At 39.8% G+C, this 72,089-nt stretch overlaps 1 protein-coding gene across 1 annotated transcript; it reads right to left on the bottom strand.

Annotated features, from left to right (window-relative positions):
- Positions 1-34,757: 34,757 nt before the first annotated feature.
- LOC137265345 (conopressin/neurophysin-like) lies at positions 34,758-65,423 on the bottom strand. The gene is made up of 3 exons (XM_067800730.1): positions 65,161-65,423; positions 36,430-36,637; positions 34,758-35,781 (listed from the first exon to the last, which is right to left on the bottom strand). The coding sequence occupies exons 1-3, from the start codon at positions 65,302-65,304 to the stop codon at positions 35,669-35,671; spliced, it is 465 nt and encodes a 154-aa protein (XP_067656831.1). The 5' UTR covers positions 65,305-65,423; the 3' UTR covers positions 34,758-35,668.
- Between the last annotated feature and the right edge of the window lie 6,666 nt (positions 65,424-72,089).

Raw genomic sequence — 72,089 nt, 5'->3', positions numbered from 1 at the left:
ACGTGTTTACGTGTGAAGCTTTACTAAAAACATGTATATATTCCCCAGTACGCTGAGTGAAACTGCTTCCAAAATATTGCAATGAAACAACAGTGATGCCATGGTGTAGCCCGATGTATACTTTGCAAGGGCGGTAGGTAGCTAGTGGTTACAGCGAACGCTCAGGTTCAAGCTCAGCATTCCCATATGAGTGCAACGTAGCTCATTTCTGGTGTCATTTCCCATGATATTGTAGGAATATAGCTGAACGAATATAATGTAAACTTACGCTCACACGCTGTCATTTTCAAGTTTTCAAGGGGACCCTAATGGCCGAATCATTTTCAGCACCGCAATTCGCTTTGCGGACTTGTGTCCCTTTTTCATGCTAGGATACTGTGACGGAATTGTTTTTAAGATTGTGTTTCCAGGTTTGTCAGTGCCATGTTGGTTGGATTTGGTAAACCGGTAAATGTCTGGGACCTGCTTTGCTTCGAGATTTCCTCACTCATTAAGCAGCGATTCATGTAAGTGCAGTACTGAAACACGTCTTTATATCATTTCCGTGAAAGTCCGGGTTAGAACTGATATATCACACACACACAAGCACACACACACGCACGCACGCACACACCCCTCCCACCACCGCCCAGGCGCGCGTATTGACATCGATAATGAGAAGTTAGGCTAGGCTATCTTAACATATTTCCAGCGGAATCCTGGATTTGAACCAAATGTTTTGACAGTAGTGTTGTTTAAATGTTGTTGATACCATGCCCATTCTTGATGTATGATTGGAAACAGAATCAACGCATTATTGCTCTTTGAAATATAAAGTGAGAGAGTTAGGTTTTACGCCGCTTTTTGCAATGTTAAAAATGGGCTTCACACATTGTAACCATATATTTTGATGTACGATTGCTAAAAGCGGTGTACAATCATACCCAGTCACTCGACAACGACAACAAAAAGAAGATTTAGAAAAGGATATGTTGGAACTAAGGTTTTACTTCGAAAGAGCTGTAAGTTTGACCGTAAAAACAGACAAATAAACACACAAACATGATGGTAGGCATGTCAGATGAAGATGAACTTGGAGTGTATAGAGGCTATCATATAGCATCACTCTGCTTGATAAGTCGAACCGTTATAATTACTCACCACGGGGTAAGTATGAAAGCTGAATTATCTCCTAGGGAGAGTGATTGTCCTCGAGGAGTCAACAGATGATACAAATTGCAAAGAAATAAATGATTTTTGCTCGTGTTTGGCGAATGAAGCCCGGGGCATAAATAAAAAAACGGTCGTTACTTATATGGTGGTTTAAATTATTCATTACGGAGATGTGACAGGGCCATCATTTGAACCGAACCTACATAAATACATACATAAATCTCCTTATTCGTCAACATCTGCGGAATGTTGACCTCGACCTTGACCTTGACCTATTTCATGAAAAATTGGAATTGAAATGATTGTATTGTTTTGTCCCATACGTTGACAATATTACGATAAAAAACACCGGGCAAAACAAAAACGTTCCCCCCGCTTCCTAGCCTTATGTTATGCTTGATTTTCATTTGAAAATATCTTTAGTAGGAGATATCGTGCACAACACATATATTGTTCATGTTTTGTTTTTGGTTTTTGTTTAAAAAACCCCCAAACTTTCAACAAATAAAACCTCCAAACTTTAAACAAAACATATTGCATAAACAGTTAATATTTCGTAAGTGAAAATCTATCTAGTTTTTCAACGCTCAGATTATTTGTTTACAACTTAAAACAGGAATGAGTAACGCTGCACAAACATAATCAAAGCGTTTTCAATCTTCAGTAACGCAGGTCTTTGGTCTTTTACCCCTAAGGTTTTGTAATTTAACAAAGGTTTTATAGTCCTTGTTATAAACACGAAATTTGCTAATAAAACATCAACAAAGATAGCTAAGTTTGTTGAAATGCTAGTAAAGTTTAAATAAATCATTCCTGCAATAATGTTACTTGCAGTAATCCCAAAATAATTGTTTTTTAGGAAACTTTGCATTAACACCTTCCTTCAATTTTGATCACGTGACCAGGATTGGCTGTCAGGTGACTGCGAGCGGCTATATTTAGCAACATTTCATCATGGACTTAAGTCCATATTGTCCTCATAGAGCTAACGAGAAATATGTCATTTCGAGTGTCAATACTTCAAAGCCAAGGTGAAGTGCAGCAGTCGTTGCCACAATAGTTTTAACTTTAGTGACGATAAGGGATGTTGAAATTGTGATCCTCATTTGCAGATTAAGTTATAAAATGGAATGTTCTGAAATGCCTGGAGTATATTTTATTGCTGTTACACTATAGGCCGCTTCACGAAATGGCTGAACGTTTTAGTCATATCTCGAAATGAGTGATTTCACAGTCTGACTGTAACATATGTACTGCATGCTGAACAGTGCCACTTCAAACTTGATTGAATTTGAGACAACCAAACCATAGAACAACCACACATAACACAGTAATATTGTAGTCTCGTACTGATTCCAAGAGCAAATTGTACGTCATTTGACTTTGATCACATCTTAAATGACAATGCATTGGCTTCCATCAAAATAGCTACTCTATCCACAACAACTTCCGCGTAAAACGACACAAAGCACATGTCTATAAGCGCTTATTTACCCTAAGCCTACATAAATATACCAGAATTACACCATTTATTTAATTACCTTGAGCGAGATTTTTTGTTTGTTGTTTAACACCGCACTCAGTAATCTGCCAACTATATCGTGACGGTCTGTATATATGCGCGTCTGGTCCAGACAATCCAGTGATCAACAGCCTGAGCATCGATTTAAGCAGTAGGGATGCGATGATATGTGTCAACCAAGTCAGCGAGTCTGACCACCCGATCCCTCTTACGACAAGTTCTAAAGACCAATTCTATGTGGATGTTCACGGGCGTCAGCCGTTTCGTCGTTTACTTTTCACTGTTGTCTTTTAGGTGTGGATAAATGTTGAAGGTCTGGCACTTTGACCACTGTGGAAGCAAGCATCAGCATGTAGAACGGTAACACCCAACATCAGCTTGAAGACAATTTCTAACTCAAATCTTCAAAGGTTTCTTGAGCGAACGTGCAAAGAAATAGCACGCGTTTACCTCGTCCACTAATGTTTGAAAAGGACTTAAAACGGACTTGGTTTGGATTTTAAAAAATATTTACCCTGAAATCCTAACTATTACCCTTTCCATCGTCCATGTCCATGACGTTTTCAACGTTTCAGTTAATTGATGGCGTGTCATCATAATCTCAGAAGCAGTGACGATGGTCTTACACATATTTCACATCATTCATATTTCCTATCACACTTCACTGGGTTCCCAAAGGAAATCCCCAAGTGGAGAAGGTCCTAGACCTTTACCAATTTTGGCGAAACCCACCACCACAGGCACCATGCTTGCATACCTAATCGGGAAGAATCCTGGAGCTATGGTGCCAGGCATAGAGCTTACGTAAATCTGCATAGCGAGTTCCAGCGTCTCTGACCCAAGTGCAGCCCGACCTTGTAATGACTTTTGATAAACAGTACCTAGTTTCACCAACGATGTTAGGTGGCCGAGAAACATTAAGTGGATAGACAATCCCCATATCCAGAGGTCCATTATAATCTCAATCTCAAGATTATCCAGATTATATCGTTGTGATGTGTTGTATCGTTTCGTGATTAAGCACAAACGGTCAGTTCTTGCGCCACACGCTAACACAATTCATGAAATGTTGTCCTTTGAAAGGGACAATAAAGCGCTTAAAGGCCTCTTTTGTAAAATATCCTACTCATAAACGACGACAAGTGTAATTATCATTATTTTACACAGGGTATTTACAGTCGTTGATTGACTGTTTAAACATTAGAAGTGACACACGTCCTTCTACAGGTCTATATTAAGCACATGCCACACAACCATGGCCTCTAATTCCCAACACACGGAGTTGAAAAACAGAACAATGAACTATAAAACACTAGGGATCTAAACTACGATGAACATCACACAAGTTGTTCGGAACTTCAGAAGAATATTGAGACTTCTCGTCTCGCAAGCTAATATCACCCTGTGTCAGCCTGACGCTGGTTGAGACCCCGTGTCCTTATCAATAAATTTTACGGTTCTATATTTAGAAAATATTAGTTCATGTGGGACTGAGCTGCAGTATGTGATTAACATCCCGTTTACTTTATACGTGAGCCAATTTCTGAAGGAGATCAACTCTGCCAGAGGTATTTAAAGGAGAAAAGCTCATCTGTATTGCTTGCGATAGCGTCAACGGGCATATACATTTTTATCTGACAGTTAGGAATTGGACCAGCAAAGTGACACCTAATAACCCTAGTTCGATTCCTGAAATTTGTACAGAGTGAAGAGTTTTCCTGTTGTGCTATTGCTGGAATGTCGTTGAAACAGGCAGAACCTAAACAACTCACTTACCGGAGTCATTCAGAAGCCAAATATACATACACAGGCGCAAATCATGGTAAAAGAAACCATGAATATTATTGACATTGTACAGGCCATCTTCGTTATCTATAGGAATGAAGTTTCTTTATTCACATTTCACGCCATAAATGTACATCTTTCATTCTATTACCTTTTCACTGAAACTTCACATTCTTTCCAACGACAATTCTGTCAAATGTGTTCATAACACATCCCTTTCATGCACGTTTCAACAGACTACGTGTGTTTCATTGACATATCAACAAGACATATGTGTTTCATTGACATATCAACAAGACACCTGTGTTACATTCACATGTCAACAGGACACCTGTGTGTCATTCATATGTCAACAGGACACCTGTGTGCCATTCACATGTCAACAAGACACCTCTCTTTCATTCAAGCATTAGCAAGACATCTTGCTTTCACATATATGTCAACAAGACACTTCTCTTTCATTTACGTGTCAACAAGGCACTTATCTTTCATTCACATTTCAGTAAGACACTTCTTCCCAAGGCCAACAAGATACCTCTCGTTCATTCACATGTGAACAAAACACCACTCTTTTATTCACATGTCAAAAGGACTCCTCTCGTTCATTCATACGTGAACGAGACGCCTTTCCTTTGTTCACACGTGAATGAGACACCTTTCCTTTATTCACATGTTAAAAGGACCCCTCTCGTTCATACACTTGTGAACGAAACACCTCTCGTTCATTCACGTGTGAACGAGACACCTTCTTTAATTCACAAGTGAACGAGACGCCTTTCTTTTATCGACATGTCAAAAAGACACCTCTCGTTCATTCACATGTGAACGAGACACCTTTCTTGTATTCACATGTCAAAAGGACACCTCTCTTTTATTTACATGTCAGCAAGACACCTTTCTTTCATTCATATATCATCGGGAAACCTCCGTTTCATTCGCATGTCAATCGGACACCTCTCTTTCATTCACATGTCAAAAGGACACCTCTCGTTCATCAGCAAATCAAAATGACACCTTTCGTTCATTCGTATGTCAAGAAGACACCTCTTTTTCATTCACATGTCTACAAGACACCCCTCTTTCATTCTCAGGTTATCAATACATCAACCTTGTATTTTAATTGACCATCACACCAATTTATCATCGTATTCAGTTTTAATTTCGGTGGGCATTTTCACCCTTTACATTAAACCCTCATTCGTGCTTCGTGAATGCCAGTATTCATCCTCATATCTCTCTTGGAAATAGGTTCCGTGTGAAACTCGGACTTACATCTCTGCAATATTCAGGACATTCCGTCCGATTACCGTTGAGTGTCAATCAGAGCACAACACACGAGGTGACTCGAACGGATTAAAGGAGGCACACAAACCTGTTTTATTTCCTGGACATATTCTTTAGAATACGGGTATACTCTGAGGCATCGTTTAATCTCTTCGTCCGTCGTCGATGACGCAGACAACCTCTTGTGGGACGTCTTTGATGCCGTCTTTAAGTTGACGTAATCACGACTGTAAGCGGGTTAAGAGGGTTGCATACTCCCTCTTCATTGACGACAAAGTCATTCCTTCAACAGTCACACGTAAAATCAATAAATCCCCAAACACGGTGGTACTAACGACAAGCGGCCACGTCGTTACTGTCGACATGAACATCGCAAACTTTGTGACAGGTTGAACGTTATTCAGTTGTGGACAACTGGTTATGTGGACGTAATTAGAGATATGCACGTAATTGATGATGTAACGTACTTGGTGATGTGCGCTAAATAGTGACGTGTATGTAATTATTGATGCGTAGTTATGTAGAGATACGTACGTAATCGTAGATATGTGGAATTGTGATGTGTGAATAACATGTGATATGTAAGTAACTAGTAATGTGTGCGTAATCTGTGACGCGTACGTAACTGCACTTATGTCCGTAATTGCTGATATGTCCGTAACAAGTAATGCATGTGTAATTATTGATGTTTCCCCAATTGGAGATGGATGCGCAATTTGTGATGTATGCGTAACTGGTAAATGGTGATGCGTACGTGAAAGGGGATGCGTACTTTTTGAGATGTGTGAGTGAGTAAGTGGTGATATGTGCAAAATGTCCGGTGCGTGGGAAATTGGCTATTTTTGCGTAATTGGTCACCTGCACGTAATTAGTAATTCAACATAAATGGTTCTGTGTGAATAATTCGTGATGGATGCGTATTCGGGGATTACATTGGTGACAAGACTGGTGATGTGAACGTCATTCGTATAATACCCTACTGAAGAAAAACGGAATTTATGATTTGAATGTATCTACTGTTAAGCATTCACAATTCCCTGGCGTTTTACAAGAATACAACGTCCAATCATGAATAGTGCATGAATAGAACTTTAAGCACTGAAGTCATGATGTCTGTAAGTGGTGGTGTGTGGTCTTGTGCATACAGCTCAGGCCTCGGATGGGTGATCTTGTTTGACATCTTTTGAATGTTTCTAGACCTTCAGTCCGGCTCTACAATGTGCTCTAGTGGCAAGTAAGATTGTTCAAAACTGCCCCTGTTTGCTCAGCAGAAAATGGGTTCCCGGTGGGATAAGTCATTTGACTAATATCCTTCTAGCGCCCGCTTGGATTATCCGGGGTAAACATGTGCTGTGCTTTAAGTGTTAGCGCTATGAGCTTTCACCTGGTGAACTGAGTTTAGAGCTGTGTTAATGAGCTTATCATTATTCTGTCGTTATATGTGTATGTCTTATGGGAAACTCGCAATAAGGTGGAGCTGAGTACATCCTTAAAATGCCCAATAGTGGACAATGATGAAATGTACCTATGGGAGAGTGGATACGTCAGAATCTCAATTAGTTCGGCAAATCTTGTAATTCATTGACTGTGAGACAACTGCCATCAGATGGACAGGGCCTCACTCGCTTATGGACGTCCTTGTGAAATTGGCCCACGTTGTGTTAGTGTTAAAGAAGGAGTAGCTCTATTGCCCAGTGCCTCCATCCCGCCAAGATCAGCTGTTGTCATTAGTGTGTATGAAACTAGGTCACTGATGGAATTATCCGAGCTCTGATTAACTTTTAGATCGATACACAAAATCAAATTTGTCTTAGCAGACAGGCAAAGGGGTCATTGAAAGACTTCCTTGGTCTTCAAATGTGCTTGAGCCTAGGCACTTACACATATTTTTTTAATTTCAAGCGAGATCCTCATTATAACCGTGTTAATTTTGTGCGAAAATACATTAATAAATTAATTTATGATAATAATAACACTGCCAAAATTTGTCGAATGCTCTGTTGTAAAGAACATATTTAGGTTCGATGGGAGCAGGTCTGACACAGTTTTCAATTTTTTGGGTAGTTGGTGCCACAAAATAGGACCTGCTTTGGCAAAGGCTCTACCACCATAACTCACTCTGCGGGGAGAGGGCATTGCTGCTTGTTTTACAGATGCTAATTCGTGTCTTTTCGGGCACCAAAACGATCCTTCCAAACACTCGACAGAAAGATTAACGGCATTTCTCTCTGAGAATACAATAAAACTTTGACTGATCAACAATGGGTTGTTACGTCAAAAGGTTGGTAATTATCCTTGACACAAAGGCCCTTCTGTCCTTCTGTCCATGTTGTTTGTTTGGTCGTTTGTTTGTTTGTTTGTTTTTATTAAACGCTGCACTCAGCAATATTCCAGGTATGTGGCAAAGGTCTGTAAATATACAAGTCTTGGCCAGACAATCTTAAGATCTGGGTTAGAACTGGTCCTCTGAAACCTATGCATGAGGCGACTGACGGGGTCGGTTAGTCAGGCTCGCAGAGGTGGTTGACACATAAATGTATCTCGTTTGCGTAGATCGATGTTCATGCTGTTGATCACTGGATTGTCCAGACTCGATCATTATCAGACCGGCGCCATCTAGCTAGAATATTGTTGAGTGAGGCGTTGTACAAGAAACCAATCAACTTAACCATGAATTGCAATCTGCATTACCATACATGTATGTTGTACTTGGGTCGAGTCCCATCCGGGATTCGAACCCACACCCTGAGATTCAGGCACCTAATCGCCAGCACACAAAGTCAGACCCGCGGATAATACTCAACAAAAGTACTAGAATCAGTACAACACATGTTTCACAGACAACTTTCTAAATGGCACTGTGTAATCACAGCAATCGGTATTGGAAACAAATAACGTTAATTTACTCTTTAAGGTAATTTCTATCACTTAAAAAATACACGATCAACAGAAACTAAAGACAGGCCTGATTATAAATGATTGTATAAAAATAATCCGATTTTGTTCATTTTTCCTTAAAATCAGTGCTGCAACGTTTCTGTAATGTTGGAAATATCATTTTACAAGAAAATTACTCATTTCGTTCAAACACAGATAACACAGTATACCTTACCCAAAGCCAAACAAACCAACTATTGTTATTCAAGCCTATAACTACAAGAACGAACCATTTAGCAAAACGCATTAGAAAATAATGTCATCTCATTGAAATGAGACGTATCCTATCCTAGTTTCTTAATAGCGTAAACCAGTGCATTTGATTACATATCAGTATTCAAAAGTTAATTTTTGTATGATACAATACGACTGGGGCGAAATAGAACCAGATCATAAAAAGGTTAATTCCCGGCTTCAATATCAGGCCGTAAAACCACAATGTGTTTTTTGATGATTTAAGGACAAATTCAATTCCCAGCGTTGATAACCCTAGCTTGGTCCCATCTTTGGAGAAGACGGAGCCTCATTTACCTTAAGCGAGAAGCCGCCAACACTACTACCGTCATTATGGAGCTTATTAACTTCAAGGCTTTAAACAGGCCTTTGGAATTAGGAAACAAAACGAATTGTCCCATTTCAACAAACTCTCTTCCTCTCTGTTCAAATAACTGTCCTAAAAACAGCTTTTCAATCGATTTGTCATTTGGATTATAATGCGCAATGCTCTTTCAAAGAGAAAACCCGTCTGTAATCACAACGCTGTTGCCAAACAGTATCCCGTGACGATTTTGCACAATTAAATAACCCTTCAATTTCAAACACTCGACTCCTTGTAAGAATATCATCGTCAGGCTTTTCCATTTCAAAGTCGAAAAAAATGCAAATGCTATTTTCCTGAAGTAATTCCAAGCAATTAAAATTATAATGTGTTAAGCTAGACTGTTTTCGCTGTTAAGTCGATGTCAAGATGTTCTCTCAAGTTGTTACTAGAAGACCATTGTCTTCACAAAAATCCTATCAAAACAAACCTTTGATGTAGATTTATTTAATGTCTTTTTTGTTTCAGAAAGTTAAGTGTAGAAAATGTAAAATTCTTACATGTAATCAGTTTTCCTTACAATTATGCAAATGTAGTGCAGAACATTCGGTACAGAAGAACAAAAAATTGTTATAAAAAGAATGAAAAGAATCTTAACTGGGGATGTAGTTTAAAAAAACTATTTCTTTTCCTGAAACATGTATTTTTTCTAACACGCGAATGATGTTACTAGAAAGACTCAGTTTTGTAATCGATAATGAAACTAAGTGACAACAGTTTCCATGGTATCGCGAAATTTTAAATATTAAAAACGTTTTAAGTATCCAGAACCAAATTACCGACAGTTGACAGACGAACCAACAGGTAACGTTACTGGTGTAGCCTTGTTAATCAAATGCAAAGTCACCTACCTTTATGACGTAAGGATTTGCTGATAATGGTTTCGAATCCTGATTATTATACCAGTTTTAACGCTATAATGAGATCTCATTTGCCAAAAACAGTCGTAGAGAGGTGGAAGCCTTCACTGTGCCAGGATCGGCTAGCCGTTGGGACGTTTGTGTATGCGGATGCTTTCGCGCCTGTTTTATGCGTTTGTTTGTACAAATGGTGACGGTTTTATTGTGCTAGCTGCTGTCTAACATTGAGTGAGTGAGCGAGTTTAGTTTTATACCGCACTAGTTATAAAACGTTTGCTTGTCTTGTTTGTTGTTGAACGCCACTCACAGCAGCATTCCAACGATATGGCGGCGGTTTGTAAATGATCGAGTCTGGACCAGATAATCATCTGTGATTAACAGCATGTGTGAACCAAGTCAGTGAACGTGGCCACCCGATCCCGTTAGTCGCCTCTTAGGACAGGCATGAGTTACTGGAGATCAAATCTAAGCAGGATCTTCACGGGTCGTGTAACATGGAAATTTATACTGACCAAATGCAATCCAGTCCTCGTTTCATCCTCTTAATGCCGACCTCCAGGCAGGGTAACAACAAATAACACATACAAATTACCCGATTTTGGTATACATGTTAAGCCATATAGATTGCTAGCCGTGTTTTTTATATCATGAACTCAACATTAATTCAGAAAATAATATTTCAAATCTCTTGGTCGAGAGAACCCGAATAGCGATCAAAACCGACGCTTAACACATATTTTACAGGCGCTTTGCCCAGAAAGGGTATGTTTGGAAATAAATTTCCAGTTGTAATCGTCATCGCTTGCACTGATTCAAGACCTATATAATATGTGTGTGTGTGTGTGTGTGTGTGTGTGTGTGTATACTATATATATGTGTGTATGGATGTATGCATGTGTGTGTGTGTGTGTGTGTGTGTGTGTATGTATTACACTCACACACATATATATGCAAGCGATGATTCGAATTAATATATACATATAAACATATATACATAAATTCGAAAATGCGTATATATATATATATATATATATATGTGTGTGTGTGTGTGTGTATGTATGTATGTGTGTGTGTATGTATGTATGTATGTATGTATGTATGTATGTATGTATGTATGTATGTATGTATGTATGTATGTATGTATGTATAATTATATATATCGCCATATATATCGCCATATATATATATGTCGTCATAGTCAACATTATTCCAGCTATGTGACGGCACTTTGTCAGTAAACGAGTCTTGCCCAGACAATATAGCAATTGATATCGTGAGCCTCGAACGACGCAGTTGGCATACGATGACATATCTCAGCCAAATCAAGAGAGCCTGACAACCCGACAATTTCAGTCGCTTCTTACGACGAAAGCTTTTGTTGTAGAATTTTCCCTGGATTTTTTCCATTGACCAGAACATCGGTGAAGCTACTGCGAAACCGTTCATAAGGTAATGACCGACAGGCTTTACGTGAGTGACTTTGGTGTTACGCCATTTTAGCCACATTCAAACAATATCACGGCGGGGGACACCAGAAATGGACTTCACACATTGTACCCATGTGGGGAATCGAACCCGGAAAACCCTGTTAAATCTCTGAGAATCCAAAGCAAGCTCCAACGTTCATTCAGTTTAACCTTCTTACGAGGCTCATTCTTCAAATGAGACACACCGAGGTGAATCGTTTAATGTGATATTCGTGGGCGGAGGTGTTTACCGTTACATGAAATCTACGAGCGCGGGGGTGGAGCTGACAGATCAAGAACAGTGTCCCCACAGAGTGTAGTATTCCAGATCACGCTCTGCGACCCTGGCACGGTATTCAATTTCACGAACCTTCTTGTCAAGACGCTTGTACATGGATTTCCTATTAAGGAGACAGACAGGCTTCAACAGAGGTATGGGGGTGCCTTTGTCACATGGATATTCACAGTATAGATATGTAATAAATAATAGAACAATCGAGGACTGGACAATCCGGTGATTGATAGTGTGAGCAGCTATTTGATACTGTGCAGTAATGCAGTATCAACCAAGTCACTGAGTGAGCAACTGAGTCTAGTTTTACGAGGTTTTTATCAATAGCATGGCGGGGAATTGGCTTCACACATTGTACCCATGCGGGGAATCGAACTCGAGTCGTCGGCGTGATGAGCGAACTCTTTGACCACTGAGCTACCTGAGCACCCCTCCAAGTGACTGAAACTTACCACCAGATATATTTTTTCGTCCCTAATTCTACCAGTGTGCTCTCAATCCCATCGAAGACCACTTTATTGAGACCTGCCAGAAATGTTTGCAATATGATAAATTGCCAGGCTTCCATTAGGACGTAACCGACTTTCCAAGCTGGAAGCCATGGCGACATTCCATGGTCTCATTAACGCTCTTGATAAAAATACGTATCTGAAATATGTCGAAACTAAATTCTACTCCAGGCCACAGCGATATGAAACTACTGACGCACTAACAGGAGACCCTGACAAAACCAAGGGACGCAACTCTGAACACGTACGCCGCTACCGGGTTCCCAACAACTTTTTCGCTAAACAAAGCAAAATAGAAAAGGTACTGTACTCACTTATTCACTCGACACTGTCGCATATAATGTTAATTTTCGTGGTAATTCGAAGTTAGAACTGGATGAAGCATCAGCCTCGGTTTTCTTAAGAGGCGAATAGCTTGGTCGGGCACCGTGACGTATTTGATTGCGTGACTTTGTTACCAGACAGCTAGGGATGGTGCGCTCATTATCACGGGTTTGTCTGGCCCAAATTGGATTATGTACAGGCCGCCGGCATATAAACTACAGTATTGAATGTGGCGTTTGGCAACAAAGAAATACAGTCACAATGCTAACGAGAAGACTGAAAACGTGTCAAGGATGTACATCATGAAAAACGTGTACTAAATATCACTATCGAGTAAATCACTTGAACATGTGACCTTTCCTGACAGTCATGACACACCTGTAGCCCGCCTCTAATTGCAATGGCGGGAGAGTTACAGAAAGTGAAATTATACAGGAGGCATTTGTTGTGGATTGTACGAGCGCATCGTTCAGTATGGCAATCTTGGCCACAACACTATGGACGTGTGATGTCAAACGGAAAAATTTAAAAAAAAAAATATCAGCGAATCGTCGTTCCATCTGAGCAGTGAGTGCGTGAGTGAAGTTCGTTTAACGCAGCTTTGAACACATTTAACATTGAATCTTTGTGTCACCTGCTTAATGTTCAGGGAAAACCCAGTGTAACTTTCGCCGCTTATGCTCAAGGACGGCACCAACAAACCAAGGCTTGTAATTTGGAAAAATCTGTGATTCGAACTAAGACAACGCGTCCGAGCACAGGTAGGGGGCGCAACTCCATACTCCAAATTGTGACTCTTTTCTGAGTGAGTGAGTTAGGTTTTAAGCCGCTTTTAACAATATTCCGGAAATATCATGGCTGAGGACACTGTACCTACATGAGGAATCGAACCCTGATCTTCGGCGTGACGAGCGAACGCTTTAACCACTTGGCTACATCACCACCTCTGGGGCACCAATAAGGACGGGAACAGAACAAGACAGACCAAATCCCGGAGATCCCAAAACCTTGCTCCTTTGAAGCTACGCACATCCATACGTTATTATACAGTGTACAACTTAAATGTTTGTTTGTATGTTTTTTAGGCCGTACTCGGTATTATAGCAACTATCGATCACGTTAGGTAAAATTTAACGCAAAGTTCATTGTTATTATGTGAAGGAGGTATTTATGTGATATGTCCGGTTTATACTCAGTTTCTAAATGTCTCATTGAAGCTGTATTTCAATATTAAACCATTCACATTTATGAATCATGAATTTCGTCTTAAACCGTCGACATCATCCGCACAGGGGATTTTCCGAATTTCTGAGCTGGGGATTTACAGTATCTTTCACAAAGGAAGGTCCACTGTATCCAAACTGCGTAGGTCTATGGCCAAGCTGTCGATCACTGGAGCGTCTCGTCAAGACTCGATTACTTATAGATAACCGCCTTATAGCAAGAATATAATCATGTTAATTATCAGATAAATAAACAAAACTCTGTGTCATAGAGATACTAGTACAATGGTCTGGATACTAACATGCCTTACATCACCTCCTCACCAACTCAAAGTCACCGGTTAGCAATTGCATAGATCGATTTTAATGATGTTGATCACTCAGTTGTCTTGCCCAGGTTCGATTGTTTCACAGACCGCTGCCATATAGCTGGAATATTGCTTAGTGCGGTGTTAAACAAATCTACTAACTACAAACACTCACTTACTCACTCAGTCACTCGCACAATGATTTAGATACATCTGACAACGGCAACTGACAAAGGCAGCGAATGAATCACGCTCTGTAAACATCCTCTACAACGTCCAAACGTCTTCAACATCACCAGTTGACAACACCGGCGATTACAGGATGCTCATTGAAAATTAAACATCTTCAACTGACATTAAACTCGAGCTTGAATGAGCTTTCCCATCGGGTCATGTGAAATTGGATAAAAAATTCAGCGGTTGAACAATGTCCCCATAAAATAGTTATTTCTCAAGCCGAGTAAAGGCCTCGCGTTCTTTATGGAGAACAGGAGGACCCCATTGATTTTATGTCATCGTTTTTTATGGAAACTTCTGAAAATATTACTTCTACATTCTAATAATGGTAGCTGGTTTATCATTTTGATCAGTGGTCAAGACCTCGTGCCCACGAATGTGAAACGTCTAGTTGAAGCAATACGCCTTACCTATTACATTGCAAATGTATATTCCTCTGCGCGGAAAAATAACATTTCGAGCACAAATAAATCCGTTGTGAAAGTCTAGTGTGAATGTGATAATATGATTTAAATGCAAAAATATAAACTAATGTGATATTTATGCTTTACAGCTTATCGAAAATCATTTACAGATATACATCAGTTGTTTCGAAATAGTCAGTGTCCAGTATACGCATTTGCGCGTGCGTGTTTTTATGTCAAGCGCCCTCATGTGGCAGATTAGATTGTAGATTGGTTTATGGTGGTTGCATCACTGAAACCACACAATGCACGAGGCAACGTCATAAATATGTCTAGAGAGTACCACTAAATGTTCTACACATGCTGGTGACGGCACCGGTCACCCAAAGATATGACATCTAAACGAGCTCATAGAGTGCCAATAAAGCATTTCCATTGTTTACTGTTAACATGTTATATGGTGTGAATCGTTCTGTTGGCACCTTGACTTCTTAACTGACAGTTCACTCTCACGGTGATTTATAAAAATGACAATGATTTGGAGACTGGGATTGTCATAAATTGGGGAGGCTGGTGATACGGGTTTACTTTGACATTTGCGTATGTGTGCGCGTGCGTGTGTGCGCATGTGTGTGCAGGCGCGCTTACATATACATGACTATTGATTTGGTCCCTTATGTCTGCAGGTTGGACCATCCGCAAACAACATATCGCATCAAGACTAAGTTGTAAGCCAACCGGGGAGGCGGGGTAGCCTAGTGGATAAAGCGTTCGCTCGTCAAGGGTTCGAATCCCCACAATGTGTGAAACCCATTTCTGGTTTTCCGCGCTGTAGTGTTGTTGGTATATTTGTAAAGGCGGAGTATCGCTCAACTCACTCTAAACCAACCAACCAACAATCCAACACACAGGTCATCCATCCGACCAACCAGCCAACCAAACGGCTGTGGTTTAGGCCAACTTTCTTTAACCAACAAATTACACAACAGTCTATGTCCAACATGAACCATCTAGTTGACCAATGAACACTCTGATTACTCTCAACTCCAGTGAGATTTAGATTCAAAACCCGCGGACAATGTAGTCTTTCTTCGTTGAAGGTTACATCATTTAGGCATGGGCTCGACAGGGTGGGGAAATAGAGTTCAGAGAAAAGGGGTGTATATGTGACTTTTACCCAGGTCTGTATGCAGGTTGATTATAGTTCCTGGAGTTGCATAGGGGCTGAGCTGACAAAAATAGATATGCGTCACGACACAACAGCATAGGGATCCAAATTATTCATGATGAAAGAATGCAGTTTGTGCTTTTTTTCTCAGGTTTTAAGGGCGTAATTCGGTGTGCAGAGTTGCATAACTTGGGTATGCCAGAAAGTTACGATTGTGGGTTCGAATCTCGGTTATCAGCGATTTACTTTGGCCAGGCTGAAGACAATGGCTAACAATTGTCCAACCACTCAACACAAAAGCCACACTCAATCCAATATGGCCACCCCATTCAATAAGCCCCATTTTCTATTATGAATCAACTTGAGGGGCGTGGGTTAGTTAAGTGGTTAAAGCGTTCGCCTGTCATTGGAAAGACCTGGGTTTGATTCCCCTGCAGCGTGTAAAGCCCATTTTTGGTGTTCCATCAGCGTGATATTGTTGGAATAATGCTAAAAGCACCGTAAAACTGAACTCACTCACTCACTCATTCAGCTACAATATATGGACGGCATAGTCACATGGACGCCCGTGTTAGAACTGGCGTGTGAATAAACAGGGTTTAATAAAATGAAAAGTCGACAATCATAAGTATTTTTGATGTCAGCCCTGGTATATCAAGTTCCAACTTATATAATCCCGAAGACGAAGTTCCCCCATATGACAGACTTTATATTTTACGGATTCCATTTTCCGATTTCCCTAGACCAGGACTTGACATAAACTACGTAAAAGATACCCCCGCCATCCCCGTCCTCTACCCCCCGTTCCACCTGCCAGTATCCACACAGTTGTTATGTTCCGCGTTAATATTAACAAGGGGTACAACGGGAGAGATATATGACCTTTACGTTGTAGCGATAATGTATCTTTACGACACGCTGAGACGATAAAAGAAGATATATAGTTGTCAATGTTCATAATTTTGAGAAGTGGCAACGAAACTTGAGTTTATGTTTTTATCAACCCCTTGCTGTAGGCTATAGCTGCAAGAAAAGGATAATGACATAAGCTCTCACTGCACGCGGGGCTAATCTTTTGCAATAAAATGTCATTTTCCCTTAAGGGCGTACAACACCTTTAAGAGTCTTGATGGCGTAGTTGATTATACTATATCACGCTCAACGTACTAAATAACACGAGAGTAATTCAAGTGGTTATTTGTCCGCGGAAGTGAATCATGCTATATCACCTGTATAAACAAACTGGGCTTATCGGAGAATGTTACAGGTACAAATTACAGGTGTGTTATCATCCAGGCCAGAGCACACGATGTTAGTGCAAGGGGTTGCATCATGGTGCATGCCATGTTTTTAAATATCCCGGTAACCTTCTGGTATTGGTTTTTTCGACGCTGATATGGTTTTAAGAATAAATATCAAATACAAAAATTAGGCATTAATAGAGGTATTATCGAAAGGCTTTTTAAAGAAAAAAACCACGCAGGTATAAATATACTACTCATTAAAAGTGTAAACGTGGCCCCTTACCAGTGAACTGTTCTTAACTAGATTTTGCCAGATATTGCATACTGTTTAAAGGGACCGTTTACACATGAACTTAAGCAGTGAAAAAAATCTGCACGTTGAGAAAATGATTGCCATGAGTTCAATATATGATGAAATTCAGTGAAAATTGTCAAAATCTTAGCATAACTTTAAACAAAGACGCAGCTGTACGATATTTGCACATGCTTTTCGGCAATTTGATGCATGATCCTGGGGCAATTCATCTGTGTAAGGTCTGCAGTTGATTCCCCCAGGTTGGTGGAGAAATTCATCTTCGACGCAATCACAAAGATATACATAACAAATAGTGAGTGCTTTAAGTGAGTCTAAACCTTTGATGGGTAGTATATTTAGTTCATACTGGCTTAATGTATGAGGAAGTGAAAATGAGACACAACTTCTTTGTCGATTCGCGAAATCACCGAGAACAGGAACATTCATAAAGTCGAGGATCATTTTGAGGTGGAACACGGGACTAAAACACGTGATCAGCTTATCCTGCATGACGTAATTTGAAAAATCAAGCAGTATCTGCGAGATAATGTTGGTCTTTGCATGCTGTCTCTGGGATTCTCACATTTCATTAATCTTACTCTTGTTTGTTAACAGGGGCGGTGGGATATTCTAGTGGTTTAAGCGTTCGCTTCTCACAAATAATACTCGTGTTCGAGACCCCACATGGGTAAAACGTGTGAAGCCCATTTATGATGTACCCCGCTGTGATGTTACTTGAATATTGCTAAAAGCGGCGTAAAACTAACTCATTCACTCATTAAATGCTTCTTGTTACGGATGAAAGCAGCCTACATGGTCTAGTAGGAAGAGTGTGTGCCCTGAGAACGGAAGGTCTGGAGTTCGATCCCCAACCTCCTTCATACCCAACGGAGTTAAAAGGTGGCACCTGACATTTACATAATATTCAATACTGTTTGGAGGCAAAAACAAAGGCATTCTTGCCGAAAAGGGAAGCTACTCTGCATAGCTTTATTGAACTGATATAAACACCGTAAGAGGCGACTAACGGGATCAGGTGCTCAGGCTCGCTGACTTGGTTGACACACGTCATCGGTTCCCATTTCGCCGATCGATGCTCCTGCTGTTGATCACTGGATTGTCTTGTCCAGACTCGATTATTTACAGACCGCCACCATATATTGCTGAGTGCAGCGTAAAACCAGCACATTCACTCACTCACTCAATCACACATTTAAACACTGGCCCACTGAGCTGAAATGCTAACTCAGTGAGACGAATTAACGCCGCTATGAACAATATTGCCGTCATCATGGCGATTGTTTATTAACAGAATGCCATAATAAGTTTATGTTTAATGCATGCAGTTAATTATGTCACAACAAATACACTGGGTACTTTCCCCCCACCCCCAACCCCTCTCCACAACACAATATATGTGAGTGATTTCAAACGACAAATAGTAATTACATGTACTTCCACGGGCGGAATGGCATCACATTCATTTTCTAATCATTACAAGAACAATTGTGTGAGGTCAGTTCAGTTTCCTTTTAAAACAATCTGTATTTTTTGTAGCATACAACATACAATAATATTTTACGAGGAAAGTGGAGGTCGTCCACATTTGCTTTGTCACATTTGGTGATCCACTAATATGGTACAGCCAAACCAACGATTATAAACGAATCTTGAATTCGAACCCTCGGGCAGCAGTAACCGAGGAAGGCGAACCTGTTCAATCTATCTATCTATCTACCTACCTATCTATCTATCTATCTATCTATCTATCTATCTATCTATCTATCTATCTGCCGGTGAGTGAATGAGTGAGTGAGTGAGTGAGTCAGTGAGTCAGTCGGGTCAACAGTAGACAAATTGCTGCTTTGATGCAGTGAGTCATGACAGTGATCAGGAAGCGCTAAGGGTGGCATGGTGGCGATAAGAGTCACGTGAAAACATGCCTTGTGAAGTCATGTTCCTAAAATGACTGAGGATTTCCTGAGTAGTTGCACAACCTTCGTGTCGGTATTAATGTTTTTTTGGTGCTAAAATACTCAAGCTGTCACCTAGGTCAAGTCCATGTCAAACAGTTTCCTGATTTCACAGTGGGACAATTCAGACTTGTCTGAATACCAGGTGCGCGATAATAATTGATATGTTGGTATCTTGATCAATGACTATGTGTTGCTGTGTAAGAAAAACATTGTAACACTGTTCGCGTACTCGGCATGTATCTATACATCTTGTTGTATGGATCTGTGAATTGCATTTGTTGGTCTTACAGATTTGTCATACCTTGGCACACATGAACCCCTTTAATCAGAAATGGGCTTCACACACAGTTGGGAATCGAACCAGGTCCTTTGGTGCCACGAATGAGCACATTAACCACCCGGCTACCTATAGTACCCCTAGGCCTGAAAATGAAGTCTTAGAAAATCTTAAAAAGACAATGAAAAAACCATTTTGAATGGTTTAAATACTCATTTCAACTCGTATTAACAACCCTAGCTTAATGAGATGAAAAGACGTTTGTTTGCATGTGTACAATACTTTTAATCACATAATTCACCTTGTCAATAATATTTCATAGACTGACATTTTGCCCATAAACAATGACATTTCATTTAAAACTGCACTTCTAAGAAAATATACAATATATATACGTGGAACAAAGTATCGCAACACCCATCATTTTACAAAATAACAACGCTTTACCACTAACCATAGCAAAATCATCTAAAACTCAATTTAACAGACTATCTGGACAAACTGACCCCCAAGGAATAATCAAATGAGAAAGCTAAATGCAAAAAGACAAGACGAAAGGCTACAGTTTAGTCAGAGAAGCAAACTGCAAATGATTGGCACAGCTTGTACTGGTGATAACAATGGTTGTGTGACGTTAACAACTGCGGCCATTTTCGCAATGTACTGAGTTCCATTCTTGACGGTGGACGTTCTGAATACGTCAAGAATTTGTACTGGAGTGTCTCCCTTGTGTAGTGTGCGCGGTATGAGGTCCCAAACATGCTCTATGGGATTGAAAGCTCGACTTATGTGGGGACCATTGTGGAGTCCCTGGTGATGTCATCACTTCTTGACGTAAGAAAATCATCAACGCCACGTGCACGATGTAGTTTCGTACTGTCGTCCATGAAGAGTGACCTTGTGTACAGAACATGATGACATAGTCATCGCAATGTCTTTGACTTCAGTAATGTACCGTTGTCCATTCAGATTTTGTCCGAGCATTACAAGGTCAAGTCTACGGTCACGCGAGAGGCACCTCTCATACCATCAATGAACCCAGTCAAACGGTGTTTGTTCCAAGATATTCAGTTGAGCCAAGTCACCATTAATGCACAAAATCGACCAACGACTAAAAATTGGAACCTTCCCAGGGGCGTCAAATTGGACTCTTTTTTCATTATCTCTTGAATCTGTATTAGACCGACTAATGTATTCCCCTGTTAAAAATATCTGTTACGGTATGGCGTTGGTTTAACACTTCTTCACATTGTATCAAAACGTTCCTTGCTCGTGGGAATCTACCAAGACTGGTATGGTACTAAGGAATCATGATCAGATGGAATATAGGATTCGAACGCATGAAGCAAAGGACGGTAACTCTGTACAACCAACTGCACACCCGTGGCCATAATGTAACGTGTATCATCTCTCAATGCAAATTCACAAAATTTTGTATTGTAAACTCATTATAGAAGACTTCAAAAAGGTGACATGCCTGTACTTTATTGTTCAGATTCTCGCATCGACTTGCTCAGATTCGGATGAATAGAGGAGTTATAAATAAAAACTTTTCTTGAGTCTCTCATATATTACATACTTCAATCAAACGTCTATTCACTTCTATCATTTCCACATAAAACTCCACTTTATGGAAATAGATACGTTGAAATATTCCGGGTAAAAAAACAACCAACCAACCAACCAACCAACCAACCAACCAACCAATATGGTAGTCAGTCTGCCAGTGAGTGAGTGAGCGAATAGGCGGGTGGGTATTACGTCCTCTTGAGTGAGTGTATGATTTCGCGTCTACGCTGATTTTCAAGACTACTCCAAAAGGTGACTATGCTTGTAAGAGGAGACTAACGGGATCGGGTGATCAGGTTCGCTGACTTGATTGACACCTGTTATCGGTCCCTAATTAACTCTGGTTAATCCGTTCTATCAAGATGGGGAGTATGGTGTTTTTAGTATGACTTACCTATTTCACTGTCTCACAACTCTGAGTAGATGATCGCGTTCAGTCAAGGGCACACATCTGAGTAATTTGACTCTGATGACACGAAAAACCAGGTAAACCTTGTTTGTACAATGTTAAACCAATCTCCAAATAGTAACTTTCGTTTGTTTGTTTGTTGTTGGAAACATCACACAGTAATGTTACAGCTACAAGACGCTGGTCTGTAAATAATCGAGTTTGGACCAGACAATCCAGTGATCAAAAGCATGAGCGTCAATCTCAGGCGGGATACGATGACATGTGTTGACCAAGTGAGCGAGTCTGATCATCCGATGAAGTTAGTTGCCTCTTAAAGGTCACTGAAGACTACATAGACCATAATGGTTTCAATTCCTCATGTTTTGGTTCATAACATGGGTACAATGTGCAAAGCTTACTTCGCGTCTATTTCGTGATATCACTAAAATGAACTAATAAACTATGACGTTGCACATCGCAACCAAGTGGGAAATCGAACCCGTGACTTCGGCGTGACGAGAAAACGCTTAAACCATTTGACTGCTCCACAACCCGCTGTTACATGAATGTATAGCGCTTAGTACATCTATTATACCTACGTGCTCTAATGTCGATACCTTGATGGAGTATCCGTCATCGGCGAACCTGTGACGAATGAGCACTTGGACAACTCAAAGAACAACAACGTGCTCCAAACTAAACACCGGGATGCAATTAACGTCTTAATTGAAATAAAATTAAAACCAAATGATTTTCTAAATTAATCCTGACTACAAAAAACTCTCCTGATTGCCTAGGAGGAGAATTTTGATGAGTATAATGCGAAAAACAAGTCTTCAAAAGACGGAATAACGTAAGTAATCCCGCCGAGTTGATGTACACGAATCTGATCTTCATGATAAAACCAGTGTAGAATCAAGTTGATGATATTCCATTTAAAGCGACGGTTGATCGGGCAACGCAGGTATTTATTTATATCATGTCTAGAGAGTGGGTTTGGACTGACAGACATTCGCGTCGTTCCAACGGTATCGTGGAGACGAGGCGCAGCTTCGGTATTTAAACAGTCACACACACTCTGAAGGAAACGTCTTTAATGACGAGTATCAGAATCGCATTTGTGTTTTACATGTTGTATCCATATTGTGCATGCGCGCACATGTTTCATGCCATATTGGGGTTTTATGGAGAACAGAATCAGTTCTCATGGATATCAGTGTTGACTTGTTTGTGAAAAGTTTCTTTTTACTCAAATGAACTGACTCGAGAAATATATACATCAATACTTAATGGCTGCTAGAAGCAGACCAGGGGGTTACATCAGTCTATTTAACATTTTACGAATATATATATATATAAGACCAATAAGGTGATTGCAACAATGTAATACAAGACCAGTATGGTGACTGTAACAATGTAATACTAGACCAGTATAGTGACTGTAACTATGTAACACTAGACCAGTATAGTGACTGTAACAATGTAATACAAGACCAGTATGGTGACTGTAACAATGTAATACTAGACCGGTATAGTGACTGTAACAATGTAATACTAGACCAGTATGGTGACTGTAACAATGTAATACTAGACCGGTATAGTGACTGTAACAATGTAATACTAGACCAGTATGGTGACTGTAACAATGTAATACTAGACCAGTATAGTGACTGTAACAATGTAATACAAGACCAGTATGGTGACTGTAACAATGTAATACTAGACCAGTATAGTGACTGTAACTATGTAATACTAGACCAGTATAGTGACTGTAACTATGTAATACAAGACCGGTATAGTGACTGTAAGAATGTAATTTTAGATCAGTATAGTGACTGTAACTATGTAATACTAGACCGGTATAGTGACTGTAACAATGTAATACTAGACCGGTATAGTGACTGTAACAATGCAATACTAGATCAGTATAGTGACTGTAACTATGTAATACTAGATCAGTATAGTGACTGTAACAATGCAATACTAGACCAGTATAGTGACTGTAACTATGTAATACAAGACCAGTATAGTGACTGTAACAATGTAATACTAGACCGGTATAGTGACTGTAACTATGTAATACTAGACCAGTATAGTGACTGTAACAATGCAATACTAGACCAGTATAGTGACTGTAACAATGCAATACTAGACCAGTATAGTGACTGTAACTATGTAATACTAGACCAGTATAGTGACTGTAACTATGTAATACTAGACCAGTATAGTGACTGTAACTATGTAATACAAGACCAGTATAGTGACTGTAAGAATGTAATTTTAGATCAGTATAGTGACTGTAACTATGTAATACTAGACCAGTATAGTGACTGTAACAATGTACTACTAGACCTGTATAGTGACTGTAACAATGCAATACTAGACCAGTATAGTGACTGTAACTATGTAATACTAGACCAGTATAGTGACTGTAACAATGCAATACTAGACCAGTATAGTGACTGTAACAATGTAATACTAGACCTGTATAGTGACTGTAACAATGTACTACTAGACCTGTATAGTGACTGTAACAATGCAATACTAGACCAGTATAGTGACTGTAACAATGTAATACTAGACCTGTATAGTGACTGTAACAATGTAATTTTAGATCAGTATAGTGACTGTAACATTACAATGACCAGTGGTTGACCAACAGGGCAAGTACCAAATTACAGTGACGTCACAATAGCACACCAATAAGCTGAATGGAAGGCTGAACATTTCCCACTTTTACACAGCTGTCTGATGTTCATAAAGAAATCCTTTACACAGAAGCATGCCCTCCACTACTGACAACTCTAATTTGTAGCGACACATTCTTTTGGCTAATCTGTATATATCGATGCCCGCTGCTGTGTCAAAATATTTACACAAAAAGTTTGAATTATGTTTCCGTTCCAAAGTAACACAGAATCTTAATCAAATATAAAGAATCCAAAATCACAGTTTCAGGTGACAATTAAACAAGAGTAATCAAAGTTGGATTCACACCCAGACAATACAGTTACCAACATCACCGATTGTGTATCACTCGAAGGCTGTTTGAGTTGGTCTAAATGAAACAAATGAAATGTTTCTCGGGCATCGGCGCTTCTCTTTTAATTGTGCGCGTAACATTTTTTAAATTATCATTTCGAAAAGAATATGTTGATTTGGCCACTTTCCGACCATCCATTTGACCACTATAAAAATGAGTGTCTGTAAGAAAGAGTGTGACTGAATCTACAACTAATTAACAGGTGCTAATCTTCCCAAACTGTATTTCTGAGTAAAAGAAAATAAAAATGTGTTTTACCGTTTTTCTATCAAAAAGTTTTAAAAAGTGAAAAAGAATGTGCCCGAGAAACATGTAATCCTTTTTAATGCAATTTTAGTGATAGTGTTATTCATAGACAGTTGTGAGGAAGTCAGTAGAACTTTTGTTCAGTCATCCCAGGGCCGTCATCTACAGGTGGGAATGAAGCATTGAATCATGGCATTGCACACCTTTTTAGGTAAATATGTGTGCATGACTATCGTGCTTACATTTGAGTGAGTTTGGTTTTAAGTCGGTTTTAGCAATATTCCAGCAACATTAGGGCAGGATATACCAGAAATGGGCGTTGCACATTGTACTTACAAACCAATGAGCGTCAAAAAAGGAGATTTAGGATTCGAACTGGCCTGATTTTACAACTACAGTGCCTCTGTTTTAATAGATTTCGATAAATGGAAATTTAATCATCTGCAAACGGAGTGTCACCATGTGATGTTTTGTTGTCATATGTAGTGGCCTTAAAAACTGAAGATCCTTGAAGATCTGGGTTAGAATTAGCTTTCAGTAATCCATGCTTGAGGTAAAAGGCGACTAACGGGATCTGATGGTCAGACTCGATGACTTGGTTGTATCATGTCATCGTATCCCTATAGTGTAGGGCCCGTGAAGGTCTACCCGGGGTAGAATAAGCCTTCAGCAACCCATGCTTGCCATAAAAAGCGACTATGCTTGTTGTAAGAGGCGACTAACGGGATCGGGTGCTCAGACTCGCTGACTTGGTTGACACATGTCATCGGTTCCCCATTGTGCAGATCGATGCTCATGTTGTTGGTCACTGGATTGTCTGGTCCAGACTCGATTATTTACAGACCGTCGCCATATAGCTGGAATATTGCTGAGTGCGGCATAAAACTAAACTCACTCACTCACTCACCCTGTAGTGTAGATCGATGCTAAGGCTGTTGATCACTGGATTGTGTGGTCCAGATTCGAATATTTACAGAACGCCGCCATATATAGGGATGCCTGCTGTATATAGTGTTGTGGTTCTGAACAGTGGACATGACCCTTTATCGGTACGTGGATCTACTCACATATGACTCTGTGGGGTAGCCTGGTGGTAAAAGTGTTCACTCGTCACGCCCAAGACCCGGGTTCGGTTCCTTACATGGGTACAATGGGTGGAGCCCATATCTGGTGTCCCCAACCCTGATATTGCTGAAATATTGCTAAACGCAGCGTAATGTAATACTCACTCACACACATCCACCGCGAGATGCAACAAAGCATTCACATTGCTCGTTTTTCAGAAATTTGACCTTCCATTCTGATACATATGTTAAGCTTTCCACTTGACGTTAACCGCTCAGCATTGCGGATAAAAGTCAAATGATTTAATTGATGTTGCCTACGGGCGTTCCAGATAGCCATAAACCTGTTTCTTTAGTCCAGTACTGTTGTCAGCTGTTGATGCTTAAATCAATAGTATTTCCAAGAATTGGTCTTTATGATGAAAAACATTATATTTGCAGGGCTGGTTTTCGGATTCCCATCACAGATAATTGTCACTGTATTAGCGATAATTCAAAAGATTTAGAATTTGCTTTGTGCATTTGTAGCTTACGAAAATCGTTTTCTCCTAAACATTTTATTTTCGTGTTGATTTAGTTAGCAGTGTCACGTGTTTGTTTAAGGGACCTCATTTCTAAAGCTCATTCTATGCTTTTCTGAAGTGCATAATAGGGTGGTAGGATAGAGTCATGATTGAAACATTCGCTCGTCACGCCCCACCCACTCATGGAGACAAGGTGTGAGGCCCATTTCTGTTGTCTCCAGCCGTGTTATTGCTGAAATATTGCTAAAAACGACGTAAAACCATATTCATTCACTCACTTTCCATAAGACGGTCTTTGTGGTGGGACTATCGATACTCAAGTACTCTCTTATGGGATACTACGGTTTGTCCTTGTAAATATATAATGCTGACTCAGGTTCGATTCCTAACACTGTTACAATGTGTGAAGCCCATTTCTGGCGTCCCCTGTCGTGATATTGCTGGAATATTGCTAAACGGACCATAAACGTTTCCACAGAGGTAGTTTGTTGTTTGTAATACCATTGAGTTCGATTTTTGGTATAGTTTCTTTGTCCGTTAGTTTATATGAATAACCATAACTCACTTACTCACTAATTCACTCACTCACTCGCTGAACAACATACGTAGCATTATGATGTTTATTGTTATTACCTCGAATAAGGACTGATATCATTTCTGAAAGTCAGAGAACGAGTTCATATGGAACCGATACTGGTAAAATAGGTCAGACGTGACTGTTCTGTACAGTAGGTCTTCAACAACCCATGCATGTCGGAAGTGACGAAAGACTGGATTGTCCAGTCATACAATCACACGAAATAATATAGCAGTGATTCCTCCACATCATGGGGTGAGCTGATTTGAGGTGGAATAAAGTTTTGCGTTCAAAATTATTGCGTTTGTTTGATTACTTTATCTATTGTATTATTCTGGATAAATTTCAGTTTTACAGTGCTAAGCAGTGATCCACCTTGACGCACTGAATCATGGATATACAACTGAGACACAGTACATTGACTCCTATCCGACTAGCCATTGTGGTATCGCCTTCAGGTAGAGCCATCTTTTAACTTCTTTTAGGGGATCACGACCTGGAATCGAACCAGCTACCGCCCGCTTTCCGGGCAGAACCTCTGTCCACTAGACCACGGGAACGGCTTGTCATTAGTCTCTCATGTTTTGGTATCATTTATTGTGAGAGATATGTACTGGACAAAATGAGTTAGGAATATTGGTATTCTTAGGATTGATATTTTATTAGTGTGTCAATGCACAAATAGATCAATATTCAGCATTTAAAGTTTACATATATCCCTAACTATTTTTGTCCAGTATAACATAATGAATTTGTCGTCAGCTGAATCTGGGACTCAAATAAAGACTGAATGAATACACAGGACCAGATTTATATCACAAGCATATTAAGGTTTTCTCGATAACTTCTCTAAGTCGAATATTTCCTTTTAAAGTAATGCATCAGTTCGTTTGTTGGTGTAAAATTATTGTCCTAATGAAACCTGTTTCCGTATCTTAAAGAAGTATACAATTATTCTGTATATGTAAAAATGTAATAATTCACATACAATGTGTGATACGATCTCGTGGTTACACTCACAAGTAGAAAACAACACCGCAGCAGTCACGTGTGCAATGACGGCCATTTTGTTCCATCTATCATGGGAGATCACTCTATCTCGCTCAAGAAGAAGATGCTTTGACCTATGATATTCTCTGGCATGAGAAGTTCAAAGCCCCCGGGTTCATTTTTTAATTCACCATTTAAATTGACGAAATTAAGCTTTACGAAATGAGCATATTTACAGAAAGAAGAGCTAATTTTGTAATTATCAATGATGATATGACTTTTGCTCAGAAAATGTACAATCGCTTTGTCTCTGGAGGGAAATAACACTTTATGCCGGAAGTATTTTCAATCTCCCTCAGCGACTAAAATTGTATCTCTTTTTGTGAAATGTCATAATTCTTCTGCTCTCTCCATGACTGAAGCTACGTGTGAATGTATCAGCTGTTTCTCCAAAGGGAGGTGGGGTAGCATTTGGGTAGCCCAGTGCTTAGAGCATTCGCTTATCAGGCCGAGGACCTGGGTTCGATTCCCTACATGGGTACAATGTGTGAAGCCCATTTCTGGTGTCCCCTTCCGTGGTATTGCTGGAATACAGCATAAAGCATCGTATATCCATACTTAGTAGAAACATGGTGCGTGAGTGAGCGAGTGAGCGAGGTTTTACGCTGCTATTAGCAACATTCCAGCAATATGTCATTTATGACTTTATGTCATGGTATCAAGTTTGTTTTACTCCACCTGAAAAAGTAGTTCCGATATATTGAAATACGAGTCCATGATGTAGGAAGTAAAAACAATATTTTCCTGAAATTCTTGGACATGGATGGTGCTGATTCGCAAAGTGTAATTAGGCTATTTATTCCAGTATGGTGAGCGTAGTATTTTAAGATTGTTTCTTTCCTGCTTTAAACCTAAATGAAGGAGAACTAATTTACTTGGCCTTTACTTTATAATTTGCCTTAATTCCAAATTTACCGAAAACCCTACGCTAGTACCAAACCACCAGTACCAGATTTGGTTTCAAAGCATCTGTAAACAAACGCGCACGTCGTTTGATGGGCAAGAGCAGAGAATGGAAATTTCAGGAATTTCATCTTTAATGAACGATTTAAACGATAGGATAGGCTCTCTGATACGTTTGATACACAGACCTTTGAGGTGGGGGAATTTACTACGCCATAGCTAATCATTAATAGTCGCGCTATGTTATCAAAAAGAGTAAGTTGTTTTAAAATCAAATTGAATCCAATACATTTAGATTTGTCAATCCATGAAACATGTTCTTCCTCCCTGTATCAGCTTTTTTAATCCCGCTTAAAGAAGTACAACGAGTGGGGTGGCCAGGTGGTTATAGTGTTCGCTCGTAATGCAGAAAAACCAGGTTTGATTCATTACATGGGTACAGTGCGTGAAGCCCATTTCTGGTGTCCCCCGTTTTGATATTGCTGGGACATTGTGAAAGGCGAACTACACTTGAAGTCACTCACAAAAGAAGCAATAAAATACGTGTACTTTCATATCATTTTAACAAATTAACGAGGAAGAAATGAACTGATATGAATACAACGTATCAGAGTGATGAAACAAAGTGCTGGGAATATCGATCAGTCGTTATGAAACAAGGTCTTTGGTTCCAGTGAATCCATCAAATGTCAGAACGAGGATGTGCAGTGTGAGCCAAGACGACTGTGATGTGTTACTTGTTGTTATCTTTGGGACAGGACAGACCTTTCGCCAACACCTTGTATCTTTACTATTTAAGAGCGATTCATAACATCAATTATTGACATTTTGTAGCTGGAATCCTGCACTTTATCCTTCTTTTAGCAGTGATTTCCTATGACTGTGGACAGGGTTTTGTCGCTTGTATCTATTAGTATTATTCTTTTTGTTATTCCCTTTGATTTAGTGGGCCTGAATATCAGATTTATACAGAGATACACAGACAGATGTAAAGCTTAACGTACACTAAAGGTACATGTTATTTGAACAGATTGTCTGGAAATTTGTCCAAAATTCGTAGTTTGTGAAAAATAGAAAAGAGAACAGTTGATCTAGTAAGTGAGTGAGTTTAGTTACCCGCCGCACTCAGCAATAGTCTGGACAATCCAGTGATCAACAGCCAATGTTTAAAGCATAAGAAGGCAATGTATTAGAACGTTCACAGAAGCTCCATGTTTTCACAATGTGTTAACAGATGCTGTCTGTTCACAGTCGTATTTCATCCACATTTCAGCAATCTTGGTACTTTGACAAGTAAAGTTCAAGTAAAAACAGACCAGCCATGATTCAAGGTAAGACCAAACCGTTCCTTCTTTTTCACAAACTCCATAGCTATAACAATGTCAAATAACCGTGCGGACAGGAAACTGTCATATTTTCTCTGTCATATCTATACTCAGTTTTGTGCTATGCGTCCGTTAGCTGATTTTCAAGATTTAAGAAAGAGTTCTCACTAAATACATTCAGAACGTTTCCATTTTAACACATAATGCCTTTGAGTTGAATTGTGTTGAGATAAGGAGTTAAAGGCTCGGCATTTTTTGATCACCACATAGGGGCAGTAGTGTAGCCCAGTGGTTAAAGCACCGGCTCGTTACAACGAAGGTCCAATTCCTCACATGGGTACAATGTGGTGTATCTGGTGTTGCTGAAATATACTAAACCCTTTTTTTTTACAATCAAGTGGATACCTTTAGATAACGGAGACTTTGAGCGCGATGGTGACGACGTAGCACAACCTCGGCGTCGGGTTTGCGGAGTCTCAGACCAATCTCTTTCAACCTGTTCCGTACAACTTGACCGGATATCCTCTGAAGCCCAGGCACTTTGGCTGCTGTGCCTTCACCCGTGGCAATACGATCACGCAACTGTAGTACCCGGATGTACCGATCTTGGGCTGCAGTGGTAACTCGAGGTCTGCCTGTTATCGATTTTGTACTTGTGAAAGTGTGTAAAATCACATTATCAACATGATAGATAATTAATACATTTTAAATTTACAAATCGCCTATGCGTTTCTTTTTTTAAATAGTGTATATTGCTAAATATTGCGGAAACCGTGCTCACTCACTCTCACTCACTCACTCACTAACCTACGTCACTCAGTCACTCATACGTGTGGGTGAGGTATCCATATTGAAATCACGTATGTAATGTTCGTTCGGAATACTTCAAACATGTGCCAGGTGTGCATATACACGCTACATAAGTGCAATATTCACAAAGTTGAAATTCATTTACCTCACCACACGTGTTGATTCTGAGAGTAGTTTAAAACTGGTAATTCCTTTTTCATTTTGTCTCACACGACTTTTGAACTTTTGTCTGTCTTAGAAAGTCCATGGATACAACTTCAAAGCAAGCGTTTGAATAGTTTATGGAAAGCCGTGAGTGACTGGTTGCATCTCACTGGTTAAACATAAGCAGTCAAAACTCTTTCAGGAAAAGACCGATGAAATTATTTTGACTGGTCACGGAAATGGTCCAAGATATTAATCAGTGGTAATTACGAACCCGTGGATCCTGACATAACTAAGGGAGGCGAATCTGCAAAGCGGACCAGGTGTCATAGGTCATGGGACTATCTTATTACATCATCCCTGTTACAATGATGTGACCGTTAACAACGTGACTCAAAAAAAAAGAAAAAAAGTTCAACTGCATATCATCATGCAATGAGGTAGCAGTGTGAGTGAGTGAGTGAGTGAGTGAGTGAGTGAATGAACAGTTACTATACCCGCATCACATCTTCGTTTACCAGGACAACGCTGTATTTCAGTTAAGGTCATAGGCTTTGGACAGAATTTAGCCTTGTTTTGGAGAGAAAGAGTCGATAGTTTTCAGGTCACAGAAATGAATGTCACCCTCTACAATATCAGTTCCAATGTACTTTTTCATCCAAGTTGACAATGTGTAGGTAGATACCATTGCCGAATGACCAGCAGATGACTCGTACCATGAACTTTTGTGAGAAGGGTCAGGGGTTAGCATTATAATTAAAGCATTCTGTTGAAAGCTGCCGCCATACTAACCGCATCGAGCCCCAAACACTGAACTCTTTGATAATAATCGTCTAAAATATTGGAGTGAGAGCAGTCCCGGACGAAGGTTCGCAAAGCCCAGTATGGTGTCCACCGTTAGCCCATGTCAGCAGGATGTGGACGGTAGTGGACTCAACACTGCCCAAGGACTGCCTAGACTGTTGTTCTAAATTAACCATTGTGAAACTGTTTCCAATCACGGCGACCGTGAAATATCATGGCATACAGATGTCGACCACATGCTATTTTCATTTTTAATTTATATATATATGGGTTAAAGTAAGTGAATGAACTGGAGTTTGGGCCGCTTTTAAAATCATAATAATAACAATCCACTAACATAGCTCCATTCCAGGACGAATATGTTACACACATTGTCTATCAAATGTTATGTAACAGATATGTTACACACATTGTCTATCAAATGTTATGTAACAGATATGTTACACACATTGTCTATCAAATGTTATGTAACAGATATGTTACACACATTGTCTATCAAATGTTATGTAACAGATATGTTACACACATTGTCTATCAAATGTTATGTAACAGATATGTTACACACATTGTCTATCAAATGTTATGTAACAGATATGTTACACACATTGTCTATCAAATGTTATGTAACAGATATGTTACACACATTGTCTATCAAATGTTATGTAACAGATATGTTACGTACATGCTATTATTTTAGTTGTTATATTCATGTGTGTCAAAGCGAGTGAATGAATCTTATTTTACGACCCTTTCAACATATAAGGTCCCTTTTAACATATAGTTGACGTATCAAATGGTCTGCCAAGCACAATGTTACATATATGATGTTTATTATCAATGCTAATCAAAACCGTCAGTATATAGAACAACCCAGAATGTTATAGCTATCGATTCATGTTTGCTCTAAGTATCGGGATAACGTCATAAAATGCGATTTAATACCCTTTACTGTGACACGTTGAATCCTGACAATTTGACAACGAATTCCGGCTGCATGGGTTACTATGGACGATTTAATGACCAATGACATCAGAGTCCACCAACGCATGAGTTTCACAGTCAACTCGAAATCAACTGGCAGACATCCTTAATCCCAAAACCTGGTAGAACGGAATCAAATCATTCTGGTGAACTTGTCACGACGGACACGGCTTATTCTCATTCATATTCCAAAGTCATCGTTTCATTCTCTTGTGAACTAATTTCCAAAGCAAATTAAAGTCGTGCCACACGCACTGGCATTTAAAATGCTCAAACACAGAGCTCCACAGTGAACTGAAGTAACATCAGTGTTATGTCTATTTAATTACATGAATGGTTTGAAAGCTTTTAAACAGTCCCAACCCGCTGCTCCAGGAAAGCTCGTAAAGACTCATTAAATCGGCAAGAACAAGCGTGACTCTGTAGTGATGTGTTCCCATTGGAATACACACTATGGCTGATTGTGTACATGTTACTTAAAGTGACAAGCTGTTCGGCAGTTAATGAGAGCAGCTGTCTGATTGGTTATAAAGGTGGAAGTATGGATGGTCATTTGTGTTCTTGACCATCTATATTCCTACTGTGAGCTGAAAGAATAATCGTGCATCAGTTGGGAGCTTGGTTCTCTAACAAACGCTTCATCTCTCTTTATCTTGACTTTCCATTCGTGAACGAGATGGCATAAGATCTTGGCGTCAGTATATGAGTCTGTGCTTTGATTTCATAGTATTGTACAGTGTGCTTGTCAGTAACACTTTTACAAAATATGACAAGTAATTATTCACCATTACTTGTTGAGTGTTAAGCACTAGCCATGGGGGAGATTTCATATGTGCGAATGATATCCATGCAATTTTGACGTTTACCACCGTAAGTTGCGAGTTATCTCCCTTTTGTCTATCTAATCAAAACAAGTGTTACATCGACTTTGATGCAATATGACGGCCGCCATGGAGTTAGTTGATTAATATGCGAATGATAGAATCGGTATTTTATATGAAACCTAAAACCAGAAACCTGCATTAGAAAGTGGGGCCACACATATCCCTCTTTTCACGATGACTTATGTTGATGCAACAAAGAAGGCGTAATGGCGAGCCTGTCCGTTGTCAGCGTGGTCCGCCGTCATTGATCCGCCATTACATGAGTGGGCTCTGTCGAGAAGAAATGCACAGTGGAGCAGGTTTTAGATTTTTTCCGAAGCATGCGGAAATTACCGAGGCTTTGCGAAAGATAACTTTTGAAACAACAATATGCAAAAGCGTCCATACTTCACAAACTGTGAATGAGATAGGGTCAATTTAAAAAACAAAACAAAACTGCAAAAAGGGCCAAAACTCATATTAATATTGAATAATGAATAAGAATCAATCTTGCAAGCAGCAAAGAACAGGTCGTGTGTTTTGTTTCACTGACGTCATGACACCGGCACTAGATGCTTGTAATAAAGAAAAACGTGGGCTGCTTCTATAAAGAATCTTTATTGTTGCTGGATGATAAACACTATATGGTTCTGACAAAACACTTTTTACAACTAAAATCATCACGTCTTTATGTTCACTTATAATCCGATAATTCTCTTGACCTTGAGAGCTTCTGGTAGCATAACATGCGTGTTACAACAGATTTCACATTCTTATCAGTCCACATGATAGGGGGTCTGCTATCGCCTGTGATGCGTCTTTGTTTAGGGTCTTGCAACAAGTTCTTGATGGGGTCATCTCAAATACGTGTATCATAGTCGCTCAGTACAACACAACCAAATACAGCTTATCTAGGGGCGATATAATCTATTGGGCTGTAGAGAGAAATAATGCGCATGATTCATATGTGATGCTTGTTCGGTACCACAAATCAAGGAAACATAGTTAGGAATATACACGTGGTTTCATTGTCCTGTTATATCCTATAACCGGCGTTGATTTATTTTCTTCATTTTATACATTACAAAAAAAACATTGATTTAAAAGTAAAAGGGTAAAGAACACCCGATATGATCTATAATTGCCAAAATCAAATTTTGAAATCAACATCTAATCTAAATATTATCATAGAATTATGTATTATAATATAATAAGTTTTAATAAACGAAGCGAATCTAATCAAGGACATTCAATGCTACAACAAAAGCATATGATCCAAGCTGTATATTTCCTTGATTCAAGAATGACATCTCCATGATAACGTTGCTTTAAAGAATATATATATATATATATATTAATCTCCATCGTCACACACGAATGATGTAAATGCAGGGGTACGCCAAGGCGAGCGTGTAGGTGGTGTCTTTTCCTGTGTTTGGCAGTATTCGCGGAGTCTTTGTCACTCTCTGTTCTCGAGCACGTCACATAATGTAGCGACGCAGCATTATTTCTCTCAGTCGTAGTTTTTTGAGCGAAGAAGCTGTTGTACAAGTTTAATCAAATCTGCTTTGGACGTAGGCTGATCTCTAGCTCGAACATCACATCGTGAGTTAAAGGAACATGCCTCTGAAAAAATAAATAAAATCATAAGAGGCTATGTTATTAAGTGCGAAATATTTAAGATCATTCTTCATGTAAGTGACATTAGCTTCACGCCACTGCGCCACGCCACTCATTGCAGTGTGTCAGATTAATATTTTGAGTCTGATAGGTTTTTGGCATAATGGTGAAACTATTCCACGCTGACAGAGACAACTATTGTGCCGACAGAGCAATACTTATAATAGAGTTAATCTGGGGTTCGAAACCAAGATCATCTGAAATCCATGGGATGTAACCCGCCGAGCAATGGGCGTCCAATCTTTAAATTAAAATTAAAACAACTTCAATAGATATAACGAAACTCGGATTTAGATTGAGTAAGTAATGCTGGTTTGCTTTGCTCGTTGTTGTTATTGTTTAACGCCACACACGGCAGTATTCCAGCCATACGGTCTGTAAATAACCGATTCTTGACCAGACAATCCAGTGATTATCGACCTACGCAATTGGAATAAGGTGACATTGTCAACCAATTCAGCGATCTGACCCTCCGATCCCACTAGTCGCTAGTCGTTAGTTACTAAAATCAATTCTAACCCGGATCTTCACGGACTAGAGAAACTAAATAAGTACTACGCTTAGTCAACGACAGCGGTTGACGGAGAAACTCACCTTCATCACAGCACATTCCCTCGGATACACAGTGACCTTGACCCCTTGACCCGCAGGTTGCTCCACGTATTACACATGGTGTTGAGCTTTCGTTTTCCTTTTGGCAAATACTGGCTTCTTGGGTTCCAAAATAACACCCAATGTCACTTCCACAGCAAATGTTCGGTCCTACACATTGTCCCCTACCACCAGGACCACACGCCATACACTGAAAACACAAAGATAATATTAATAACTCTATAACTCTGTCAGTGAGAGAGAGGAGAGAAAGAGAGAGGAGAGACAGAAAGAGAGAGAGAGAGACAGACAGACAGAGAGAGCATTATTATATACAGCTTTGATTACAATATACAATAATAAAGGATATTCTGTTAGGACGAACTCCCAAAGAATTCGAAGGTCTGAAGAACCCGCAAGGCCTGAAGAATCAAATTGAGCTTATAACAGTTGAAATGTCGAGATGTGAATACATGTCCATCGTCAAAGCCAATTAGTTAATTAATCTGTGGAAACAGAATCGAATGGACTTAGAAGGAACAACAGAAATTACACAGCATATGAATGGGCCACATAAAGGCAGTGGTTACACAGGTACTCACGAATAGGGTAAATACTTAATAACATAAGGTAAGCATGTCCCGCTCTGTTGGTAGGAACGTCATAAATACACGCAAATGCAAGTCAACTGTTCATGTCAATTTCTCCACGCACAATTAGTGTTCTGATAGACGTTATTGTTGTAGTGCTTGGATAGTGACATTCCTAATTTGGTATACTTCTATATTTATCATGGCGGTAAGCTTTTTGCCCCACTAGAGATACACTTCGTAAACACATGCAACGGCAAGTCAATTGTTCAAAATAGAAATACGGTCCATAATACACACAACGTGCAGCGACTCTTTCCCTCCGAATTATCAGTTTAGTTTTATTGGTGATGGTGAATTCGTTTAGTTACTATGTCACATTATTTCCGGAATGTTCATTTATGTAATTAATGACTTATTTATCACATCAAGCGACGTGACCAATGAGTCATGTTCGCCAGGGGCGCAGTCATGAGTGAAAATGTTAACAGTATTAAGTTACGATATGAGATGCACGTTAGATCAACAAATGTCCAGTTATTGGCACAGGAATTTTGTCTGGACGTCAGAATTACAGGAAGCATTATGGTGTTTCTGCGCTATGTCCCATCTGCTCTTTGAGGAGCGATGCAATGTTTTTTTTTCTGTGATGCCAGAACCAAAAATGCTGATTATGAGAGACTGATGACATTTGACATTTGGAGAGAGTTAAAACTGCACGATATTTTCATACTTTCGTTGATACAAAAGGCTAACATTGCGAGGTCAATTGAATCTTGTTTCTGTATGATACACTGCTACTGTTCTCGTTGGATCATCAGTGAACCAAGAGTTCTGTATGTAAGTCCATGACAATTGAACGGGACCGACACTGGTACTTTACTGCTACTATTATTTTCCTCATTTTATACATTTAAATGTGTATTTATGAACACTTCAGAAACTGAAGCGAAGTGGTTTTCAGTGTGTACATGTATAGTGATGACATAACTGAGCACTAGTATATCACTTGCGTTAGTATATCACCGAGTATATCACTTGCGTTAGTATATCACAGAGTATACCACTTGCGTTAGTATATCACAGAGTATATCACCATGGAGACTCTGATGTAGATGAGAAATCGACTGATAACAGTGAGTTATCCGTCGTCATCATTCACATTTTACCTTTTTTGTAACAAAATATGACGTCATTTCCCATTTTTAACAACCTAACTGTTAATCATTATACAATAACATGCAGTGAATTACAGAAACGCCAATCTAACTGTGCCCATTATGAGAACTTACAATTACTATTTCACCTTGGACCATGACTTTTTATCGTAAGTAAGAGACCCAGGGGTATACGAACTGGCACTCAGTTGCCTTAGAATTGAATACAATACGCCGGATGGTCTGTGACTTCCTACACAGAGCATCGTATTCCATGGGGATGCTGTAACACATACCAGTAATTTGTCTGTCCCAAAATTTGACATTAGCTCTACTGCATTCTCAGCAACATTCCAGCTGATTTAAGGCGGATTGCAATTAATGGAGTCTGGCCCAGAGGCGGGTGGTAAGAGGACCCCTCCATGAATTCCATTAATAATTGTTGCGTTTTTGCTTTTTTTTTTGCTGTTTGGTATATTAACGCAATGCCGATCAGAGTAGTCATAGTCAGCTAATCCCCATCAGTCGGGATACTCCGAGAAGCCTCAAGAGTAAAACGCTGATTATGTAAACTCAAAGGGCTGGGTTCGATTCCCAACATCGGTACAGTGACACAGAGATATCACATGAAGACTATATTGCAATCCAAAGTAATACGACTTTGATACTACATTGACACAGAAAGTTGAGTCACTCATCGCGACAAATGTTGAACAGCCGGAACTTTAGAGCTGAATCCCTACGGAGACAAAACAATCAGGTTAAGTCATGACTGCCTTTATCTCAATATACTGTTAATGGCAAGGTTTGTTGTGCGAAATTTGATTTAAAGTTTCAGATCAAATGCTTGCGTCAAGAAATATGCCATGCTTTCAGGAGTAGTAAAAGCCTTGGAGTCGATCAACGTCCCAACATAAACCATTTATTTACGCTGTAAATACCACCAAAATACGTTTTTCTTATCAAATGAGCTGCCCACACTTTTGCTAATGCTATTTTATGTCTGTTGGAAACTACGCAAATCTGATACTGTCCGAACTTGCTCTTTTGGTAAGTATGTAGATGTGATCTGACTATGTAGACAACAGATGTGCCACATTAACAGAATGCATTATATGTTGGGAAAGTGTACATCGTTCATGTCAGAATGCTATCAAGCGAGGAAAATTTCCAAAGCCTGCTCGCTATCGTCATAAAATAGGAATGCACCTATTTGTAGATCAGGATTTAGAAAATGTTGTTCGGTTTTATATAAATCTCGGGAGAAGAGTGATGACTTTTCAGATCACTTATGTCAAGAGTGCCAAGTTTGGTGTTTATTTTGTAGTACCATTTGGGCCAGACGCTCTTGGTATGTTTATATTGTACACGACTTGCAGTTCGGTTGACTCTGCATGTCCAGGTGTCATGTTACGGGGTGCTATGGGGAAAATCAATGCGTACTGCTTTGGTTAAATCATAAAACGTGAACGTCAAAAAATCCAATTTAACGTTCTTTCTTATTATTTTTTAAACAGTATTCACAAAAGGCAGGAATATACAATAAATTCGAGTTCACATAGTTCACATTTCTCTTGACCGAAATCCAAATTATGCCAGAAAAGGACAGTTTTGGTTATCCGCCCAAAATAATTGTAGCTACTTTGAAAATTAAACAAACTGGGACTAGTATAAGTCTGTTTGACGTTTGTTTTACGTTAACGTAAGTGCTGGAGAATCACCACTCTCCATTATCCGCAGAAACATGGACAAAACAAAAGTGGAGAGGATGTAAATGAACCACTGAGAATCATTAACGATACCAGGTGTTCGCCAAAAGCATGTCCATACAAACTCCAGGAACTCGGGGAACGGACGCATACATATGTATTTGTCATGGGTGTACTCGCTACGTAGTAAGATGTATTTCTAGAGTGATACAATAGTTTGTCTCTAAGTTACTTGGGAAAAATGTTAAAAGGGGCGCCACCTGAGTCTAGAATGATGGGTATGTCTGTTTCGCACCTGCTCCCGAATTCAGGGGTCCTTTTTGGATTTTATACTGTAATGTATATTATATAAATAATATATTACATATTTCCATTCAAGATAAACTTGGGCCAAATTGTAGTCTACTAATAAGATCTTGCTGGTGACTATGTATGCATCATCTATTGATATTTACGGATTAACACATACAGAGACTGTTACAGTTGACGATGAAGTCGGGGAATAGTAAAAGCCTTTGCTCAACACACAGAACAGGAGAGTTCGATTCCTCAGATTTGTCCAACGTGAAAACCCCATGGTGGTACCTCTTCACTGGCGCGGAATGAAAAGGCTTACAATTTACCGTCAGCGACCCATCGATTGATGGGATCGGGTGAATTGGTTGATGAATGTCACCTTATCGCAAATGATTAGACCGATGTTCATGATATCAGTCTCTGGATTGTCTGGTCTCTGGATTGTCTGGTCTAGACCACCGTGGATGTACAGATCCCCGTTATTGTGAAAATAGTTGTGCGTTACACCGTTAAACCAACCAACCAACCAACCAACCAACCAACAAACTAACAAACTAACAAATTAACAAAATAACAAACTAACTAACAAACAAGCAAACAAAAACAAAACTCCGTCTTTGGTGATCTGAGATCAACCCAGAACAAAAGTCACTGTTATGTTATCATGTTGCGGAAATATGTTGCCAAACAAATGTGTCATAAACTGACAGAACACTTCGAAGCTTCTACAGACATGCCCTAACGCCGAATGTTAAATGTCATGCAAAAGGCATGTACATAAACCTCACAGATGAAAGACCAATGAAGTGGACCAAGCGTATGCTCACAGGGGAAGGAACTCGTTGAGTTCCTGGAAGCTGGGGGACATCTCATCAAACTGGACCGAGGACCTGTCTATCACCCCGAGAGAATCGTGTTACGCGAATATAGGACAGATTGACAGAGTGCTGGTCCCTGCAGAAGTAAACCCTTAGACTCAACCAACGCCAGAGCATAGTCAGTCTCGATTTTCCACAGATTTCACAGGATATAATGGAAAAATAATTGTGAAAATGCTAAAAACCTATTACCAGTACAGTGATGTTTAACTGCTATTTTTTAAAACGTTTATAGCGTTGTTTTGACACTGGACTGATATTTTTGTAAAAAACAATCGCCCCAAAATGTTTGAAAAAAGACTAATTTTGATTACGATACTAGTTTCTGTTTGCCATATCGAACACTCATTAATCCGAACGATTATGTCGCTTATTACACAATGTAATTGAGAAAGTGGCGAATGTAACATATGGTATATTTGGGATTACACCTGTTGGCATTAACAGGTTTTCATTATTTAAGACATTTTCATATAACAAATGCAATAAAATCACTTCTTTTTCAAAGCAATCACAAAGCTTTTCAAACCACTTCAGAGGTAACACAATTTATAATCATTTAAGTGATTTGACATTTAACACCCTCGCTTTGAAAAAGACAATATGGTCGAAATGAAAGCATAATACCGAACTTAATGTTGATTTATTGGTTTTCTATGAGGAAATATATTCCTGTTTGAATTTCCTAACATTTTATGTGTCCTGTTTTTTTGTAAATTAATATTACAGACGAATAGACGAATAATCAGAATAGACGATTAGAACTGAGCACAATTTGTATCGAATTCAACATCTTAAAACGACAGTTCGTGGGAAGATGAAAGTTTTAAAGTCAAACACACACAGGTCAATTTGAGCAAAGATTAGACTATCTTGGCCGATGAATACTATCACCGAAACTGTAAAATATCGATTGAAAATCGTGTTCTATTTCCTGTAGTGTTATCAAATCCACGCCTGATTAGAACAATCATCTGAGAAACGTCACTGCTTGGGAGTATCAATTACTGAGAAAATATTTGCAAACATAATATAAAGTCGCCCTGGCGAATTTAGTGTATCCTCTTTAATTTCTCTTCCTTTCAAAACAGTTAACAGGTAGCCCTGTCAGCCTCACTAAAATCATCACCATGTCTCCACTAGCAACTGACAATCTTATAGGAATGCCGTTTTTGAGGTAAAAGTATTATATTTATCTTGCACATTAATGTGTCAGTCAGCCAAAGGATGCGCGGACCTCAGAGGAGACAACGTGTAAGCTCATAGGTCATCAACCAATCAGCGTCCCAGGAGAGATGGGCGACTAATCGCTGTGACGTTCGTTCCATTTTGAATGGATTAAGAATAGCGAAATTGACAATCCGGTCCAGGAGAAGAATAGGGGGTTTCCCATTAAGCACCTGAAGTCATCAGCTCGCGATTCATATCCAAACATGCGGCTGCTATTGATTAAAGTGAAAATGATACGCCAATGACAAGGTGAAATTAACAATAAATGGACGTTAAGCACGCGCCTGGTCTCGTGCTCTTCACGTTCAACTGCCAATCAAAGCACTAAGTTGGTTTAGCCTCGGTTTCGTGGCTAGTGGAAAGGTTTGGATATTATTCCGCGTTTTGGTGGGGGAGCAAGCAAGGTCAGACTGAAGGAGATGCCCTTCAGAAGAATTTGTAGGAATTTGTTAGCATCTTGTGTCTACTTAAGACATTTAAATGTTCTTGCTTCTGACAGGGTCTATTTTATGTTGCCCATGGAGTAGAAAATACATTTTCTTTCCAAATGAAGGCATAAAAAATACATTTCTTCTTAAAAGTTGATTTTATGCTTAAAGAGGAACCGGTGCTGCATTTAAACACCAGTTAAACCACACTTCGATTTTTTCAGCCAGACAGATTTTACTTTATTGGAATCTGTGTAAGAATTCATAAAGACAATTCATGGAAAGTAACTAGAAACACTTGAAAAGTTAAATAGCAATTCAAGATCTATTATTTGGCTCTTGAGAAATATCGCAACTTTACTAAAGCATTTCTTCAATGAGCTGTCCCTGAAAGTCAAAGCATGCGCCATTTTCTGATTCTATGCTATGGCAATTTATCACTCAGGATTCTGACAAAGGACATAGAATATTAACATTTTCCATTTATACCTTACGTGATGTACTTTACCATCATGCGATAAACTAAAAGCAGCAGTATTTCTCCAACAAAAGGCCACAGTCCTTAAGATGCTAAAGCCGCAATACCCGGAAGTGAGCTGTCAATCATCCCTATCAAATGTGAGAGTATCCTGCTGTGTCAGTTAATCCTTTTTGGCCTCAACTGTCTGTCAGACTGGTATAATATTGTACAATTCCATCCAAGATGAACGAATCAAGACAGATTGATGGATGGATTCTCTTTCCACATACCTTTCACAACGCCACGTAGCCTGTACAAAGAATTAATATCCACCCTGAAAATGATATGTTGCTTTACCACCTCCGTAGTTTTCAACGGGATATTGTTGCAGATTTCAACGGAAGTGACTACTTATGAACGACATCAGATTAGCAATATACCTGTAGCATAACTTTACTTGTGTTGTAACAAATCCCTGCATTATATTTTTCCAATCAAAATATGATTCATATGCACAAGGAAACAATTAGTCAAACAAGAGAAAAAAAATAACCGGCAAGCCTTTAAAGCGTCCTTAGTCTCAAGGTCTTCCTTTTGGCTTACTTAAAAGATACGCTACATTCTAAGTGACAGCTATATAAGCGAGAGAAGTATTCCTATGCAAGCAATACATGTTTGTAAATACACATCACCATATTTTGTTAATTGGCCGTTGATGTTTCCTTAATCAGATCGACAACTTACACAGAATAATTTATCTTTTTTTTCGAATCACTTAATATATTTGACAACACCGACGATTATACATGTAAAAGTTCGGTGGAAGTTCAAATAGCGCAGAATAATCTTCACACACTTCAGGAAAACTCGAACAAAACGGTATACTAGTATCTACTGTCTACCCGCTACCACCACTTCCCAGATAGGAACTCATCCAACCCGAACACAAACGCTGCCTCTCCTACCCCATCCACTGAACTACATCACCCCGGTCCCAAACCGCAGCCCTACCTCGCCACGACACACTAATCCTACTCCACAATAATCACTAGACGTAAACACGTCATTGACGAGGCAAGTCATCAGTATTCAATTCCAGCCACATCTTCAAATTTTAACACACGAGGATCAGAGTCAGTTGACAGGTTAAAATAACAGTGAGCTGTCTTCAGTAATCCGAGATCAATATAGCCTCTGAAATCTAAGAATCCTCGAACATTTGCTGACACGTAAATCCTCACATGCAAAAACAATTAGGTTAATGGAGAGTTGTCTACACATTCGTTTCAAAATCTGTCCATGACAGGATTTGTCGTATGAATTTCGAGGAAAATGGAGATAAAGCTTACACCACACCAAATGTCTCCCCATAGACTTCTATAGTAACCTTATATTTCTTAAGAACAATAACCAGGTCATCAGCAGCCATTCCATGAACACACTGGTACAGTCTTTGTTCTACAACAAAACACAATTTTTGGCCAATTTGCCCGGCTAATTTTCCAAGCTCTGGAAGCTGAACACACCAACCCCTAATTCCGCACCAAATGTCACCCACTTGAAAAAATCTGTACGTAAGTCATGTATAAAAAGGTTCACTTTTAATTACTGGATGACTGTGCTTTTAACGAAGTTCAACATAAACATATTACACTATTCCATCCAATCACAGCTGTCACATGTCTTCCGTTGTTTACATCCGGAGATCGCTCAGGGAGCATGTGATTCTGATTTGGTGTAGAGGAACCTGGTGACAATGCCTTCTTTTCATGAACGTTTCTACAGTTTACTGGTACAGCTACGAACTCACCATCAGTACCATTTGTGGGCAGTAAGACATCATTGGATCAGTCTTCCAGGAGGTCACAGGGTTGCCGGATGTGTCATTCTGGTGATGCGGACAGTTTTCAGTTGGGAAAGCATGTTAATGCAGACATTAAAGCTATGTCGGATCAAGTGAAAGCCAGTTGCAGGTGTTGAAGTTAATCATCTACATTGCGTCTTTCTTTTTTATACATGATCATGATATGATATGCTCACAATTAGTGCTTTTGCATAATTAATGGATTCTGCAAATATTCCTTCACCAAGGTAGTTTTTTATATTAGACTGATATGTTGTTTCAGCAAACAAGACGGACTTACTTCAATAGTCAAATGAAACTCATTTTGAAAACATAACGCGTGTGTGGTTCTCTGAACGTCTTTGCAAGAGATTGGAATATTTGTTATTTCAATCCCAGATGTATGTATCTAAATACATGGATTTCGCTTGCTTTAGGAGGTTTGCTATCACTGAAATTGATTTGTATATGTCATTTGTTGATGCTAATGTGAAAGATGAAATGGCCGAATTAGGTTCGACTCCTATTAACATTAACAAGAGAACAATATGTCAAATAAAACTGACGAAACGGGTGATGAGCATACCATCCTCACAAAACATCATCTTCTCCAGACACATTCATTTGCAAAATATCAGATTAAACAAAATATTAAACACTTTTATTTATTTATTTTTTTGCGGTTTGTGACGCCATGCGTCTTTAAGGGCGTATTATTTTTATTTCCTGTTTGTCAGCCGCATAAACAGTCAGTAGGTCAACAGGTTTTGAAGACAAGCAGATCACTCAGACTATATCCCTTAGTGTATTTTTCCTGTTGTAAATGACAAAATCAACAAGCCAGAAAGAGTCAACAGCAATTGGAAAGGGTGAAAACATCAGTGCTTATTCAGGTTGAAGTGACTGAGTTTCTAGACACTCGAGTTGTTGCCCAATGCCACCAGCCCACTGATATGGACGAGGAAGGTATGCCTTTTTCTATGCCCTTTGATAGCGGTCTTTCAGATGGAAATCTGTGTTGTCTCCCCACTTAGATGCCTCGCTTTGCAGGAAGATAATGTGTATCCATCTCGCCTTCACGGCTTGATTATTCAAGACCGCCACTAGACATTTACCTTCATGGACATTAGCATCAATCATTTCAAAGAAATCGGAGCAGCCAAACTGTTGTATTTGTTGGTGTAAATTAGACGGTCTTTTAAACACGTGATGTATTTGTCTTGGAAGAATGACTCACTTTTCCTGATCAATCATGGTGTTGATGATCATGTGATTTCTGAGTCATCACCACGCTGAAGTTTTGTGAGATGAGGTGAAATGAGTTTACTCACGCTTATCACAGATTTTCATAGATTCGTCACATTCAAAATCTGTTTTACACTAACTGTGGAGGTGTCATCAAATTCAATGCGGCAAGGGGATAATCAGCGTCGGATACCCAGCAACTCCATCGGACTTAATAAGCATAAACTATATGAACCGTTCACCGAAAATCATTGATAATACAAGGCGAGTAATTGAATATGGTTTTATGGCGTTTAAGCATCATTCCAGTAATATCATGGCGGAAATGGGCTTCACGAACTGCACCGGTGCGGATTCGAATCCGTTTCGTTGGCCAACGCGTTTACTATTAGGCTACCCCGCCGCCAGCGAAAAGAGGAAGAACGTACCTGAAACGAGATATCAGCACGACGTGCAGTCACGTCTGTAAGAAGGCTTCTCTCACAACTCTCAGGCTTGACGTGTCCCCGCTTCCAAATACAGTGGAAGCCCTCTAAAGCGGCCTTCGTTGGGACCGAGTCCGGTTTAGCTATGAATTAGCTAGCTTTTGCCGAGATCCAATCCTATTGCCAATATCAAGAGCATGTCGGATTGGAGGGCTACCGGTCATGAGAGCTTCCAGTGTATAGTCAAACACGGATGTGTCGAAGTTCAAGGGAGGTATATTAGCACTTCGAGTTATCCGAAGTACAACACAACAAATGATGACAAGACAGAAATAGCCCAGGATCACTTCATAGGAAAAATCCTTTCGCTATAGAAATACTCACATCAGGAAATAAAATCACTTAACCTCTTCATTGTGGGTAGACGCAAATGATCAGAGATAACAGCATAACAGATGTTGAGAACGTGCACTGGCGCCTCACAATGTCATTCAAACATTGACTGTTATCTCCTGTGCTGCACATCTAAAACCCTGGTTGCGTTCAGGCGTATGGCTGGGGTAGCTTTTCGCACCACCTTACTTAAGTCTTGTACTTTTCTATCAATATGTACCCTTGAAGATCAGGGGTAGAATAGGTCTTCAGCAACCCATGGCTGCTATAAAAGGCGTAAAAGGCGACTAAAGGGATCGGGGGATCAGACACGCTGACTTGGTTGACACACGTCATCTGTTCCCAGTTGTGCAGATCGATACTCCTACTCGATACACCGGATTGTCTGGTTCAAACTCGATTATTTACACACCGCAGCCATATAGTTGGAATATTGGTGAGCGTGGTGTAAAGCTAAACTCACTCACTCTATTAGTATGCGTTTATTTGTCGTTGTCCATGTGTCTGGTCTCACAACAAATATCCAACCAGTGACATGTCCTGAAAATGTCCTTAACGTGTTTATCACGTCATCAACATAATAAGACCTACAATCGTTTTATATACCATCCCGACCCCCACCCCAAGTAAAAGAGTTAGATAAAAAGCTATATACAAAGGGAAAAGATCAAATAAAATAAAATAAATGCAACTTGAGAGGATAAAAATAAAAAGTTATAAATAAAACATCGCACACACACCCTCCCCGCATGCACCTTCGGCTCCGTTGTTTTTGTACTATGCTTAATGATGACAACTGATTTTATGATATCACCTTTTCCAAATGTATATTTCTGTATGTGTACTTCATTCAATATGCATGCAATAATTCACCTTCAGCTTATTAAATAAAAATAGGTCAGTAATACTAGGAGTACCAAATAATGCTAAAACATTTCTCCTATTTGAAACACAGTGCTTCCAACGGAGATTAAAACTCCAGTAAATCTACAACATATTAGGGAAAGCCGATTAAAAGATGGCGACAATAAAATCGATATTGATCGTATCATTTGGACGTAACATTCTCTTATTTCCAATTAGGAGAATACAATATCAGACATCGCGTCTCCCTAATCATACTATTTCAAACATACACTCCATACAAGTCCCAGACGAGTTCCAATGCGTAACCTTACACCTGTATTTTGTTTGACTATTTTTCAAATAACTTTAGATTGAAAGGCCGGAGTGCTGGAACGGTTAGGATGAAAGATAAACGAGTCTGTTTTGTTCAAGCTTGATGTTATTCTTAAAAGATCTGCAATGATATGAGCTGTATTTGTTGCAAAAAGTATTTGTGATCGGAGGATGCAAATAACTTCAAACGTGTATTATTTACAGTTCACTCGTGTGAATAGTAATTTACGTTAGACTGTTCTCCTTCTTAACCACTAGGCTACCCCATCGCCTACAGTTATGGGGGCTTTGAGTTAGACTATTGGTTAAAGTGTTCGCTCGTCGCACCGTAGACCGAGTTCGATTCCCCACATGGTAGCAATACGTGAAATGCTGACGTCATAAAATTAAACTCACTTACTCATATATTTGTTGTAGCAATTTCCCACAAGGAGCAGAATATTCTCAAATCATACGGGATGAAAAGAAGCCTCTGAAATGTTCCATGCCATATCTCTATACTTCCCCCACCCCCCTCTCCAGAACACCACAACATATGTGAGTGATTTCAAAGAACAAATAGTAATTACTTCCACGGTGGAATGCCATTACACTATCGATGGTGTATAAAACTCATGATTTCTGTTTACGACCCCGAAAATTACCTTCATATAGGTACATTTTCACTGATTTTTATTCATGCGAATACAAAGTATCCCTGTTGAAGAGTTGAACCTATTCCTGTAGTATAATGTTGGCACTGACAAAAAGAAGCATGGAACATACAGTATTCAACAAACTACAGACACTCGGAATCGTGACTTACAGTACAGTAATCAGTATCATAAATATAGCTTACGTTTCCATAAATAATTGGAAACTGCTACAGGAAGTAGACTTTGCTCGCCAAGTATAGTCCTTCTCTCGAAGTTACGTCAGTACAAGCCATACAAGGCTCGTGTACGGAGGGCGATTACTGTCGCCCTTGATTCGGCTGGGAGATAATGACACATCATATGAAGCCCTGAAGCCAGTATTTTTTATTTCTTAAAGAATGTGTAATGACATAGATTATGAAACAAATGTGTCCTCAACTCGAATTTTAAATTCTGCCCCAGGAATCGGTAGAAGATGTGGAGCAAATATGTTCCCATTCTAAAGAAAAATGTTCAAGATACGAACTAATGATACAGAATACGAATCAATTATAATTCTCATCCTGAACACATGACTTGAAATAAGAAACAAATATGTTCCCGGTTTCACCTTTAAAAGAAATGTACACACGTAACTCATCTGATCTCACTCTCGTCAAGTGAGTTTCTTCACAAATTGCCTTTGTTCGCCCAGCAGTCACTGGGTACCCGGTGTGATACGTCATATGACTAGTAACCTTCCAGTGCCTAACAGGCAGCTTGGGTTATAATGTGAGCTCCTTGAGCACGCCAAGTCGTTGTTATACTATTGCTATATTATATATATTTAAAGAAAGTGTTCCACAAATGAGATGATGATGGAATATGAATAAAATATGTTCGACACTTAAAACATGGATTCAGAAAGGATCTTCTCTCATGTACATGTGTTCTCAGTACAAGGTCCGTTATTTTCTTTTGAAACGGATGATAGCAGAAAAAACAGTTCCAAGTTTCAGGATGAAAATGTTAAAATTAAGCTAAGAAAATTTAAATATTGCTTTTAGATTTTCCGCGTACACTAAGTACGAGTGTTTCACCTGACATATAAACAGACATATGAACTGTCTGAACGCAGGAAACACAATACAACATGGCGATATCTTATACTGAGGTAGCACGTGGACAACTGAAGTCATGACCTGCCACAAGCCCCGGGGATACAGTGGAAAAGCAGCGGGTTCATTACAACACACGGGCTACCGAAGCTGACTCCAGTGTGGGTATACGATGCGACGCAGGTGACAATTTTGAGATGGTGTTTACTAAAAGTGTTAGCATGGCCTGCTTTACACACACACGCACACACACACGCGCACGCACGCACGCACACACACACAAAGAGTAAAGAATGATAAAGATTAAATTTGGCAGATCGACTCCTAACACATGTTATTCTTGCCTTTGCTTAAAATACGTAAATAATTATAATAGTATAAATAAAAGCTTTGCCGTGTTACCCTTTTAATATATTTGTAAGATCAGATGGCATATAAAAGGTTTCAATCTAATATCTGATAAATATTTCACAAAGATATGAAGGATTATGAATATTTTTAGAATGGAACCCAGTCAAATACATTTTAGCGTTAACTTGACTACGATCCGAGTTTAACATGACATTATCAATGAAATGAGTGCTGTAAGATTAACGGCTCCACGTGCCTGTCACTGTTAGACGCTGCAAGGAGTCAACAGGTCCTGAAGTTCATGTTTAACACCGATCCCAATAGCTTTACTAGCCTCTATTGTAATCCCGTCCATACACACAGCATGTACCCTAGCACAGAGTGGGCCCTGAGTAAACACAATTTCACCCATTTATCAAGTGTCATGTATATCTCACTGACCTTTGAGTTCTGACAATAGAACTCCGCTCTTGTTTGACGATCAATAACGACAATATGACAGCTAGGTTGTCAGTATGTGTCGATAATGCCAGTTGGATGGGTTTTTAAGAGCCTTAGGGGACTTTTCAATGTCTCATCAGCAGCCAATGGATTTCTATGTCGTAAGCTTGTATGTGACATAAAACTCAATCTGTGGTTTGACGAGATATGATAGCGCCTTTGTTCTATAATGTACACTGTAATCAGATGGGAGGTACATATATGAAACATATTCCCAGAATCATTCTTTGTTGTAGTTAATGCCTGAGGATGAACGATTCTGGAAACCAATGGTTATCAGTTTTTTTGTCTCCATTTCAGTTAATAGTATGAGAAAACGCAACATTTCAGAAAAGTTACACATTACATGATTAATTGTGGCATCTGTGTAGACGTAACGAGGCATTTCGTTACCTTTTGACATCATGACGAGGCGGTTGGGTAGCCTAGAGTGAGCGAGTGAGTGAGTGAGTTTAGTTTTACGCCGCACTCAGCAATATTCCAGCTATATGGCGGCTGTCTGTAAATAATCGAGTCTGGACCAGACAATCCAGTGATCAACAACATGAGCATCGATCAATTGGGAACCGATGACGTGTCAACCAAGTCAGCGAGTCTGACCACCCGATCCCGTTAGTCGCCTCATACGACAAGCATGGGTTGCTGAAGACCTATGCTATCCCGTGACCTTCACGGGTAGGTAGCCTATAGGTTAAAACCATCGCTCGTCGCACAGGAGACCCGAGTTCGGTTCCCCAAAGGGTACAATGTGTGCAGGCTGTTTTTGGTGTCCCCCACCCTGACATTGCTGCAATATTGATAAAAGAGGCACAAAGTCATACCCGTCTGTTTGTAACGATTTCCACCGATTGAGCAGGTAGCTTTTATCCAGTGCAAACACCCTTTTGAAATAGTTAAGGCGGAAAGATAAAAATATGAATAAAAACTGTCTATAGCATGCCCATACAGATATTTCATGTAGTAACATGACTTTGGATAAACTGCACCAGTCGTATTGGGGATCTGACATTTGTTAATAATGGGATATCGTGGTATATATTACTTAACGTCTAGGTGTCTGGTTTGATCCAAATGATCAAACTGTAGTAAATAATGTTACACAGAGAAATAATACTTCCTTTGTTTAAGGCATGTTACAACATCATCGCAAATGCGCTACCACCATTTCTCCGTTATATACTCGAAGTAGTTCTTGGTGTTTAAAATGCACTGATGAGTAGGATGAACGCACAGGAGGATTACACAAGATAGCGGCATGAAGCCGTCAAGCTTTCTGTAAACCCTGGCACAAAGTGGACTAACTCTCCACCGGAAATAGGCTGTCTTCTTTACAACCACAATAAATATCCGCGATCCGTGTAAATAGGAAATCGAAAGTACAATAAACTACTGCAAAATACCAGGTTACATGTGCAAATGGCTCATTTTTGTTGACGGCTAAGTGGTTAGGCTATATTTAACTCCATCCATCTGTCTGTCCCTCCTTAGACCCATTGCCCTTCCACGCTTTGTTACCCAGGTGTTAACTTTCACGTTAACACGCGCAGATCACTGACATATTCCTCTAAGTGCCGGTAAACGTAAACAGTTTACCATCGTTGCCCTTCCATCAACCAGGGGGAGTGTGGTAGCCTAGTGGTTAAAGCGTCGGCTCGTCACGCCGAGGACAAGGGTTTGATTCCCTAAATGGTACAGTATGAGAAGCTCATTTCTGGTGTCCTCCGCCGCGATATTGCTGGAATATTGCTAAAAGTAATCTCACTCACTCACTCTATCCATCAGCTAAAGTGGTAATGTTCATGGGTAGTTTTAGTCTGCCACACAGTCACTGGACAGCGTGATTTCCCCTTCTTCGCAACCCTGTTTTGTAGTGCTTCAACCCCAAATAAAACAAGTCTATATTTACTGAGGTTCTGAATCTCGAATATCACTGGGGGTCCTTTCCATTTGTTTAGATTTCTGTCAAAATTATATATATTCAGAGACTAAGCGTTTGTCGAGGGTATTTTAGGTTGTATCTTTCCATGTAGTTGAGAATGGAATTCGATAGTATACTGATGGTCCTGTTGGTGATTTGCATCACAATACAATGGACACGAACAGAACGTCATCATCATCGTTATTAATGCTGTTATCAATATTTACAAATTGCAATACAAAAATGTGACAAATAAGTAATGAGTAATAGTAAGAGTAATGAGTAATCCTGCCACGCTGACTCATCATCGATGCCGTTGGCATCTCGAGGAATCAGTGTCATTGGAAAATGACTGAACAAGAATCTGTTTCATTTTAAATGGTATCTCCAATGACAATAAGTTCACGTTATACATGTACAAGAGGTGAGTAAGAAGTAGTGGGATCTGTGTTGAGGAGGTCCAAGAAAAGAGAAAAGCATAGGTCTAAACGAATCTCCCTGACGTAGTCATTTTATGCTAGAAATATAGAAATACATGCATCTCGAGGAATCCCGAATCCGTTTCTAAGTTCATGTTCCTTTATTTAAAGGCCCCCGTCATATAGCTGGAATATTGCTGAGTGTGGTATTAAACAACAAACCAACAAACCATACGAATTACTAGAAGTGCAGTGTGATGACGGAACACCCTAAAATGTTTTACACTATACATTCGAACATATATGTAAGTTGAGTTTGGAGGGGGTGGTGGGGAGGGCAGAGAAATCACTTTTATTATTGCCATCATTAATATCTCTTTACCATCCGTCTACCACTCTGAATAGCGCTATCTAATGAAATGAATGCATCATTCTTTGTCTGCCACCGTGTACAGTATGCCTCTTGTGTTGAGGTTATCAGGGTACCAAGTTCATGCATGTTAGTCAGCTGGACACTGACGAGTGTGTGACATGTGGAGAGACGACTACAATGCCAAAATCATGGTCTGATTTCTAAATGCTTAACAACTGATCTGATTATCTCATCAATATGTCAACACACTCAAACACACAAGAATCACAATAAATGCTTTCGTGTGATGGAAAGTGGTAATTTCGATGACAACAATGGATCGGCAAAGAGACGAGGTTTAAGGTTTGATATACCAAAGCAAACACGTCGTAAGCGGATCAAGGTCCATTTACCTGTAATAACTAGATTAGGAGGATTTCATGCCGGGGTTGCCTTTATCTCAAGATTAAAATGTCAGCGCGACGCGGAGGGGTCAAAACGTGGGAGCGACTGAAAACAAATGAGCTGAAAAAAGATTGAGTGCCTTCACTTATTTAGAGAAAGGACAATCAGAAACCTAAAAGGGATGTATGGTGCAAAGTTCTGCAAGTGTTTTCATACGTTAATATGGTTTTATATTCACAGAGTCCGACACTGCTGCGTCACGAATTGTGTCATTTGATACTATTGAGGACAAAACCCCACGCTCTCAGAGCACAACCTACATTTAAGTCCTTTAATTCTTTACTGAGATGTACCTATATGTGTCTTAGCATTATCTCATCTTAGAGCTCAACGTTTTGCGTCAGGTGGTACCCGTGAAGCTTCGGGTTAGACTACTGGCCTTCAGGAAACCATGCTTGGCGGCTAACGGGATCGGGTGGTCAGGCGTGTCATCGTGTCCCAATTGCTCTGATCGATGTTCATGCTGTTGATCATCACTTGACTGCCTGGTCCTGACTCGATCATTTATAGACCGCCGCCATTTAGATGAATATTGCTGAGTGCGGCGTAAAACTAAAGTCAGGTGAACATTTGACATGCCTTTGCGTGTGTCTGTGACTGCTGCCAGGCAATCCTCACATATTCGTTAGCCTGGTATCGCTGCTATTTTGGAGTTTAAATAATGCTAATATTTGCGGCGTAAAATCACATTAATTCCAATCGGCGTTATGCCACGCCATTAATGAATGTATCCTCTAGTCAGGGAATGGGCAACTACCGTCTGGCAAACCATGTAAGGATGATATGACAGACAAATGCACATATTGGTTCTGATTTGGACGGAAACACAGACAGACAACTTGCATTGATGGCGGACTTACTGTAGCCATCCACGCGGAAGTACTCCCTCATCCTGTGGCACTTCCAGTAGAGCTGAATGAACCCATTACTTGACAGGAGACGTGGTGTTACGAAGAAGTCCATTCGGAAAGTGACTAATGTGTCAGAGGTTACACACAGAATATAATCGACGTAATGTCAGGAGCCTTCATCGACACTAAGCCACCAGTTTTCTGCCATCTAGGAATATACGACGCCTCTTGGTTTTGGAAGTTTAGACGTCAATGTTTGAACTTCAGAGAGTGGAACCATTCAGAACGAATCACCCGAATTAAATCATCTTGACATGATGCATTTCTGGTGCCGTTGTACAAACAGATCTTAGTCCTAACTTCCATACCTTAAGACAGACGGCCGTAGCGCTAAAGTAGTTTTCTAGAACGTTGTTTGTTTGTTTGTTGTTTAAGGCCGCACTCCGCAATATTCCTACTGTATGGTCTATACATAATCGACTCTGGGCCAAACAATCCACTGATCAACAGCATGATCGTCGATTCAAGCAGCTGGGATACGATGACATGTCTCAACCAAGTCAGCACGCTACTCAGTCCCGTCAGTCGCATGGGTTACTGAAGATCAGTTCTAATCGTCACCCTGGTCCATTACGATATAAACTTAGACGAATCAGGATTCTAACTATTTCACATGTAACCTTTTGATAACATATGCCTTCATGACTGAAGACTGTTTCATCTTTTATGCAGTTTTGATGCTATTAATAAGTGATTAAACCTTCTCATTAACTATATTTGTAGAATCTTTGTTCGCGATACAGTCATTAAACGGACCTCGTCTTAGACTGTCCTGATGAGACTGTTCAATAAAGTTTTTATTGTCAGCATGCAATATGCTGAGTGAATTCGTTCAATACATTGCTGATTTAGAACACACATTCTGTTCACGATTTCAAGAACAATCCATCGTTTGTTGAACAAAATTGGGTTTCTTTGCCCAAAGCCATGGTTTGCGGAAGGTACAAAGACAATGATAAGCTTGCCTGATGAGCTCGTCTTGAAGCCACTTTGAGGTTTCAAATGTTGAAGATTGCTTTTAGTGAATATGTGCGAGCAAGAAAGTGAGTGAAGCGATGTGTTTTTACGCCGCCGCTTTTAGCAATATTCCAGCTGAATCACAGTATAGGACACCAAAATGGGCTTCACAAATTGTACCCATGTTGGGGAATCGAACCCATGAATGCAGCGTGACGAACGGGCGCTTTAACCACAAGGCTACACCACCGCCCCGGCGACACCAGAAATGGCCTCCACGCTTTGTACTAATGTGGGGAATCAAACTCGGGTCATTGACGTGAAAAGCGAACGCTTTAGCCACTACGTCAGAAGAGTGAGACAGTGAAATGTACCTTGTAAACACGCTGTTTAACACTCTAACTATAAGAATAATTGGTATAAACCTCCCCAAAGATTATTTTACAATCAATTTTAATCGGTCCCTCGGTTAATAAACACGGGGGCAGTTATTTTTTAGATGAAGGATGGGAGGGAGCATGGTTTCAAGAAGCCTTAAGATGGTATTATCACAGCACGTAAGATGAACTCGACTCCGGTTGCAAACACCGACACTCAGCAAACCGAGGATGGGATCAATTGAATAACCGATCTGGTTGGTCATCAATTCGATGCTCATGCTATCGATCACTTGTGCAGATTCGACCGCCGCATTACATCTGGAATAATGCTGAGTACGGCGGTATTCTACAAGCTGCCGAAAATAATATAGATATTTGACGTAAGTACATGATCATAGCGAACTCTAAGGAACTGGTGAATTATGTTCCTCACATTCGTATTTCGTTATATCGATATCTCACAGGATGTTCGCCATTTTACTGATTGACTAGGGCAGCCTGTGGTTAAAGCGACACGGGTTCGAATCCCACGTGGGCACGATTAGTGAAGCCTGTTTCTAGTGTCCCTCCCCATGATATTGTGTAAATATTACTAAAAGCGGCTTAAAACTAAACTCAGTCACTCACTCATTCCTCTTGATTTGGTCCTCATTTACATGGACCGAATCGAGAGAGGTATTTATGCTAGTTTTGAGTATGAGATTCGCCTTAGATAAAATTAGAACTTGTTCTTTGACGCGGAAAGGATCTACGCAATAGAAATTCGAGATGTTATTTGTCTGGATTGTTCTAATGACTAATCCTGCTTCTAATAACAAATGATTAATGCTACAGAAATATTGCCAGACATCATAGCAATGAGCTCATGTAGCTCTTCGTATAGTTTTTCAGTTATTACAAGAATATACAAAACAATGGAAAAGTTTAACTAAATTGGTGAGGTGATGTCAAACGGTTCTTTGAAGCATACCTACGTTCGCGTTCTTCAAACCGTGCGTGTGCCTGTGTGTCTCACTCATACCTCCGAAATAGCTTCAGATATATCATAGTTCCAAAATACGTCATAGTTTAATCTATTTTATGTAAATAATTGCGAATAAATAGGACCTAAAACGCTTGTTCTGGATATCACCTGTTTGTCTCTGTTGGTGTTGATGCACACTGACTTTCACTGACAAGTAGGGGATGTGGGTTAGGCGTTGGCCGGTCGCTCTGAGCACCAACTTCGATTCCCCACGTGGCTACAGTGTTTGAAGCCGATTTCAGGTGTCCCCTGCCGTGATATTGCTGGAATATTGCTAAAAGCGGCTTTCCAAGTTGTAAGCTAATAATCGTTACGACTTAATGTATGTTCTCTCCCAAGTCTATGACTAGTATCAACACTAACTGAGACAGACGTTCAGCATGCAGTGCATGAAAGTTTACACCAGTTTAGAAGTGGGTAATGCCTATACAACCAAGTGGATACTTTTAGATACCGGAGATGAACGTGATGGTCATGACGTAGCACGACCCCGACGTCGGGTTTCCTGGCTCTCAGACCAATATCTTTCAACCTGTTCCGTACAGTTTAATCGGATATCCTTTGGAGTCCAGACACCCTGGCTGCTGTGCTCTCACCCGTGGCAGTACGATCACGCAATTGTAGTACCCGGATGTACCGATCTCGGGCTCCAATGGTAACTCGAGGTCTGCCTGTACGGGGACGGTCATTTGTTGTACCTGTTTGGTTGCAACGAACTGCAAGCCATGATATCTTGCGCAGACTAACATTCAGACGCCTGGCAACAGAAGATCTCGAGCATGCATTCTTTCAATGGCGACTTTCCGTGTCGCAGAGTCAAGACGTGACGTGAGTTTTGTTGCGTTGTGGCGATGCCTTTCTAATCCTTGTAAGAAATCTCATCAAAATCAACATTTCGGATACAATCGATTTTTTACTTGTGCAGTTGTGTAAAATCATGTTATCAACACAGTTTGCTATCAACACATATTTTGACGATTGTTTGAACACAATAGGTAATCAATAGATTTTAAAAAATACGAATCACCTATGTGTTTGTTTTGGGGATAGTATATTAACAAAATGTTGTTTAGTCCTATTTTATAAACTCTCAATTATCTATATGAGGTGGAGGAAAATATTACGTATTTCTGAGCCATTATTGAGTAATAACTGTTTGAACTTGCATATGTTAACTCATCACTTGCTAGGTAACTAAGGTAGTGATGTGAGTGAGTATGGCTTTATGCCGCATGTAGCAGTATTTCACCAATCTCAAGGCGAGGGAACACCAGAAACTGTGTGTGGAGCACAGTGGTGGGTTTAAAATGCTGGTCTCTCACGCCAAAGGTCCTGAGCGGGAGACACCAAAAATTTGTGACCTGCGTCTCACTGTGTTGTGTCCTTGGGCAAAGCACTCCGTCCACATTGCACACAGTCCTACCAACTGTTTAAAATGGGTACCTGAGAGGCGGATGTCTGGTCTTAGTAGCAGACTTAAAAGTACAATTCTATCAGGGTATTAATGTGACGTCAGAGAACAGCATCGCGTTCAATTCTATGAGAAGAAGTTAGCAGTATTATTATTACTAGTAAATAGGTGTACCCATGTTGGGAATCGAACTCGGGTCTTCTGAGTGACTCGCGAAAGCTTTAACCACCGGGCTAGGCCACCATTGGGCTTCCCCTACTCCCTATGAGGATAACGTGACTTGACTTCATTATATGTTACAAGCAAGTTAGCACGTATATACTCCCCGCGGAGAATACACCGAGTACAGGCTAATCAGCTGGCCTGAGTAATCATGGTGTTTGGGCTTCAGGTTTGTAGATAATTTAAAATTACTGGACTCATTTCTAACAAAAAATATGTTAAGTCCATTTATGGCGTCGTGAATGAATGAGTGAATATATTGATGCAATATTGCTAAAACCGGCGTACCCACTCACTCACCCACTGATGAGAGCCGTTTGCTTTCGCACCCCACCTTGATGCATCTCAACATGAGAAATTTGATCAATGGATATTACACATGCTTGTTGAACAAGCTGATTATAATGAGGATCAGATGGACACTTTTTTGACGGACTGACTGTCTGTATTCGTCCCTTGGGGCAAGTACACGCTCCAGTATAAAATAACACACACACACACGCGCGCGCACACACACACACACACACACACATTAATTCCTGCTTAATAAGTATTCATTACATATTACATGTCCTACAATGTGCATTCACATAACTTAAGTCGATTACTCTTGGAATGGGTTTATGGGCAAATTAACTACCCTAAAATAGCAGTCCCCCATTTCACTGGGCGATCGTACCGCCAAGGTGATCGTAACTCTCTTACTCTAACGCAGACTTGCTAAAATCGTAGCGCTAAGGTGACTGTAACTCCCGTACCATGACAAAGACTTGCGACAATCGTAGCGTTAAGGTGATCGTAACTCCCATACTGTAACCGAGACTTGTGACAATCGTAGCGCTAAAGTGATCGTAACTCTCATACCATAACACAGACTTGCGACAATCGTAGCGCTACGGTGATCGTAACTCCCATACTATAACATAGAATTGCGACAGTTGGGGAACGGGTTGACTGACAGTTCACTCTCTGTTCTTGCAATAGAGAGAGGAGAACTGACGAATCTCACGAGCTGGAAAGCAAGAGAAACTATAACTCTCGTTTTCAGTTAAAACATTTTAAGTTACCCATAAGACAACCATATACTGGCCAGAAGTAAACAATGAAAGACTGCCAAAACATGATAAAAAATTGTTTTGGCTTAAAAACTTTCAAGAAATGAATAATTATTGCATTATAGACAGCTACTGATGGATATCGCTGACACAAATATTTGAAAACCAATACATATTGATTCATTTATTCACATATTTACATTTTAAATACATTATAGTTTCGAATTAATTTCTTCACTCATTTATCACTGAACCTATTTATATTCACACAAAACTGCACCGTCGACGACAGTTGTTTTCAAAATTGTTTCATCAAGGAGTAATGTTCGGGCAATATTACTGGGGGAGGCACCATGTATATTGTATCCAGGTGAGGAAGCGAATCCGATCATTAGTGTGACGGGCGAACGCTTTAACCAAGAGGCCAGGTAAGTTTGTCCTTCGACCTGTAGAGCGACATACTAATATTCACGAAGATATGATTCGTCGCAATTCATCGACCATGAACAGCGTTCGAAAGACATCACATCGCCTTTAAACTTGAAACAAGTACAAAGCAACAGGTGTATCGTATTTCACATCATAACTTCAAACAAAAAACGCTAAGTACCCTATTCTAGGAATATTTGCTTAAGACGGGGGCTTCAAGTGTCGACCTACTTTCTGTGGCCATCTCCGAGGGTTTCCGGGTGAATATCTCATGGGGGGTATGGGTATATTTATCAGGACTATGTTCCATTTACTCGACGACCGGATGCAACTTTGCATTTATGGGCTTCGCAGGTCAAAGGTTTGGTTTTACGCCACAATTTCCAGTTGTACGAATTTATTTGTGCTCCAGGAGGCGTGAGAGTGATGCCGACAAAGAAAGTGAATGAGTGGTGTTTTACGCCGCTTTTAGAATGTTAATATCACTGCGGTGGTACCGGAAATGGGCCTCCGACATTATATCATCCGGGGCCCTCAGCGTGATGGGCGGACGTTTTTACCACCGGGCTGTCTCATCGTCTCGGATAAACCAAGGCTCACAATTGCTGACTCTGCCCTGTGCGCTGCCTTAACCTATAGGCAAAACAGGCACTGTCGATGCTCATGATAGAAATGATTGGATTTTTCTGTCTAGGCACGATTATTTACAAACTGCTGTTAAACAATCGAAAAAACTTACTAGGAAACTGTATTTGAAAAAAAATGCTATCTGCTCATTCTGTTATGTTTATAGCATAAGTCTTTGGGAAAAGAAGGTAGAAAGAAGGTAGAAATATCATGAAATGCACGTAGCATGATCAAGATTATGGTCTTCAGTTCTAAGAATCGTGGGCATCCGGGTGAGAATTGATCTAGTCGAGGCGACTAACGGGATTGAGTCGTCAGGCTCGCTCACTTGGCTGACGTGCGTTATCGTATCCCAACTGCGTGGATTGAAGCTCATGTCGTTGATCACTGGTTAGTCTGATCAAGCTCCATGACGTTACTGTTAAGTATAGCGGTACTTGTCCATAAAATCGTGTGTCACCACGCACGATCACACGACATTAATTATGATAATACAAGCTTAACCGCATAACCACTTCATACCAAGACGCACCTAATGTCCCTTATCAGCAACATAGTGTTTACACGACTTCGCCATTGAGATATTAATGCTTTGTTGATATCCGAGTTTTGGAAACCCCAGGCTGTGAAACGACCGGAGGACACGCGTTGTATGAAAGTTGCATTGTACGGAAGTCAAGCAGCCATGCTGACAGGAGAACACCCAGGTGGAACTTGACACTCATGTTAACAATTAAAACTGCACAATGTCACGGACTGAAATCTTCTATGCGCATTCTCGACGTTAACCCCGTGAACAAGATCAACGAATGTATCAACGCGATTCTCTACCACCCAGTCTGGAAGCTAATTGCCAGCACACAAAGCCAGGCGCCTAACCCGTTCAACCACCGGGACTTCCACATTGGGTTTAAATCCCGGATGTGATCCGACAAACTACTAAAATGAGCACCTTACTAAGTGTAATCTGAGATATTATGCATTCTTGTGTAATTCAAAATAGCACACATGAAACATTCTTATTTTATTGATACATTTCTAATTCTACAAATCAGTCAGTGTGCGAAAAAGCCACTGGCCCACTAGCCCGTGGCTAGCAAAAATCCTGTCGGGTCGGCAAATCAGTCACTAGTGATTTGTCGAGGGGTCATTTTGTAAATGCATCACTCTGCCCCACTTGTTAAGTTATAATGCACTTTTAAATCGCGCAAGACCGGCTAGCAAAGTTTGGAAACTATTTCACATGCTGACCGCAAGGTCGCATTTAATGCCCAGTGGAATAGAATTTGACAGATTATCAAGACATATTTTTCATGGTGGATGACGACATAGATTTAATGTCAATGGAATTATCATATTTCAGTTTGGTATTCTAGACTAGGTTTGTTTGTATACTGCCGATAGTTAACATTCTAGCAGCATCATGGTGATATGCACATATTCAAAGTGGGCTAGGCACACCATGCGTAGAGGATTATACGTCGAGATAAGATGACATACAATCAACAATCACAGGGTTTGACCACCCAATCCACTTAGCGACCTATTACGGGAAGCGTTTCGAACATGGAACCCTCAATGTTTCTTATTACCATGAGTGAGATTTATATTATTTTTGAAGCATTTCATATAAACAGCTTTGTAGCCTTACGATAACATAACGCTTAAAGAAATGAATATACACAGGCTTGAGTGTAGATTGGAGTATGACGCATAGCCTCATTGAGAATCATAAGACGCTGAAGATCCCGTCTTAATGTCAATAGTACCATCAGCCACATGGGATTCTAACCTTCTCTGTTCCCGTGTATGGTTTCATACTCGGCCAATGTGGAATGATTAGCAAAAACATTTGTTAATTATATTTCTGAAAGACCAAAGTATGTATTTCTTTTGTTGACGGTCAGGGGAACAGGCCCCAAAGGATGCTGTTACATATTAATGGGATGCCGACATATTGCATTTCATTAATATGAAGAACCCAAATGTCATCTGACTTGCTCGCGGCATATTCTACTTGATAGGTACTCTTGTGAACAGCGTCGTCAACAAGTCATGACGTTGTGTTGGACGCAGCGTTGACTACTGCATCGCTTAGCATATTTCTTAACTGCAGTGGCGTTGAGTTTAACAGTATCAGACTGTAATTGGCTTTATCAAAAGAGTTGATGTTGTCATGCCGCAGTATTTTTTATGCAATGCTTTCAACTAATTTAGTCGTGACAATCGAGAAAGGGACGTGTTAGCTTAACCTTCTAATACAGTTTGTGCACGTTTAGAAAATATCCCAATTTTGACAGTATCATTAGAGATGAAAAGCGGGAGTAGAAGGTCTGATATGATTTCTAATACAATGTATTTGACTATCTAAGCACCGCATGGAAACGTATTTCCTAACTAAATACAGCCATTTGTAAGAATGACTTCAGGTGTCGGATAAAATAAATTCAAGTTGACTATGTTTGTTTTCAAAATCGAGTGGGCAAGTAATGCGTAGATCAACAAAAATTTGAGCCCCGTACATGGACGTACATACATTCATTGACCTATGAACACGTTAATGGCGAGCTTTGTAAACATCTTTTAACGACAGACCCTGAATGTAATATTAGAAGTTGCCGGCAGAAAGATGAAAGTCGTTAATTCACACAGTACGTACGTATGAAGTTATACGCACGTACACACCTGCTAATGAGCACCTGCTAACGCGATATGTGAATATAGCCTGAAAAGGTATATATCCGTATATATTCGTTCCTATTCGTTCGGTTCCTCGGTATAACCCGTTTTGATTCTTCCTACCTGACGGTAATCAGGCTCCAGACGCTAAATATGGTGGAAGATCATTTACAGCACATTCATGCTAATCGGTCAGGAAGGAAGTTTCTATGTTAAACACATCATAATTTAGAATGTGCTGATGTTTTATCAAACGCGTGTTGTTGCCTTGTAACAGCATTTTAAAAATATCTTTAGTGAAAAAATTGATAAGGGCGTACGAACCTTTTCAAAGCGAATGCATTACTTCCCTTTCCACGAAGTTAAAGGAACACGGAAAACGTCTCCACGAAACCGCAAAATGTCTTTGGCATCAATGGACATTTTTGAACTCGAACGAATGTTATTGAAAAGGTTGAACATCAACTGAATTTTAAAAGGTAACAGTAATTTTGTTCTCCCAGCCAAGCATTCAGTTTCGTAATTTGTAGATAAATAGTTGATGTAATTTCTTGCTCAGTTTTTAACAGTTTTTAAATCAGTTCTGATAAGACATCCATGAGAAAAACAACTCCGTTACTTGCACTTAAAGGTCTCAAAGAAACCTCCGGCAAGGCTGGGAACCGAAACGTTTAATCCAGAAATTCAGAATCTAGACTTCAGCTACACCCAGCACACTTATAAACGAAATCTCGGGTATCTACGGTGCGTGATATGAACATTGTAAGATATGCACCTGTGAAGATGTGTCAAACGACAGGATATCATTAAACCTCATCTCAAACTCGGACAAGAAACTTACACAGAAATGTACCAACGGAATTAATTCTATCAAATTAAAAAATACCAACAACTGCGAGATCACTGACCAGACGGTTATGGAGGGGAAAGGAAGGAAAGATAGATGTAGCTTATCTCAAACCTACAAAGAAAAAAAATTAGCAAAGTGTACATTGGCCAAAAGGGTAAGAAGAAGAAGAAGGTGAAGATATATCAAGCTTATCTCAAACCCAGACAAGAAACTTAAAACCAAATTTAACAACAGAGTGTATTAATAAAATCCTCAAGTACCCAAATATCCTTGTGCAATAACCATAAAATTAAGTGAGTGAGCGAGTAAGTGAGTTGAGTTTTACGCCGCACTCAGCAATATTCCAGCTACATGGCAGCTGTCTGTATATAATCAAGTCTGGACCAGACATTCCAATGGATCAACAGCAGGAGCATTGATCCGCGCAATTGGGAACCGATGACATGTGTCAACCAAGTCAGCGAACCTAACTACCCGATTCCGTTAGTCGCTTCTTACGACAAGCAGACGCCTTTTTTGGAACATAAAATTAAGAAGAAGACGATGAAGATATATCGGATATCAGCAGGTTGTGATAAGACGCTGGGTAGAGGTATCTAAAGGGCAACGTTACTCACCTCCCGTGCGTTGTGTCCACTCATGTCTAGGCCTCGCTTACCGCCGGGTGGGCAGTTCCTGATAAAACAAGCCAAGGTTCCAGATATGACACAGCCAAATAATACAACGATGGCAGACACTTGCATTGCGCTGGCAGATACCATAGTGGGGTTGTTTTGAAGAAAGTTTTTGTCGGCCGCTGCTCTAAATCCCGCCGGCTCGTCAACGTGATCAATACAAGGTACAGCAAACCTGCTCCGTATTTGTACGGCGTCCAACGCCTGCAGTCACGTGATTTAGGGTTTGCTCCCTCAAGTGGTGAAATCCCTGCTCAATGACAACAATGGAAGGTTCCACCCCGCCCCCACCGTAGGGGTGACAGGGTGACAGTGCAAAAGATGGAGGAGTAGGTTGCTGATTTGGGGGATCTGTTTTCCATGGGGTTATTTGTCTGGATATTTCTTTTCATCATTTATGTTGCTTGGTCTCTGACACAAATGGAAACCGATCTGGATGAAACTGTAGAACATAACAGCTAATAGTAATATTATGAATTATGAAATAAAGTGGGTATGTTGATGGTTTGTTTAACTAATTTTTTATCGAAAAGTAATATCACTATGCGTTTGTACTGCAAGCAATGAAATAGTCACAATCATTGTGACAGTCATTGCATTCCACGTCGACGCACTTATATATATATATACCAAAACAACTGTTTCTATAAAAGAAAAACGTCACTTTACATTTTAAAGACATTATCCGTCCCAGAAGAAAAGCACAATAGCCTTAAAACATTTCACGACAAAAATACAGTGCCGTATTACCACGTCAAACTATCACTACAGGATTCCAGTAATTTCAATACAAAATACAATGTGCAGTGCTCTCCCACTTGTACGTACATCCATTATACAAATCAGTGTATGAATGCCAGGAATTATATGCGACAGTATGTGGATTACAGGACAATGATGCTGCCGCTGAAGCTTATTGGAAACCAGATCGGAGACATTTACACAATTCAATACAGTTGACGAAAATAGGCTCTTATTCATCACAGATAACAACTAAAGTCCCCCCGTTTCATAGTGGACTGGCCAGACCAAGTTATCTATGTTGACCGATCCCTCAGTTTGTGCGAAAAGTCCTAAACGGGATTGCGCAAGACCTCTGGCTTGTCTCCATACCGCAAGAAAAGTTCATTCATAAATTTAGCATAGTACAACTACGACAATGTTGATAGCTGTTTTGTGATAACAACGTTGTGGGTTTCATAGAAGGCATGGGAATTAGTAAGGCGATCCACGCGAGTGTGTGTTTACGTATTGCGAGGGATAGCTGGTTTCAACCTTGCACCGCCACGAGCATTAAAAAGTTTCGACTAACTTTGTTGACATTTTGGGGCGTGTGTTTCATTGATAGCTGGGTGTTGTTCATTTTTCTAAATTCCTTTGGTTTTGTTCAAACAGAGATATCACTTTCATTGTTGCGGAATAAGATGAAGGTGCTTTTTCAGTTGAGAAAAGGTTTTCGAAATTCATATGAATAAAACTCACAAAAATAGATGAAAAAAATATGTATAGATGAAATAAATAAATAAATAAATAATTAAATAATAAATAAATACACACTTTCCAAGACTTACAATCTGTACGGAACACTGGCTGATTTTAGAAAACTGGAAAACAAAAAAAATAACTCAAAGATAGGAGGAGACTCACGTAAAGTGATCGATCCGAATCGCTTAAGGGTTCCTTACCACAATGAACATGACACATAATGACATTACTGAACTATCGTATATAGCATCAAGCACGACTCTTTCACTTTTAAAAATAATCACCATCGTTCACGGTATTTTAAATATATTTGAATTTCTCTTAATGAATTGTGACATGTGATCAAAATAGCTCATAAATATATGAATACTTGTATAGAACCGATACTATCACATTTACACATTTATCTATAGTTATTTGTTTCTGAAAGGTCTGATTAAATTCTGATTAGAAACCTGACGTTTGTCGTGAATATAACGTTTTGGTTCATTACCGACATTGGAATCATCTTTCGTTCAAATATTTCTTAAAGGTGAAGAATGATCCCTAAAATCTTCTAAACCATGCTTTACTGTTTGCGAGGAGACTGTATATTCGTCACGAAAAACAAAAACAACAACATTGTTAGCAACGCGCCCCTTAAGATGATCCGCTGTTAAATCCCCTCAGTAAGTTCTACTATACCACAACGATTAAATTTAAACATGAGTGTTCAAGAACACATTACCTGCTGGCAATAAGGGCATTTTCTGAAAATGAAAGAATCCCCGTGTTATTTCTTATACAAACGATTCAGGTTCAGTGTCCCTAATATGCTTTCTTTTCTAGTGTACCTAATTTCTCTTCATGGTATCGAAGGTTCACAAAGGACTCTGTTGACTTAATATAGGAGCGGCTTTTGGGTGTATGGGCGAGGATTTGACTAAGCAGTTTTCGCTTTCGAGTAATTTCGCCTTCAAGTCTGCTCAAGTATGTGGATCGAGGCATGTGTATGAATATTGTTGTATTCCGGGATAAATTACATGTATTAAAGCATAGTTAAGAAGACAGAAGCACACCGAGGCACATAAACATGGAAGTTTACTTAAACGCTAAATAGTCACACTAGAACAGGCATACTGGAACACTGAATACTTAATAGTCATACTAAAGCTTAAAGCAAGATGCCATTCTGGAACACTTAATAGCTACATTAAGACAAGAGGACAACTAGAACACTAAATAGCAACGTTAAGAAACGAAGGCATAACGTAAAATTAAATTGGCACATTAATCCAAGAACACAAAGACAGCAAATAGTCACACTGAAATACGAAGGCACTCTGGTAAACTTATTAGTCATATTATAATCGAAGACATATTGGAATACTTAATAGCCTCATTAAAACACGAAAGTATACAGGAACACTAAATAGCTACATCAAACCCAAAGGCATTCGGGAACACTTTACAGCTGCATGAAAACAAGAAGACCAACTGGAACACTAAACAGTGATATAAAAACAAGAAGGCATAATGGAAGACTAAATAGGCAAGTTAAGTTATACCAAGACACATTAACGGGCAGTGAAGCTTCTTCAGTCATGTTTAGGGAACACATGGCTTCAGAGTTACATGGACATTTTCAGACATGATAATGCGTATTCTGGTTTGTGAATGTACCATGAAGCATATTGATGTATTATCTCATTATGTACTTGACATGAGAGGAAATGTGCAACAAGCATATCAGTTACATGCATTTATAAACAATAGTTCAAAAGACATCATTCTCCAGCACGATGATGTGTGTAAACTTTAAAAAAACCCGACTCTTCTCTACTACAGATTTGATAAACATGTATATCTCTTTTCAGGTTATGCTTTAAGAACACAGAAACATCGCACCACTGATCTTTTAATCATGCATTACAGAAACGTGTTTTACCTAAATTTGATTTTACGCTGATTTTAGCAAGATCAAAATGACGGACATTGGTATTGGGTTGCACACATGGTAACTTGGAGAGTCGAACCTGTAACGACAGAACGGCGTAACCAGTTCTTGTTGCTTTATATATTATTAAGGAATTTACATAAAACCGGAAGAATATATACATGCTGATTTATGTCTAAGTAATAATATGACACTTAGTTTTAACAATGAAATACACGAACCACCCTGAAACAACACGTGATGATGAAAACGATGACTTACAATATAACAATGGCAAGTATTTACTTGAATTACCTTTCAGTAGACATTTTCCTTTGTGACTTTTTATTATCAAGATGTGAATCAGCAAATATATTACTAACTTTAAAAAACTAAAGCAAAAATCTAAAAAAGCATTGATATATCACCATAATATTTCATAAGCAATTTGTTCATCAACTGTGAAGGGAACCTATGTACTGGACTATCTGACCTCAACTCCAACAAATGTCTTTTGTCTCTAAAACCGTACGATACATTGAGTACGTCGCGGAGCTCGAGTGTCTTGGAGTGCATGTTTTGGCACCAACATGGCATTAAGGCCTGTGATGTTTTTGTGCATCACTGACCTTGTCATAAAAGTAGAAGAAACGGTATTTGACTGCAAACATCGCGACAAATGAATAATTCACCTACCACTATAAAAGGCGTAAACACGTACTGTCATGCTAAATGCCACCAAGGCCATCTTCATAATGACCTCGAAGAACGTCACTAAATGATGCAAGGCAATAACACGATCTATGTACAATGTCATCCGCTGGGGTTACTGGAACCGGTGCTGGATGGACATGTCTTCTGAAACAAGACTCCGGATGTTGTATTCATGTCAAAGGTTGTATTCCCCGTGACGCGGTACAGCAACGTTGGATTGTCATGAGCGTTCACAAGTGGGACTACGCTCTTGTTGCGGCGACGTAAACGTACTCCTTCGGCATCGTTTCACATCGACGTGAACATCGTTTACTGTTTCTCCAGCAGTTATTTCAGTTTGTTGTGACAAATGTGAGACTCGGGTGATTTAGTGGTTACAGCTTTACTTGAATTTCAGTTGGAATACAATTTGTGAATGTGAGAATGGCTACAGTTCCACTTGTATACACGTTTCATACCGTTTATTCACCTTCTACATGCGCATTAATCTTAGGCCCTAATCACATCGATCATTCGATATAAATACCATTCTGATTATTAAACACTGATACCTACTGGCTAGAGACCAGTTATCGCCGCGGACCAGTTATGCCCACACCAGGCTGTAGCGCTTGAGAAGACAGCCAGTACAGTAAAATACGGTTACAACGAACACGATTCGGGCATTAGATTTACTTCGTTATAACCGGACCTCGTCATATTCATTTATAGAAAATATACAGAGACGGTCAGGGCGGAAACTGTTGCTCGTGATAGGTAAGTGTTCGTTACAAGCGTACTTGTTAACCGAGTTTGAAACCCATTTCTGGTGTCCCCCATCGTGACATTCGAGAATATTGTTAAATGCGGCGTAAAGCCACACTCACTCACTCAATACAATATTTTCTGTATGTTTGACAGAACATGTGTCAAACACAGATGTAACTATCACTGCTGTCATAAGGTGTACGCACATGCACCTAAAGTCTCGAGAAGTGGAAAGGGGATGGAATCCGTATCATAACTGTGTTCATTGATATCGCAACTCCAGAAAATGCGACTTAAAGATCTCGTCACTTCTTCCCTTCTTCCCTTGGAAGTAGCACATGTAATCACCCAGTGTTCATATAAACTCATCCAGTATATATATTATAATATTATCAAATAAATAGTTCAAATAAAATCCCTATAAGTGTTTTCTCGATAAGAACATCGTGTCCCGTTTGTGATGAACTCACAATACAATCTCCGACATCCCGAGTGTCTTCGCGAAGATGTTTTGCAATCATGTTGAGACGTTTGAGGAGAGGCATTAAAACTGCCCCAAAGAATTTATTTCTTAAACCTTTCTCTTCGCATTTAAGCGGCAGATTTTCTACACAAACAAAATAATTCAAAATAATTCAAAAGGGGACTGGATGGTGAAACTAATCGCCAATGCAACATCTCCTTGACTATCTAGCTGAGACATCTGAGAGACTCGTCCACCAGATTTGCAACAGTGTTTTTTTTGTTTTGTTTTTCCATTTTGAGAATCTGTTGTGACCCGTAAGACTTCCAGGGTGGTAGAGCGTTACGGACTGTAACTGAATTTGCTTTTACCCTCAGTGAACTTGATCAGTTGTGTGTTAAGCTCTGAATTGAAAGATTTTTCTACTATATATCGTTTTCAGTTTCATCAAAAACTAAGGAAGCTATCGTTTCACTGGGTTGCCTTGTACGTCTCTCGATCAGCTGGTCACGACTTGACAGTCGATGAACATCTAGTGTCTTCGTTCACCTCCTTTCAGCGATTCATTCACACATCCACTTCAGCATTGCCTCTGTTTGGGTAGATAATCGAGACTCGTGACTTTCTGGCGGTGGCGTTAATCATTTGTCGAATTTAGTCATCAGGCGTGCCTACCAAGACTGAAGTTGTATGGTGCCAGCTCTCAAAGACACCATGCTTCAATTTTACGCGGATATCCTCCGTGTAAAGTCTCTAGGCGACCTGTCCGAGCATATTTCCCCAATGCCGAAACAGGCAGGGTAACAACAAGTATAATTAGCGGATTTGGGGTGGTGAAGTAGCCTAGTAGTTAAGGCGTTCGCCCATTCCTACATATGCACAATGTGTGAAGCCCATTTCTGGTGTCCTCGCTGCGTGGTATTGCAGGAATATTGCTATAAGCGGCGTAAAACTAATCTCACTCACTTAACGAATTTTGGTTTGACAGGTCCGATGTAATGTGTTGTATCAACTACACCTTGGTTTCTGTCGAGCCCACTCAAGCGACCACTTCTTTCTGTACGGAACGTGTACCCACTCTTTTGATTATGAATACACAATACCATTTAGAAAATCAGCACGTCAGCCATCTAGCCCGCTAAGCCACCGCTGAATAACAGCGGTGTGCTGGCGATTAAGTAACTGACACTGAGGGTGTGGGTTCAAATCCCGGATGTGACTCAAGCATTAGAATCTGTACTTTACTGAGAAAGTGTAATCCCAAAAAATATCATATGATAAACGCTTATGACAGTTAAATAATTGTCTCCAAGGCTATATAGCTTCTGTTGTATCAGTGCATGGTGCAAGACAATGCTCAATCACATGTCATTAAGCCGAGGAAATAACATAATAACATTTTACGTATTCAACCTAAGTTACGAGAAAGAAACAGACTGATTTGAAATTAATCATGTTTTACAATTATAAAACTGAATATTTAAAACGTAGTTTTGGCCACGATGTGAATTTGGTTGATATGTCCGTTTACCTAGTCTCCCCTGTAAC

The sequence above is a fragment of the Haliotis asinina genome, chromosome 15 (genome assembly GCF_037392515.1).
Source record: "Haliotis asinina isolate JCU_RB_2024 chromosome 15, JCU_Hal_asi_v2, whole genome shotgun sequence".
Lineage (NCBI taxonomy): Eukaryota > Metazoa > Mollusca > Gastropoda > Lepetellida > Haliotidae > Haliotis > Haliotis asinina.
Note: the sequence above shows the minus strand (reverse complement) of the source record. Positions and strands in the feature narration are given on the sequence as shown.

What these genes read in the sequence shown, in the direction of transcription:
- LOC137265345 (XM_067800730.1), bottom strand. Translation starts at nt 65,304, where the DNA reads ATGGTATCTGCCAGCGCAATGCAAGTGTCTGCCATCGTTGTATTATTT. An exon ending in GTGGACACAACGCACGGGAG is followed by an intron (nt 36,638 to 65,160) that starts GTGAGTAACGTT and finishes TTGTGTTTTCAG; the next exon opens with TGTATGGCGTGTGGTCCTGG. An exon ending in GGGAATGTGCTGTGATGAAG is followed by an intron (nt 35,782 to 36,429) that starts GTGAGTTTCTCC and finishes TTATTTTTTCAG; the next exon opens with AGGCATGTTCCTTTAACTCA.